Source organism: Centroberyx affinis, unplaced genomic scaffold (genome assembly GCF_046629955.1).
Source record: "Centroberyx affinis isolate AG114_WGS23_722 - 3 ecotype Tasmania unplaced genomic scaffold, CSIRO-AGI_Caff_v1 ptg002395l_1, whole genome shotgun sequence".
Lineage (NCBI taxonomy): Eukaryota > Metazoa > Chordata > Actinopteri > Beryciformes > Berycidae > Centroberyx > Centroberyx affinis.
Genome location: NW_027280648.1, coordinates 1 through 59,630, shown reverse-complemented (window position 1 = coordinate 59,630; position 59,630 = coordinate 1). Strand labels below are relative to the sequence as shown.

The 59,630-nt window shown below is 43.1% G+C and overlaps 1 long non-coding RNA gene across 1 annotated transcript; it reads left to right on the top strand.

Annotated features, from left to right (window-relative positions):
• The first annotated feature begins 16,180 nt into the window (after positions 1-16,180).
• Positions 16,181-41,910, top strand: LOC139656168 (uncharacterized). Its single transcript, XR_011696088.1, has 3 exons — positions 16,181-16,318; positions 31,751-31,890; positions 41,734-41,910. It is a non-coding gene; the product is annotated as an uncharacterized lncRNA (long non-coding RNA).
• Positions 41,911-59,630: the final 17,720 nt, after the last annotated feature.

The following is a 59,630-nucleotide window of genomic DNA, read 5'->3' as shown; positions in this document are numbered from 1 at the left end:
ATTATAGATATACATATATTCCAAATGAGAAATTCTCTTTGATCAGCAAAACGCTGAGCCTATCGCTTCCACACATAAAGTCAGGGCCCCACTACAAACTTCCCACTGTTTTCATTAGGCTAATGAGATTGGATACGTCTACTGTAACTTTTTTTTTTACTCTCTCTCTCTCTCTCTCTCTCTCTCTCTGTGTCACTCTGTTTTCCTCTTTCTGTTCTTTACGCTTTTATTCCATTTCCTAATATGTTCCTCGATAGACCTGCCGTAGTTGTAAGAGATGGGGAAAAAAGTTTGTGCGGAAAAAAAAGGTGCTGCCGTGTGTCTGCCTACATGAATTTTTCTAAGTGCCTATACATTATGCTCGTCTTCATGCGTAGTATAGCACTTACAACTGCAGCTGTTTGTGTATTCACAGATAGAGAGAGAGAGAGAGAGAGAGAGAGAGAGAGAGAGAGAGAGAGAGAGAGAGAGAGAGAGAGAGAGAGAGAGAGAGAGAGAGAGAGAGAGAGAGAGAGAGAGAGAGAGGAGAGAGAGAGGAGAGAGAGAGAGAGAGAGAGAGAGAGAGAGAGAGAGAGAGAGAGAGGAGAGAGAGAGAGAGAGAGAGAGAGAGAGAGAGAGAGAGAGATGGAGCTTCCCAATTAATAGCCGTTACATAAACCACCTTTGGCTTCCACGTGCCTCCCAAAGCTTTAATATGCACCATACGAAACCACATAAATCAGCCGCTCGATGAATAATTGAGACGTCCTCGTTGACACTCGTTCAAATGTGTGCGCCGCTCCGTGCGATGGCCCGCCGTCCCCCGGAGAAATGCAATGTGGGAAATGCGTTAGCGCCTTTAATTTCTGTATTAGCCGCTCGGTACAGTTGGTTTAACCTGGGAGGCTCGCGGCTGCCGAGGCGGTAAGCTTTACATCCAGACCTGCTGCGTCTCACTGGCTCTGATTAGCCAGAGGCTGAGACCGCATGGTGATGGGCTTCTTTGGCTATGCAGATGAGACGACGCATCCATATGTATTAATGCAAACTTTGTGTGTGTGTGTGTGTGTGTGTGTGTGTGTGTGCGGCTGTGTTGCATTCAAACATGGACGGTTATTCTGTTTTCTAATTAGGGTAATGCTGATGATCGTGTCTGCGTTTTTCTTTGTGTCTGTGTGTAGTCTTGCACGCACACAGGTCTGTGTGTGTGTGTGAGTGTGTGTGTGTGTGTGTGTGTGTGTGAGCTCGCGCATGTGAATGATTATGGTTATGATAATGACTGGTTGGCGATGGAGGGAGATAACTATTATGTTGATGATGGTGATGATGAATGTTTTACAATGATGATGATGATAATTACAATCGTTGTCTTGGTCTTCCATCCATCAGTCACAGATTAAACTCCCTCCGGATAGCACCGAGGCTGCTTTTAGTGCCGCACACTCCAGCACGGGCACCACATCAATTTCAGTATCAAGTCCGCTGAATCCAGAGTCATTTACATCACATTTCCATTTTCGGCACTTTAGCTGGATCTCTTATCCAGAGTGACTCACAAAGAGTGAGCAGGTCGGTGTTCGGTGTCTTGCTCGATGACACTCCAGCGAGACACGGAGCGGTCGATGGACACGCGGCGGCAGTGGATGGGATCAAAGCCGCGACCTTTTGGGTATGTGGCGGCCTCTCTAGCCGTAAAGTCACATTTATTGGTGTGAATCCCGAAGCAGCCTATAACTTGGAGTCATGGTGTTTGGTTCAGGGGATTTTCAATTTTGCCTGTCCAACCTGTCTGTACTCATTTCTTTTTTCTTTTTTTTTACCTTTAAAGTGATGTTGAACTTTGGTAGTACCTTGGGTTGTGTAGCTTCCCTGCCATGATATAACCCCAAAATTGTTGATTCTCTGTTATCTGTTGCTCCGGTAGAGGAGATTGGAGAATCATGTTTTTTTCTCTCTACATTCACTGACATTGTGTGGAGGAACAGGTCTGAAAATCACACCTCTAGCACATAAACGAATGCAGACAAAGCAGATTCTGACAATACAGAAAAAAAACTAGTACAGTCACTCACGTGTGGTTAAGTGATTCTCTGTTTTACCTTTCAGTTTGAAGGGTTAGTGTAACCCCGAAATCCGGTCAGGAAAAGTTCACTTGTTCAAACTGAAAGGTTTAATAACATAAAGAATTTGATTTGATTTGATTTGGATCTCTTTTAGCCCATTGGCTAATCTTCCAAGAGTCCACATTAAAAACATTTAAGAATGCAATAAATCATAATAATACAACACATAATTGTTGACACACACATATCATACACATACATGCATACATATATACATACATGCATACATACACACATATAACCTACATACATTGGCATATATCCTGTATGGACCTACATATATACACATATTCATCTACATGTGTTCACATATAATACCAATACTCTACAAACCTACCGACAGTGCAATACAACAGTGTGATGATAACTACATTTGAATCTTGAAATCTTGCAATCAACAATCCAGCTGCCGTACTGTTCTTGAGAGTTATTGTAATGAATTCCATAATTTAACAGTTCTGAAAATAAAAGTCCTTCTTCCCATTTCAGTTTTTATTTTTGGTAGTACATAATGATTTTTATCTCTTATTCTTATGTTAACTTGATATTTATCATGTACTAATAAAAGCTTGTCCTTAATACTAATTGGCTTTTTAAACTTTTGAAAGAAAGCAATTAATTTAACCACACATGAGCGACAGTACTAGTTTTTTAATATATTGTCAGAATCTGCTTTGTTCGCGTTCGTTTATGTGCTAGAAGTGTGATTTTCAGACTGTTCCTCCATACAATGGCAGTAAATGGAGAGAGGAAAAAAAACCTCAATTCTCCAATCTCCTCTACCGGAGCAACAGATAACAGAGGATTACCGATTTTGGGGTTATATCATGGCCAGGAAGCTACACAACCCAAGCTAAATACCAAAGTTCAGCATCACATGAACAGCCTCTGTATCTCCACATCGTCTGGGTTTTAACTCTACTTAGCATAGCAAAGCAGCGCTGAGCGGCGGGCGGTGCTTGAAGAGCGCCTCGCGGTCAGGAGTCAGGTGAAGTCCTGCTGTGGCTCTTCATCAGCGAGCCGCCCTCCAACGAAAACTTCAAAGAGCCGTCGTTAGCGGGCGCAGATGGGATGCGAGAGGCCGGATGAGGAAAAAAAACTTTGGCTCGGCCCCCTCCTCCTCCCTGCGGGGGACGGGTCGGTGTCATCGGGGGGGGGGGGGGGTTCGGGTGGCGATGGCTTCGTCCCTCGGAGGCAGACAGGAGGGGAACAGGGACAGTCTGATGATCTCTGCTTTAGCCTCAAGACATCTGATTAGATCTCAGGCTGGAACATAATCTGTCAGACTGCCTCACCTCCTCTAACTGTCTGCTCTGCTACTACTACTTTTTTTTTTTTTTTTCCCCCTGATATCCTTTCCCCCCGTTTTTTTAAGCTCTCACTTTCTATCTCTTATTCACCCATTTTGTTTTTGTCTCTCTAATTGTCTACTTCTCCCTTTCATGCTTCAATTTCCTCATCACTCCCCTTTTCCCTCCCTCTTTCTTTCGGTTCTCATTCAGCTCCACTTTGCTGTACATCCGCCACTTGTCTCTCCCCCCCACCCCCCCTCCCCTCCTTACTCTCTCACTCTCAATCATTTGCTCACTGACTTCCTTACTGCGCTCAAAGCCATTCTCAGGACTTGTCGGTGACTCATTCATTCAAATGAAAGAGGAGAGAGAGAAAGAGCGTCCTGCTGTGAGTGACTTTTAGTCGAGTGTTTGGGGAGGGACACACAGAGAAGAAGGAGGGGGGGTGGGGGTGGGGGGGGGGGGACGGAGTTGACAGGGGAAGGGAGCAGGAGATGAAGATAACAGATCAAGGGACGAGATTGTGAGCGCAACGGATAAAAGACGGAGATAAGAGAGTCGTCTTGTCCCGTTTTTTTCCTCCCCGCAGGGGCGTCGGAGACAGTTTTTCCGAGGTAGCCTCCAACTTAGACATGGAGCGTTCCTATCTGGCTGCCACCCGCTGGTCCTGAAGAACTTGTGCTGAGTCCTCAAGTGATAAAAAAAGCTTACAGTGTCTGAGTGTGTTGATGGTGCGCAGTGTGAGGAAGAGCGGAAGAAGGACTTGAGTAATAAAGAGCTGTTCTTTCCTCGGGGCTTTTCAAAGGCATATTTCACTTTGGTGGGATTTGATCTCTCCTGCACGCGCGCTCACCTCGTCACGCCTCGATTGGCGGTTAACCTCCTGGCGTTTTGTACGCGCCCGTGGAGTGTGAGCTCACCGCCGCCATTCACACTTTCTCCCGGCCCATGTGTGTCTCTCTCTCTCTCTTCTTTTGTATGAGAGAGAACGTGACATCAAGCTCCATTCAAAACTGCAATTCTGTTCTTGCTTATCGGCAAAAAAAGTACAGAACATGATTTTTTTTCGGTGCACATGTTTTGGCTTACATGCAGTATTTCACTAAACTTTTAGAAAGCAGTGCATGTCAGTTTTAAAAGTTGATACTTGATTGAAATGCGTGCTTCTTGATGTATCATATGTATGCCAAATTTACCAGTGGACCCTAACAAAGCGGTTTTATTTTGTTTTTTTATTTTTACATTTTTAAATGTCCCTTTACAGTACAAAATAATAAGGATTGCATTTCACCCCCCACCCACATCCCACATACCGTCCCTCCCTCCATGGGACGCCCACAACAGAGTGATCAGATCATAAAAATAAATAACAATTTTAGCGAAATTTAGCGATTGCAAAATGGTTTTAGGTGATTTAGGCTCTTTGTTTTGTTTGCCGTGGCTTACTTCTTCCACTCCTTCTTCCTTGCTTAGTTTTCAGACTAATGGAAACAGAATATTTAAATTATAGGACCTTTGCACATCTGAGCATTGTTGGAGACAGGTGCGTAGAGAAAAGCCAAGTAGGCCATAAATTGTGTGGAAAAACATCCTGCACACATTCTCTGATGTGCAATTAAAACATTTTAATGAGAACACACAACCATTCTCCTTGAAACTGACTTGACCTTCCTCGTTTTTTTCACACGTTTTGCACGCTAATGGAAGCAAAACAAAAGCGAGCAATGGCCGACGCGATGTGCATGCCACGAATTCCAACTTCATGGAATATTTCAGAATATTTTCATTATATATTGGAGATTGTGTTGAGTTTAAAGTAGAATAAAAATGTCTTTCCTTTAAGCCTCAGGTCAGTGGTGAGCACCTAGTTTTAGCTCACCAGTTTCCACTGAGTTACCTCTTGTTAAATCCTCTCACTGTAGGAGAACAAGTCAAGGGTAAGGTAATTGGTGAGGTAGATTTGAGGGAGAGGTCTTTTTTTTTTTTTTCTCTTTCTCCCATAAGCCTCCCGGTGTTTTAAGAGCTCACCTCTACCTCATAAACCCCCGGCAGCCTCCCTCCAGCAGAGACGGAGGGTGTAGGACACAGTAAAGGTGAATGCCTTTATTTTATCTGCCAAAATAAATATCTCAGCTTTTATTGGCCGATCGGGGGTAGTTAGCCGCGTGCGACGGGAGAGCAGAGGCGGCCGGGAAGTGAAGCCCGGTTCCACCAATGACAGAGTATAGTTCAACACATAAACCGTCTTTATATATCGTCCTGCGGGAAGGACCGCCAGTTTCCATGGAACAAGAAAAAAACAAAGGCGTTTCGCAGTGGTTCGCTTGATCTTTGGCGTTCCACCTACGCCCAAAAAAACAGGGTTATTAGGGTTCAAGTGACACCCACTGCCTCATCAAGTCGTTCACAATCATTTGTTCATCTGCTTTTCATGATTCATTTGTTGACTTGAGTCACTCAATCAGTCAATCATTTCTCCTTTCAATCGTTCACATCCTTTAAAAGTCCAAACTCCTCTATTTCTCCATCTTCCTCCTCCACTTTTCATTCCCTTCCCCTTCTACCCATTTTCCTCTTTTTCTCTGTCCTTTATGCATTTAATTCCTCCTCCTCCTCCTCCCCTTCTCTCTCCCCCTGTTCCTCATCTCTACTCCTCCCCCAGCGTCCTCCCTCCTCCTCCTCCTCCTCTTCTCTTCCTCATCTGCATCCACCGGCTAACCTCTTCACAGTATCTAATTCTGTAGGATGTCAGGAGAAGCGGCGCTCTAAAATAAACACCTTTTACTGCAGTCAAGGTAGTAATCACCCTCTCTCTCTCTCTCTCTCTTTGTCACCATCTCTCTGTCTCTTTTTTCTTTCTCTTTTCTCTGTTTCTCTTGCTTTCTCTCTCTGTCTCAGTCTGCCTCACTATGTTTCTCCTCTGTCTTTTTGTTTTTTTCTCAGTCTTTCTGTCAGCTTTCACTAAATTCAGCCCCAGTGACTCCAGGTCTCATCTCAGATAGTTTATTAAGTGATAATATGTGAGATCCTCATTTTTCCCACGGTGCAGCCAAGGGCATCAAATGGCAAATTCAGGTCATTCAGTCAGTCAGTCAGTCAGTCAGTCAGTCAGTCAGTCAGTCAGTCAGTCAACGCTTAATGAGATGTCGGTTCGTGAGATGGCCTCTAGGGGGCGTCTCTGACTAACAGATGGCCTCTTGCCTATGGGCTAAACAGCACATTCAGTGTCATACACTGATAATGCCATATTGGCTCTTACTAGCCCCGAGTCTCTTGACAGAGGAAACAAATCTAGGCTATATCAGGGGGGTCATTGGGCCGGAACGCACCGGTACACCGTTCCAGGACTGAATTTGACGATGAAACGTGCTTCCGGTTCTGAAAAAATATATACAGAGCAGTACCGGTGGTTGTACACGTTTTAGGAGCTTAAAGTACTGGCTACCGTTTTATGACCAAAGTTTTCCGGCTGGGTGGTGTTTGGACCTTCGGGGCAATCACAGTGCTTAAAAACGGAAAACTCCACTCAACCGGGATGCCGGGCGTTTAATCTGAGCCGCTTTTCTTTGTCTCTTCAGCCATGGTTGCTGCTCATGCTAACTACCCAGTTCTTCTTCTGCTGTTTATTCCAAACAAACCAGAAACACATCACATCCTGTGCGTCAGAGGATTTTTCCCGGTAGACAGCCACCAGACACCGGCTGTTTAGAACAGACAATGGAAAAGCTTTCAACTGGATAAAAGTTGAATCACCATTGTGTTCAGTGGGATTATTTCTTTAAAGCAGCGGTCTCATTGCTCTGCGTGGTGATACTTGGGCCATCTGGAAGGTGTGTGGGTCACAGCCATGCACAAAACACACACACACACACACACACACACACTCTTTTCTCACATCTTTCCCTTCCCATGCTCCTCTGCCACCCTCCCCTCGCTCCAGTCCTCCAAATGGATTCTATTTTCTGCCTAATTGGGCAAATGTTTTGGCCTACAATGATCTGTGAAGAGGTAGGGGTGAAGACATTAGGCTTAACTTGACTCTCTTTCTCTCTCTCTCTCTCTCTCTCACTTTCTCTCTCACACACACACGCACACACACACACACACACACACACACACACACGCAAATTGAATAAGTTGAATTATCAAAGGTTCCAATTCCTTTCTCTTTAATTTGCCAGCTCTCCCTCATTGTTCTCTATGGATCAAAACCATCATCGCCTTGCAATCAAAACCTGCTTTGTGATTTCTTTCTTTCTTTCTTTCTTTCTTTCTTTCTTTCTTTCTTTCTTTCTTTCTTTCTTTCTTTCTTTCTTTCTTTCTTTCTTTCTTTCTGTCTGTCTGATGGTTGAAGACCATCAACTCGTGTTGTGCTCATTTTCTTGGACGTCAACAAAAACATGTTAGCAGATAATGGATTTTAATTCAACTCCAGCCATTCTTGTGAAATACTACACTGTTCAGGTCAGCAGTCGGCCATTTTGTTCCTGTGCCTGGCGGTTGTGGAGTTTTCCAACTGTGAAGTGAGCAAGAGGGCTTTCTGTATGGGGCTCCTGCAGAGCTGGAAATGGGTTTGCACACAGCTTTTACCACAGCTGGGCTCCTACAGTTAGCCTGCCTGTCAGATCAGGGAACAACAGAGCGGGGTCTTCTCAGAAAGCTGCAGCGGGGAGGGAGACACCATTATCCGCTGCACTGTCTGCAGTCCTCAGCTGTGACTCACGACAACTTCCACTTCCACCTGGTTTTTGGAATCCCCTCAGGCTAAAGAGCCACTTAAATGTCACACAATGAAAAAACAGCAATTACCCGTTCACAGATACCGTTTTAAATCCTATATTTCTTATATCCTTAGTTATTTCATGATATGGGAGTGCTGGATCCCCCAGGAAGCTGTAGTACTTTATCTGCTAAGACAGGATAAAACAATAAAGACGTGGTTTCGGGTCCTGGGCCTTTCTGTATGGAGTCTGCATGCTCTCCACATCTTATCGTGGGTTTACACTGAGTGCTGCGGTTTCTTCCCACGTTTCAGACGTGCAGTTGGAGACTTTAAATTGTGCATTGGTATGAATGTGAGTGTGGACCTCGGAAAACTAGCACTCGCTGAGGTGTCAGCTAATGGGGATGCTAATAAATAAATGAAACCACATGCTAGCCTATTCACTTCTAAGCAGGCTGATGGAGTCTCACCATCCATGCGTACTTTATGTCATTTGATAACTGTCATCTAACAGAGTAAGTGACAGTTGAACTGAATTATTCCTCATGGGACTGACATTTACAAAAGATGGAAGAGGTTGTTCAATAACTAGAAAACAGCTCAGTTAGCTTTATGTTAAATGAAAGGACGACATTTGCCTTAGATATACACACACTCGTACATACATGTAAACACACACACACACACTCACGTATGCACGCTTGTTCTCACTACGTCTCACTGTCTCCACACCAAAACAATTTGAATACATTTTATTTTCCTTAATTGTTATTTATGTATCTTATTGTTTTCATACCCTTCTCCTCTGTGTTAAGTTTTGATGTCATTTGCTTTCTGTTGCCCAGTCGACCCGTTTCTGTTTGTCATCGTAATGTTTTTCCTCCCTTGGGGTGAGTTTTCAAAAGCTCCCTGGGGGTTTCTTCCTCTGACCTGCACAGTTTTTTTATTTCCTCTGTCTTTTCTCCAGTTTTTTTTTATCATGTCTTTGCGCAAATAAACATAACATCAACCTAAAGTGAGAATGTCCTCTCCTCTCTCTTCCTCCAGACTTAGCTCTCACTCGCACAATAATGTTGTGTTGTAAATGTCACCACTGATATATACAAATGACTCCACTTGGCTAAAATAAGCACCTAAAAAAAGCTCCACATTAGTCTTTCAAGATGTGCCAGAGAGAAAAACAACAGCTAGGAACTGGTGAGATCACAGCTTTTGCAATGAAAGTAATTCTTTTGAAATGACATGAACATGTCTGGTCTTCAGGAAACAATGACAACCCATCTTAAAAGAAAAAAAAAAAAAACATGCCTGCTCTTACAAAATAATTGTTGGCATGAATGTAAAGCACACGATAGGCCTTTTTTTTTTTTTTTTTTACAGTTATGCATCTTCCTAAAGTAAAAATCCACCCTAAAACTTTTTCACACAGTTAAAGAACAGCAATTGGTGATGTACCTTGCATCTGGGCCCATTTTGTTGTTTGGTGGTGTATTTTTCATTTTCTCTTGATAACTGTCTAAATGTCGACGATGTGATGTCACAACAAGATGATTTCCAGCAGCTACAATGGAGTTTGATATGAGAAATTGTTTCAGGATGTAAAACATCAGCGGTAAACATCAGGTTTTGGTGTCAGTCCCTCAGAATCAAAGAGCGAGCGCTTCTTTCTAGAGCCGCCATTTTGCACCAAGAGACGTTCAACAATCATACAGGGAGAAATCCATCGTAGAAGAGGAGAGAGACCAATTTCTCCACCCACAGGAGCAGGAGAGAGACCAGAATACAAAGCAGCAGAGAGACAGGTTGGGGTTTGAGTCAGGGGTGTGACTTTCACTTTTTCTCGACCTCTCGCTCTGCTATCACTATCACTCTCCACCTACACTTATAACCCACAGCTGATTGCTATACGATCAGGCCCGTTCTCTGGGGATTGTCCAAAGGCATTCTGGGAAACGTAGGAAATCACTAACTGAAGTAGGAGTAGACGAGGCAGGTTGAGGGAAAGTGAGTGAGTACACAAAAAAAGTAAATTGCAACACTTCACCACAAAATAACTTTTTGTTGAACATCATGAATTGATGATATTTAACCGTGTAAGAGTGTCCAAGGGTGGAATTTTCCTTTTATGCTGACTCATGGACGGGTCATAATTTTGTCCCCCTCGTTCGTTCGTTTGTTCATTCCTTCATTCGTTTGTTAGTTTGTTAGTCACACTGTAACGTTGACTTTGTGCCGCTAGGGTGCGGCATTGACAATGAATGGGGACTCAGTGGTAAAGCAGGTCATACAGTTAAAGTTATCATACAATGTGGGGGACAATGAATGGGGACTCAGTGGTAAAGCAATACAGTTAAAGTTATCATACAATGTGGGGGACAATGAATGGGGACTCAGTGGTAAAGCAGGTCATACAGTTTAAGTTATCATACGATGTGGGGGACAATGAAATGGGGACTCAGTGGTAAAGCAGTACAGTTAAAGTTATCATAGGTAACATAATAGTCTACACATGCCACACACTTGGAGACATCAGACTGGGTTGATGTGTTGAAGTGAGAGTCAATGGAGAATTTTTGGGCAAACCTCTAACCACAAGACACTGTAGTTATTGTACAGCTGTTGGACTGTTGTACTGTTATTGCATCATCACTGCACTACCACTGTGCCTCAGTGTTCACTACTTATATCATATTACCACTTACCTACTGTGCAATACCATATATCACTTATCATTTAGCATTTATATTACTCAAAACACTCACGCTCCTGGTGTTGTATGTTATATTGTATTATAAATTGTATTGTAGTGTACATTGTGCAATGTACGGATTGTATTTATTGAGTATTGTAGTTCTTATAATTTGTACTCTATTGAGTAAAAACAGGACAATTACAGTTACTACATTTCAAGATATAACTTGTAAGCCTAATTCTGAGGAGAGTAGGCAACAGAAATATATGGTCAATCTGTCCTTTCATTGTCCCATACGAAAATGCTTATACAATTTCACTCATATTTCAAGTTCACTCAGCAATCACTGACTGACCCAAGGGTGGAACTACATCACTGGTGGGGGACAACATGTTTACTGTTTGCTTGTTATCAGATGTATTATTATGCTTTCTCAAATATCCCCATGCACAGACAATAGCCGAAACTCTCCAAATCTTCTCCTCTTGGCTCTGAACCACGATAAGAAGCCTGCTCTTGTTTGAACATGGCTTTTATTACCAAAATCAAAGCGGCGGTTCTCAAATATTCAAGCGTGCTGCAGTTTGGACGTCACCCAGATTTTGGGGAGAGATAATGAAAGACTTTATTTGTGATTAGTAAGGCGGAGGAAGCTGGTAGCTGTGTGTAGAAGCTAATGTGTTGCCATAAATAAGTATGCCAATGAGACGGTCTAAAGTGGATTAGGCTTGTACTGCTAATGCTGCCGTATGTGAATACAGAGACACCATGCGACTGGCTTCATCGTCGGATCTTTTAGCTTGTAATGCAGACACTGATGTCGTATTTAGACCCATGAGACAGGCTATATGTGGCTGTATAACATGTAGACCCATAGTCAAGAGATTATGTTGCTTCGGGACATTATTCTACTCAACTAAATGCCACGCACGCCCACTGAAGTGTCACGTTTAGGCCTTTGAAGTAAGCTATATAGTGTGTTCGTTATGGAACCTGTAGAAGCATGGTGAAGGTTTTTTTTTTACCTTTTTATTTATTTACCTCAAGATATTTTACACAAGTAAATGGCACACACACACACACCCACTGAGATGTCACATTGAGGCCTGTGAAGCAGGGAATATATTCCAATATAATATTGGAATATATTATTATATTATTAAATATCGGTCCTTGGCTTGAGTCTAATTTCTCAATGAGGCCCTCACTTAGATTTTGACGTGTTTGTGTTTTACAGTATAATGGAATGATAGAGGCAAGTGTACAGATGTGGATGTGCATTCAGATTTAGTACAGTTGGTGTATGTGTGTGCGTGTGTGTGTGTGTGTGTGTGAGTTTATAAAGGTGCCTCATATTGAAGTGCCAGGGAGCTCATTTATAAACGGGTTCTTGCATACAAATTTAACGCTTGTGACTAATCCAATCCAAAGTTGTGATTTATGTTTATATTATAATATTGATCTGGGTGATTTGAAAATTAATCTAGATGCTGAACTCACCAGCTGACATTGATAGATTTTCCTTAATTTTCTGTAATATATCAAAAGCTGAAACTATCATTATCCAAGGTGCGAATGCCATAGATGGAACTTTCATTTGTTTTTTTTTTAATCGGTCGTATTTGAAATATTGTCATACAATGGAATCCAGCGCAAAGTCAAAGAACCGTTTTCCAGTCCGAGGTCTTCTTTGTGGGCCAGGTTAGTCAGCTGAAGAGACTCCCTCCTTCAACTCTGTGCTTTTGCCAACTTGCAAAAAGAAAGTTGGTAAAAAGTTAGATGTGCTTCTCTGGGCCATATATAAAGTGCAGAGATGACAAGTCCTCAGTGCATTAGTCCCCCTGTCTGCTCCTATCTTGTCAACCACTACTGTCACCCTGTGGATTCTGGGCCTTCCTTCACTGCAGCTGCTCTTTACACAACAAGTTATTCCAACCAAGCAATCTGACCGGTCAAAGACACGTTCTCCTGCTCATCATGCCCGTAAAGTACAGCTATCTGTGCTTTATTGGTTGCTTTGCTCACTGCCGTAATCAGGGAGCTAGTTGGAGATCTTTCTTGATTTCTTCTGGGGTTTTTTTTTCTACTCTATGTACTACTTTGGAGAACCCTTTTCAGTCAGGACATGTGTTGATTATCATTGTGTAAAAAACATAATACCTTTAAAGATATTATTCTTATTCTACTGTGGTTAAATGAGTGTTAATCACCATAGTGAATAGACACAGAGTGGAAGGCCTAGGTTGAAAAAACACTGCATTCTGGGTAGTCTCTCACCTCCCACAGAGATGAAATAATGGTAGTGTTTTTAGGCCATTAGTTCAACTAAACTGTACAGTATTTTTTCTGGCAGATTTCATTATGTTAAAAATGTCAAAATAAGCATACTCGTCTGTCACTGCTGAGCACTGATGCTGAAATATTAAGAGTGAGACATTTAGGTCAGTGCGAGTCTTTCTTAATGGCTGTCCATTGAGAAGCATACTTAAAGGAACAGTTCACCCCAAAATGACAATCCTGTCATTACCCACTCCCATGTCAGTTGAAGCTGAAGTTCTGAGTTCCAAAAAACAACATAAAATAACATCAAATTTCTCCAGACAATTTGAGCACCATAAACAAAGTCATAATCATATCCAAGTGTTTTATAGCCAAACGACTGCAATGTGAGTCCAAAAGGCCTGTGTTTACCTCATTATGCAGCGTTATTGTAGGTAGAGGAGATTCTAACTTCCTCTTCTTGTGTATTATGGCAGTCAAAACAAGGAAATAGGGTTACTCTGTTTACAAAGTTTCAATTGGCGTGAGGGCAGGTAGATAATGACAGAATAGTCATTTGTGGGTGAACTGTTCCTTTGAAATCCCAGGCCGGTGAATGAGTAACACTCTTTTAGGGCTGCAACTAACGATTATTTTCATTGTCGATTAATCTGTCGATTATTTTCTTGATTAATCGCTTAGTTGTTTGGTCTATAAAATGTCAGAAAATTGTGAAAAATGTCGATCAGTGTTGGCGTTCAATTTAATAGTTGACAACTAATCGATTAATCGATGAATCGTTGCAGCTCTACACTCTTTCCCTCAACAACTGCTGCCGTGGTGTGCTTGAGCAACGCACTGACCTCCTGACGGTTTCACTGGAGCGGCCAGCAGCTGACCAGACTGTGTTTGTACTGGGCAGCTCAGTGTGAATGTGTGTTACAGTGTGAATGTGAAGCACAGCGTTCCTACAAAAATGAGCATGCATGCTCAGTCAACTTTATCTGACCCTAAGCCTAAGTGAGGGTTTAAAGAATAAAAAGCTAAAAAAGACAACTAACAATGTACAAATGGAAAGTTTCTAGGTGTTTATGATCGGTTCATGAAGGTTCACCTGGTCCATCTGTCTACTTGTAGGGGTTGCATTAAAAGCATCCTTGTTTACCTACTCCTTTGTCTGATGTGGGTGTGAAACAGTTGACTGATGACAGCCTCTGCTAGCTGGTTGCCCACCAGCAGAGACTGATGGGCAACATGGATGCTTTCAGGACTGTGTGGGGTTTGGAGGGGAGGGGTGTGTTTTTGCTGTGGACAGTTCAGGATGATGGCATGCTGTTTCTAGCTTTTTTGATGCTTTCTTGTAGCTGTTCTTGCCCTTAGCCTTTTGTTTACTTGTTTTTTTTTGGTTTGCCTTGTAGGCAAGAGTTATGGCCATGTACTTCTGGTCGATTTTTAAATCAATTTGTGTTATCATGTACCTGAATTGAATTTGTACTTTGTTGTAGTCTAATGTAGGGCATTTTAAAATTCAATTCACCAAGCTCTCTCTTTCTTCTCCCTCTTTTGTCTCGCCTGTCTTCCCTGTTTTCTGCTGTGAAAATAAGACCCATCTCCCTTTTTCCCACTCTCCTTTTCATTTTCTCCCTCTGCCTCTTGTATCAGGCTCTCCTCTCCTCCTCCCCCTGCTCCCTCTATCTTTAGTGTGTCTGAACAAAGCAGCTAATGGTGCATGGAAATGGTGGCAGCACAGTCACAACATCTATAGACAGACTCTGTCCCTCTGTCTCTGTTATGTGTTGCAATATGTAAGTGAAAATACACATATAGAAGGGTTTCAGTCATCTCATTCACTTACTGTGAGGCACTGTAAGAGCTAAATAACAAATGTGTAATGTGCAACACATAAAAACTCAGCAGTCTGCCACTGATGGTTTTTCATGTTTGTTACTGTGGTCAGATGTTTCCAGTCTCAAATGTCACCCTGACCATGGTGATGTTTATTATTTTTGATGCCAATGGTATTTTTTGAGGACACCACTGTTGTTGGTGTTGATGAACACTGATTTTTTAAGTGCCAGTGGCCTCAACTCTTTTCTCTTTCTCTTTTTTGACTTGCTGGAGCCAACAACTCCTTCAGCCAATCAGAGGGTTACTCTATTATTACCTCATCATTGAGTGTATTGACGTTTTCCCCAGGGAGTAGCTAATTCAACCCAGATACATAATTGGTGGGGGGGTCTGGGGGTCCTCCCCCCCAAAAAAAATTGTAATTTAAAACAAATTTCCTGCATTTCTACACCACCTAACCTCTTGGATTAAGTCAAGAAACAGCAACCCTGTATAATGTTACCCAAAAATGTAAAATGATGTTATATTACTAGATTTCAGCATTGAGGTGCTTACATTCATGATTTTGCATAGGCATACTAACCTAAAAAACCCATTATTGGGAATCGCGAGAAAGTTTCAGAGCAACAGACACAGAGCGTCCCCGTAACCATAGTAACTCACTCTCACTCCGGCCTGCGTGCGCACGGCGCGAGAGGAGAGGGAGAGACGCTGAAGAGCCGCTGACTGAGATTACTCTGAGCAGCATGCATGGGAATAAATTACAATATAATACATTTGTGTATATTTCTGGCTTTCCCCCTGATAGTCTGTCTGAATAACTCTCCGCTGCACGGTGCTGCTCTGTCTCGTCTGTCCTGCTGTCAGTGTCTCTTTTCGCGTCGCGACGTTATCAGTTATGAATTTGTTTTTCACTGCGTGGGAAAATGGACTTGTGGCGTGAGAGCGTGTGAAAAGTGTCAATTGCGTGAGTCTCACAGTCAATGCGTGCGAGTTGGCAGCCCTGCACAGTATAAATGTAGCTAAAAAGTACCAAGACAACAAAAGGAGGGCTAATGGGAAGCTAACAGGCTACTTAGATAATGGACAATAGCAGTTAAACTAACTGAGTTCTGGTTGAATTAACTACTCTCTGGGGAAAATACCATTATGCTCAGTGATGAAGTAATAACTGTACTCTGAGTTGTGGACACTAGCGATTTCTGAATCAGGACTTGCTGATGCTGATGATGATGATGATGTGTTCCCTTCCTGTCCTCAGGTCTACATCCGTATCCTGGACAACGAGTGGAACGTGTACAGGCGTTACACCGAGTTCAGGGAGCTCCACAACCTCCTGCGGACCCAGTTCCCACAGGTGGACGCCTTCAACTTCCCACCCAAGAAAGCCATAGGGAACAAGGTGAGCTGACAGTGACCCTGACCTGCCTGCTGCTCTGGCTGGATGGCTGTTGGCCTGTCTCTCTCTCTCTCTCTCTCTCTGACTCTGTCTCTCTGTCGACCACTAATGTAGCGGTAAATAAAAATGCAGGTAAAAATTGATCGAACCCCAGAATAAAATCCATCCATTTATCCTTTTTCCCTTAAAAGACACTATCCTCCTATAACTTACATACGTTTGATACCACTGACTGTGATGTAGAGTCTGAATTTCGTATGATAAAAATTTATATCAGCCTAAAAAGGTGGGTAAACTATTCAGGAAATAAAAAGGTGGTTTATACTGAGTTTAGGTGGGGCTACTCACCACCATCCCTGCTATCGACTTGTCTCTATTGTCGCTCTCACTCCTCACACTCCCTCTCTTTCTCTTTCGCTGACACACACTCACACACACACACACGCACACACACATACACACACACCCTTGCTGTTCAGTTGCAGGGAAGAACGTTGCCCTGGGTCCCAGTGGCTCAATGGCCTCTCTGGTAACAAGGAGAGTCCCCATATCTCTCTCTCTCTCTCTCTCTCTCTCTCTGTCTGTCTCTTTCTCTCTCTCTCTCTCTCTCTCCATCTCTTCCTTCTCTCTGGCACTCTTTTTTTTTTCCCTCCTCCCCTGTCCTCCCTCCTTCCTTTTCATCCTGTTCTCCCCTGTCTCTCTCCAACCTTTGGGAGATAATTTGGCCCTGACCCCGATTCTCTGGCTAGTGGGATTTGATGCTGCCACAGCCAAAAGCTGCAGTCTGACTCCCCACCTTCAAAGACACTGCGCTTTCACGGCTCAAAACTGGAGTGAATGCTGAGTCGGAGGGGCTGTGTATGTGAGGAGAGGTCGAGTGTGTACGTGCGTGTATGTGCGTGTGTGTGTGTGTGTGTGTGTGTGTGTGTGAGATCGTGTGGAAGTGCAAGTGTCTATCAAAGTCCTAGACAGACGGTGTCATTGTGTCCTGGAAGGCCCTCTAAAGCCCATTAGACAGCGGGTTTGTGTGAATCATTGGTTTTCACCGTCTCCAGGAAGGCAGCCATCACAGCCGAGAAAGCCCACCTTGGCTTTGTTACCTTCTGGCCACGTTTCAAAGCTGGAACACACTGCGGGCTGCCGCTTTCACCTGGGAAGACGAATACACATCCAGACCTTGCACTAAAAACTTTGCTGGAGAATCTTACTGAATGCCTAAAGCTGTCTAACCGTAAATACAGGCGGGACGGAAAAAAACGGACCGCTTGCATTTATTTTCCAGACATAGAGACGCTGGAGACCTCATCCAGCCAGTTTAGCTTTTACTCCCCTACCTGGCTTTCCCTCTCTCTTACTCATCCTTTAATTGCATCATTCATTCTTTTCTTCTCTTAGTATTTTTATATCCTTCAATTGTCATTGCTACGTTTTGTTGTTTAGTGCTATTCTCCTCCTTGTTGGATTTTCATGCCATTTGCTTTGTGCACCCAATTTACCTGTGCTTCGGTTTGCCATCTTATATATATATATATTTTTTTTCTGTTTTCTTTTGGGTTGAGACATTTTTATAATCCTCTTGAGGTTTCTTTGCCTCACTCGCACAGTTTGTATTGGTTCTCTCTCTTTTTTTTTTTTTTAAAGTTTTTATTATTTTTATCTGCAAAAACACTAAGCCCAAATCTAAAGTAATGATGTTTGAGTCGGGTTGCACTGTGGAGTCCAGATTGCCACATCCTCATAATCCATTTGAGAGCCAGTTTGAACCTAAACAGCCTAATACTATGGAGACAGAACAGAAACCTCAGCTGGAGACGCTCTCCCTCCGTCTCGTCTTTAACCAACCAAACTTTCTGAGCCCCCTTTAAATTTTCTACGTCTTTTTTTTTTTAGATTTTGTTTGCCTTTTATTAGATAGATTGATCAATTAAGATCATCCTTCTTAATACTATGACAAATATGGAATTCAAAGCACATCTCCACAAAAAATATACTCTGCAACTCAAATGTCAAATCAGTTTTATTTTACGGGGCAGAAACATGGAGAACCACAAAAGCAACAAGTAATAAACTCCAAACCTTCATAAACAGATGCTTACGACACATCCTGGGAATCTACTGGCCAAACACAATAACCAACGAAGAGCTCTGGCAAATCACAAAACAAGAACCAATTGAAACACAAATCAAACACAGGAAATGGGGCTGGATTGGGCATACCCTGAGGAAACCACCTTACAATATGACCAGACAGGCCTTAACCTGGAACCCACAGGGGAAAAGAAAGCCAGGAAGACCCAGGAACAGCTGGAGAAGGTCTGTGGAGTCAGAACTCCACAGAAGGAATTAGGAACGTCCCCCCAACGCCGAACCAGCTGGAAAAAGTTCATGAATGACCTATGCTCCCCAAAGAGTAAAAGGTTTAAGTAAGTCCAGTTTATTAGATAGATGTACGTGAATAGAGACAGGAAAGATCAAGAGAGAGCGAGAGAGATGACATGTGACAAAGGTCTTGTGTTGGATTTGAACCCAGGACATTGCATTTACATGGTGTGCACCTTAGACCACTGAGCCACACACACACCAGTCTGAATTAACAGCCTGACTGAACTCTGCAGATCTGCTCATCAGCTATTAAGGTTGTTTATCAGCCCAGTTGTCTTGTAGCCATCTGTTATTTATGCGTCTTTTGCGATTCATCAACCTAACTGTACGTTGCACATAAACTGTTATTCACTGTGCCAACGCTGCTTCACTGGGGCAATTCTTTGGCCTTGAACATACAGTGTACTTATTTATTTATTCATCTATTTATTTATTTGTAAGGGACCATGTACAATATTAAACATTGATGTTGCCATTTGATGTATTGTACCAGATTTAGCTTAAGCTAATTTTCATCTGCAGTGCCATGACAGGTTACAATTAATCCAATTAAATGCATACATGTGCCGCACAATCCACATTAACAGAGACGGTACAAATTAACAATATAAATCAATGTTAACAATTTACAATACACATTAACTTTGACAATGACAATACATCACGGCATAGCACAAATGGGAAACAGTAGATAATAGACTTGTAGTGTGTCTATGTTTAGTTTTCTCTCATTAACTGTGTCTTGTCTGCACTATATGTAATGTTCTGTTATGTTTTGTCTTTGTTACTCCTGTTTGTCTGCTAATGTGTCAGCACCAATTAACCAAGTCATGTCCCTTTTGCAGCCGTTCTGATTTAGATGCATTCAGTCTATCTTTCTGTGTTTAAGGATTTAGGGCAGGACTAAAGGCGTCAGGGTTTTACCTCGCCGCAGCCCATGCATGTCCATCAGCAGCCATGTGTCCCTCGGCCCCTACCTCACACGCTGGAAGTCACTCTGAATATAAGAGTGTCAGCTAAACTCCTAAAATGAGGTTCCAGCAACAGAAGTTTTGGAGAAACTCTGATGTGCGAACACAAGACTGCAGGGCCTGAGGGCCGGGAGGAAATGAAATCAGGGAGCAAGCAGAGGGCTTTACAGCTTAAAGACACCGGTAGAGATTTGATAAGGATCAGATTGGGTACGGTGAACTGTGTGTGTGTGTGTGTGTGTGTGTGTGTGTGTGTCTAAGGTGTGTGTGTGCACGTGGAAAACCATGTTATTCTCTCTGAAAACTGGCTCTGCACAACATAAAAGAGCATGTGTATTTTGTGTGTGTCAGTGAGAGAGAGGATTGTGCTGTGTGTGTGTGCGCGTGTGTACATGTGTGTCTGTGTGTGTGTGTGTACGTGTGTGTGTGTGTTTTCTCTCTGAGGTGTTTGTGTGTATTTGTGTCTGTGTGTCTCTGTGTGTACAGCCATGTTTTTCTGTCTCAGAAGTGGGTCTCTACAGCATGAAGGAATTTGTGTATTGTGTGTGTGTGTGTGTGTATCAGTGTGAGTATTGTGTGTGTGTGTGTGTGTGTGCGTGTGTGCAGGGTTGTGTCTGTAATCAGCCGGCCTGCCGAGCTGAGTTTCCCTGTTATTTTTAATCCAGTCACTGTTTGTTTCTGGCTCTCTAGGAACAGTTTGTAGCGTCGGCATGATGGAGGCGTTCTTCCTCAGGTGAAGTGGAGAGCTCAGCGGCCAAAACATCCAACTCAAACACAAGTGCTGAAATTTAAGTAGAACTAAAATTGCTGGTGTAAAAATCTACTTAAGTAGAAGAATAAAGCAGCAGGTTTAAACTGTACTGAAAGTAAAAGTTAATGAGTTGAAAAATTACTGTTACAAGACAACAGATGGTTCAGTATGGTGTTTTTTATAGTTTTTATAGACTATGTTGAACTTTTGCTATTAGCTAATCAATTAGCTAGCAAGGTTAGCAAACTAGCTAGACAGCTAGGCAACAACCAGGCTAACAGAAAGCTATAATACTGTAGCTGGATGGCTGGCTTTTTAGTAAACGTTAACTAAGCTACTATCACGGATAAATTTAGGCATTAATGTTAGTTAACTTAACATTATCTGATGCAAATGAAAATCTAATTTGCAACTGACCAGTTTCTGATGCAATGCTTATGGAGAGTCTACAAAATTGTACTCTGTAATGGATGCAGTTTAAAATGTAAATATAGGACTTCAGTCAAAACATCATTAAAGGTTAAGTTACTGACTACGTTTACATGGACTGCAATAATCCGACTATTGACCTTATTCTAAATAAGACAATATTTCTATTAAGGTGTTTACATGAGTTTCTTATAGAATATTCCATTCATATTCCCGTTTACATGCTACAGAACAGAGTCCAATTAATGACTGAAGACGCACGGCCACATTACGTCCCGATGTCCTACGTCCGAGTTTCCCTCCAGAATTTAACCTGAAACCCTTTCTGTCATGTTTCTACCGTGGTCGGGACAAAATGTTGGGACTTCTTTTTACCGGTGGCAGTCGTCTTTTCTTGTGTAGACAAGTTGCGCAACACTCGCTGGAAGCTAGAGCATGCGTTGCCAAGCAGTCGGATTGCCGTACGTGTCGCAAAATGCTGCGAAAACTCTGATAGGACGTCACAGTGCGATTAAGGTGTTTACATGTCTACAACACACTTCAATAATGCGACTAAGATCGGAATACTCCACATGTCTTAATTCGACTATTGCTTACTCTGACTATGACCTTATTCAGGTTAAGGTAATCAGAAAATGCTGTTTACATGACAGTTTCTTATTCAGAGTATCCCACTACTATAATTGGAGAGTTTGTGTGTTTGTGTGTCCCACCATGGAGGAGAGGAGGCAAGGACAGAAGGGGAGAGGAGGAGAGGAGAGGAGAGGAGACAAGGACAGGGGAGGAGAGGAGACAAGGAGAGGAGGAGAGGAGAGACGAGACGAGAGGAGACAAGGAGAGGAGAGGAGGAGAGGAGACAAGGACAGAAGGGGAGAGGAGAGGAGAGGAGAGAGGAGACAAGGAGAGGAGAGGAGGAGAGGAGAGGAAAGGTGGACAGGGGAGAAGAGAGGAGGAGAGGAGAGGAGACAAGGGGAATAGAGGAGAGGAGAGAAGGAGGGGAAAGGAGACAAGGAGAGGAGAGGAGGAGGTTATAAATTCTAGTTGTCTTAACTGGGTTAATATCAGAATATTGCAGTCCATGTAAACATGCTCACTGACCTCCAAAAGATACACCTACACAAAAATCTGCACAGTTACAGTAACAGGAATTAATTCTTCCATCCTCAGCCAAAAGCTTCTCCGCTCCACCTGATCCCTCACACTGTCCCACTGTCCTGAGAGACTCTTAGTTTAATGCTGCTAGTGAGCCTGTGTTGGTGAAGGTGTTGCTCTCTCTCCGTCATTCTTTCTGTGCATCTGTTTGTCTCCTCCCTGTCTCCCCCTGTGTGTCTCTGTTCATGTGTCTGTACAGCCGTCTCTCATCTCCGTCTCCTCCACTTTCCTTCTTTCAGCCTCTGTCTCTCACTCTCTCTCTCTCTCTCTCTCTCTCTCTCTCTCGTGCTTTCATCCATTACAAAGTGTCACTTTAACTACAGAGAATTCTGCAAATCCAAAGCTGACTTTGAGACACACGCACACGCACAGGGTTTCTTCGCTAGCATGTGCCGCTAATGATGGAGAAATGTTAATGTCAGCAGTGTGTTAGTTGGTTGAGAGAGAGGGAGAGGGAGAGAGAGAGGGAGAGAGAGAGAGAGAGAGAGAGACCTTCAAAAGCCTTTTAACTGTACCATGTTCGTCTGCTCTGCTGTGGTTTCTCCGGTAAGGATGAAACGCATGAGCTGTCACTGGAGATCAGGTAGCAAGGGAGTTGTATGTACACACACACACATGCGCGCGCACACACACATACACACACATACACACACATACACACACATACACACACACACACACACACACACACACACACACATCTTCATCCTCATTGACATGCTAGTGCTAACTCTATTACACGCTAAGGACCCTCTCTCATCACTCTCATCATGCCTGTTAACACCCCTGCACACACACACACACACACACACACACACACACACACCAAATGATTGACAACACCGAGAGAGACATGTCGCTAAAGCTGTCAGAGAGCATCTGCTATGCTATGGATTTAACTGACATGGAAACTTATGGGAAACTCCACCCACATACCTAGCACATATAACAGCTTACCTACACACACACACACACACACACACACACACACACACTTATGAGATTAGCTATGCTAACGCTTGCCTGAGTTATCAGGCAGCTCGCATGCTATTGCCCGGTGATTAGACAGCATTTCTAATCTCCTGCCTTGGTGTCAGGACTCCTGACTGCTGGAACACAGGACGTCGTATGGAAGGTGAATCACGGAGGTGCCAACCGGCTGTGGGCTTAACTGTAGAAATGAATCATATATTGCATTTGACAAGACAGTAATTTGACATAATGTGGAATAGATGTGTGTGCCAGTGTGTGCATTGTCACAGCTGTAGTTTTGGTACTGCTACATTTCTGGTCCATTTTCCAGTCATTTTCCGACATTTTGAGAATATCACACCCACCGCCCCTTCGTAATGACAACCTTTTATATTGTAGTTAGAGTAAATGTATTTCAGAAGAAAGTTTGTGTCGTGTCTTGTATTTAAATACTTTACCGTGCCGATAAGGCATGATAGAACTGTGGCTGTACAACTTTGTAAATACAAAATATCTGAAGTGATGCAGTATGGAGAGTTGGAGTTGATGTGTGCCTAGAGTAAAGAAGATATTCTGGTTGTCCTCTTCCTCATGCTTCACTATTTCAGTTAGTAACAGCTAAAAAAAATACAACAAACTGCTGATGAGATGGCTATGGCTGCTACTTTCGTACAGTGTCCACATGAAGCTGCAGTGACATTTGAAACGTGGCTGAAGATGTTGGAAAACCTCTTGCTAGTGGTTGCAGATTAAGTTCAGACTAAACTATTTGTTTCAACTCAATGTTTAGCCTGCTGCTATTTGTGTTTACATTGACACCTGATAGCCAGTGGTGTTTGTCTGGCTGCAGCCGAATGCAACAGATTTGTATTTTTTCATGAAACTGTCTCTGCTTGATTTCCCCCTGGTCCGCCTTGCCCCATTAGGCCGTGCCCTAATGTGTCATGTCAGTGACAGCTGTGGATCGCGGTGCTTCCCTCTCAGTTTCTCAGTATCAGGTTAATAACATCGCGCCTGTGCTGCTGCGAGGTCAGAGAGATAGACGGACTTCAGGATGGATGTCAACTCAATCTCGGCTTGAATAATGAAGAAAATGGAGGTGTTTGAAAGCTGAACCTCCTTTGCCATAAAAATGATACAATATCTTCTTCTGTAAGGGAATTATGGAGAAGAGAAGCTTCATCATTACAATGTACAGACGTATAATGTAGAAATCCCACTGTTTATTGCAGGCTTGCTGATCTACTGCTGCTCTCTGGCTGCATCCCCAAGAGGAATCGTGTGTAAAAAAATCAAGTTTCCCTCTCTTCTCTGCCGTGGGAATTTGCATAGAATGATCTGGTGACTATTCAGCTGAGAGATATTAGAGTTTCTTACTGCAATATACTCATTTCTCTGCAGGATTAATGCAGGATAGATGGAAGACAAATGCGTGAAGGGGAACAGTGTAAAGTGCAGTTTCACTTCAGACGTTGAATTGATTGCTCTGACAGAAAGTCGAGCCTCAGCGGTGGTAGTCTGGCCTCGTCTCCATCAACACTTTGCCTTTTTGACTCATTTGTGCATCTGTCTGTCTCTAGTGTTGTTAATGAGCTAATGAGACTGTTTCCCTCTCGGTGTCTCAGTCCTTTAGGCGAGCTTGTCCAGCTGGGTAACCTAGCAACTCGGACGATGACACAACACACGCACACACACAGATGCAGATGCAAGACCCAAACACACTCCCCCCCAACCCCCCCCCCCAACCCCCCCCTCCCTGTGACAGCTCCTAACCAGCTGATTTGTCAGGGGCCTGGCCAGGCAAACAGGCTAAATGTTCCCGAGTCGCGGCTGTCAAATCCTTCCTGACGGCAGCGGCGAGGCAGAGGAGGGGCAGAATGATGACATCAAAGCCTCGTCGCTGTCAGACCCCAGAGTCCGGCTGTCAGGTCTCTCGCCGGCCGCCCCTCATCCACATTTTATGGCTTTTGTCCCAAAGGCGTTTTCCATTCTTCCCTCTCCCCTCCCTCAATATCATTTTCTCTCGTTTGCTCATTCGTCTCACCGTCTCCCCTCCCGCTCACTCGAGTCACTCACCCTCCTCCTCCGACTTTGATAAAAATTGCTTCATTTTCGGTGCCGCTTTTTTTTTTTTTTTTTTTTTTTTCCTTGCCAGGCTGCAAATGGAGACATACTGATGAGAGAGAAAGAGAGTTAGAGAGTTTAAAAGACAGAGCAGAGTTGTGAGGTGAATAATGTTTGTTCCACAGTGGCGACGCTCCCAATCAACATGTAGTCGCGAGCTATCTTCGTTTCTCTCCATGTTCAGTAGCCCGACACAAGAGACCCGCACAACTGAAACAACAGCAAACATCGTTATACACTGAAGCTTCCAATCATTCTGATTACAATTACATTATGTAAGAGTCCCTAAGGAAATACTAGCAGAAAAATGGCACTTACACAACTAGCATTTGCCCTTGGCAGAGGCGGTCTGCCCCTCTTTACCTACCAAGAGAGGAGGAAGGAGAGCCAAGGCTGCCCTGATTAATTAATCAGGAACTACAAAGTGAATAATTAACTAGTCTTAGCATGTTGTGTTCACATATTATGCAATATGCATGTTTCGCGCTTTTAATTATGACAAGGAGACATTGTGGAGGTCTTGTAGGAGCATTCCTGAATTGCCTGTGATGTTTTATGCATGGTGCGGCCTGGCGGTTTGTGTGTGTTTAAACATAGCATTAAGAGAACAGGCTGTTCGAGCCCCTGGCAGCCGGCTGTGGTCCGGTGTGGGCTGACTAGGTGGAAAGTGTTGACCTTGTTTTGTTGCCAGCGTGTTCCATTGCTGTCCGCTCTCATTTAGCTCAAGTGTAGCGCAGGTTCAAATCACTGCTCAGGTTGATGTGCCTGCGTAAAGTGGTAATCTGCGAGATGCTCGTTTTCATCTGTGGTGCTAAGCGGTCATTACTGAATTGTTTTTCCACTGCACATTGAAGAGATGCCTCTATCAATTTCATGCCTTCTGTCTCTCTCTCTACTGTAGACTGTGGAATAAAGCAAAAACAACACAAAAAGAATATATATTACTGTGTACACAACAGTAATTCCAGAATTACACACAGGATTTAAGTCTTTCGCTCCAGCATGGTCAAGTGCATCGATTTCCTGTCGAAAAAAAAAAGTGGTTGTTACCGTAGGGTGTAGTTACTCTTTACTTCAGGAACTGTTTTTTGTTGCCAGGCAACATTGGTTTTTCAGAGGGGCTATTTGGAGCTGTTTTCCCCAGAGTTGGATGGCTGCAAATTCACTGCACAGTTGTGGAGACCCGGGCACATATGTACCGACTCGACGCTTCTCTTCCATTGACAGCTCCAGTCTCCTTATCTGTCCTCTGTGAAATGACATGGCTGTGGCGAGTGTGTGTGTGTGTGTTAGTGAGTGTGTATATATATCCCATCTCCTTCTCTGCCACTTCACTGTGTCCCTTTTCTCCTTCACATGGTCTCATATCAATCGTACGCCGCAGGTAAACATGCCGAGGTAGAAACATGCGTCTTATCTTGCAGTCCGACTCCATGACGTTTCCTACAACAACATCCCTAATGCGTCCCGAGGTTGAAGACGACAACGCAGGTGTAACAGCTTTGGACGCAACAAACAGAGTCCATTAACTTCTGTGTGTCCTCCATGTCTTCCTTAATACCAGTCATGTGTGTGTGTGTGACATACAACCTGGCTCCTGTAGAAGACAGAAATAGGCCAGAAGACATTACTGCTGATTAGTGCTGAAAAGATTCGTCGATTAACTGATTAGTCGGCAGAAAGTTAATAGAGTATAGTTTTGAATAATTTCTGTTTTAGTCATTTTTCATGTAAAAATACCAAACATTTGCTGGTTAAAGCTTCAAAAATGCTAAGATGTGCTTGCTTTTCTCTGTTTCATGTCATTATGCTGGTCAGACTAAGTAAGTAATTTTAAGTCATAACTTTTGATGTCCATTGTGATTTTTTGACATTTTATAGACTAAATGATTAATCGATGAATCGAAAAAATAATCAATAGATAAATCAATAATGAAAATAATTGTTTGTTGCAGCCTTACTGCTGATACTACTGGGATTTACTGATCTGTGTTTAATACAACTCATCTGTTAATGCTGATAGTGATACCTGAATTGAGGTGATATTGCTTTGGCAACATAGTGAAGGTTTCTGTCCTGTTATGATAATTGAATTGAGAGAGAAAAAAAGAAAAAAGGAAGGAGAAAAAGGAAGATATAGAGGCAGAGAGATACTAAGAGAAAGCGACAGGGAGAGCGACCTGGAGAGAGAGAGAGAGAGAGAGTTGAATTTTAAAAAAAGCTCATTTATTACCTTACAAATCCATTAAAAAACTAGTGCATATAAGTCAATTTGTAAGCCGCATTTAGATTGCAGTAAGCTCCGCCCATGAGCAGAATGCAAAAAAACAACCACAAAGACCAGAAGACATTCAAAGGAGGCCTCACCCACCTGCTGTGCTTGTATGTTCTCCTGCCTGACACATGATAAATAATAACAGACTTGTTTAGACTCCACGTCTCCTCTTGTGTCCGTCCCTTTCGTTCACTTGCCGTCATGCGTTTTGATATCAGTATGTCGGTGTTATCGTCAAAAGGAGAGGAAGGGTAGAAGGGAGGGGGAAGAAAGACGGATGGTTAGATAGATATATGTAGGTAGATGGATAGATGCAGCCCGGCAGACGGAGAGAAGACAGAATCAGCCTTGCACCTGCATCAGTATGCCACAGCAGCTTCTGTTCTGCCCCCTCTCTCTCTCTCTCTCCTCTCTGCGAGCGGGAGACAGCACCCGGCCTCTTCAGCCCTCCTCTCTGTCTCCACAAGAGGATGAATCTGTCATGATGTCCATTAGTGTTATTACTGCCCTGACATCCATGAAAGCAGTCAGGGTGTCCCTTATTGTGTTGACATAGCATGAAACCGGCACTGGCACGCACAGCCTAATCTGACACATCAGATTTACCCACTCCTAGCCCTTCCATCCTGCTCTGCACGCCGCACAGTTATCCACTCCTACTCGCAGAAACTTACATACTTATCCACTACTTAGGGAAATAGTGCACCTCTCATCCACTCCCACCTTGTGCATTATGCTCTTTTCGGCCTTTCCACCACGCTGCATTCTCTAACTTTTTGGTTTCCGTGCGACCCGTCCCCTTTATCCCTCTTTCTTCTTTTTTTTAAATCATGATGCAACTTCACAAAAGGGAGCATCCTCTCATCCCTGTCAAGTTGACCCGAGAAGGATCAAAAGAGATCGTATTTGTTAAGAAAGATGATTTTTTTTTTAAGGATTTCTTTGTTCTACACAGTGGTGGAAAGTAACTAAGTACATTTACTCAAGTACTGTACTTGAGGTACTTGTACTTTACTTGAGTATTTCCATTTTATGCTACTTTGTACTTATACTCCACTAAATTTTAGAGGGGAATATTGTACTTTTTACTCCATTACATTTATTTCACAGCTATAGTTACTAGTTACTTGTCAGATCAATATTTTATATTTAAAACATTTGATCATCTTTATAAAATAACTATAAAATAGCATTGTTATAGATTAGACTACCCAAAAGTATAGCTAAATTGTTAAGATTAGCTTCACGTTGACAACTTTAAAATGCTGCTTACATGTACATGTATGTCAATAAATCAGTATTAATATTCCAATAATTTATGAAAAATATAACTCTCTAAATGGGGACAGTTTGCATAATGAGTATGTTTACTTTGATAGTCTAAGTACTGCTGCCAATACTTATGTACTTTTACTTAAGTAAGATTTTGAATGCAGGACTTTTACTTGTAATGGAGTATCTTTACATTGTTGTATTGCTACTTTTACTGAAGTAAAAGATCTCAGTACTTCTTCCGCCACTGGTTCTACACATATTTTATTAAATCATCACATTCTCTTCAGTAGCTTGGTTTGGAAACCTGGGTGTGACAAACCAAAACAAACTCAGCAGTATTGCAAAAGTAGCAAACAAAGTCATGTTCTGGGTGTACATGATCTTGTTTGCTACTCTTTCACACCACCTGCCCTGATGTCTGTATAAAAGATAGATCCTGCCTGCATGAAGCCCAGTGCTCTAGTTCTACCTTGTGAGGAGAAATTGAGCCACTTACTTCAGTTCATAGGTTCAAACAACCACAGACAAAATCAAACCGATTGAAGGTCTAATTTTTCCCATGTGCCATAAAGAAGCTAAACTGTAACAGATACATTCTCTGTTTCACCCCCCCAATGTGCTATGCATGTTTCTGTACTTTACCTCTTTATTTATTGTGATTATGAATTGCATTATCTGCCTTGCTGCAAGCCAATTTTCACATTAGAGACAGTGGAGTCTTGAACTTGAACTTATTCATTTCAAAAACATTGCTGGCAGTGCAGCTGTGAATGTCACCGCTCATGGGGAAACAGCAGGTAGCTTATTGAAAACAAAACTGAACAATCCCCATGGGCCTCTGATGTTAACGATTTATAAAGCGGGGTAATTTCGTTGAAGTCGTTGATTGCGCATGTGCCCCTACATCAAGCTTGTGTTATCAGAGATTTAATTGTTGATTGGTGTTTGCCGCAGTGTTGACTTTTTTATGTGTCCCATCCTTTCCCTCTATTTTTCCCTTCAGCATTTGTACTCCAAGCAGTTCTTCAATATTATACAGTACAACCAAATTAGTATATTGTAGCATAAAGTTCACAAGCTTGTAACTTGCCGCAGCTGAAAAGAGAGCAAAACTTCATTTTTGTCCAAAGAATCCCTCTTGGGATTTTAGATCAAAAGAGGATCAGTAGTTTTGCAAACAGGAGAAAGTTGGACTCCAACATGGCTGCAGTTTGTTCCAGTCCCATGCTCCAGAGAATTAAACGGAGCATTGCCCAGGCTTTGTTCTGAGCCTTGCTGGACAGCGATTAGCCATGCTAGCTCCGGTCATGTGGCTGCGTGCCTCCGCCTCAGGAAACGTCTGTGCATTATTTTTCTCCAGCATCGAAAAATGAATGACAAAATAAAGACAAATATTGAGTGTATCTTAAGATTCAAGGCTGTGTTTTTTTAATGTGGACCATCTCTTGTTTGTCTGGACTATTTGCACAGTAGAGGATTTTGCCAGTTTCAACTGGCAACACATTCAGCTGTGGGAAGTGATTCTTTCCTTAGTAATATTGCAGGTTTTTTTTTAACATGGTGGTTATGTGGCACTTGACTGCCATGAAAACCAGAATATAAACTACTCACCACGAGTTTGTAGCATTCAGATTTTTACTTCCCATTCATTTGAATGAGGCCACGAAAATAGCCTGAAAACTGACATTTAAAAAGTTTTAGAACATAATTTCACTGAAATCCTACTATAAAATGAGGAAAACTCTGTCTGTCTGCATCCATTTTGCTCCTGAATGGGTTGGCCAATCAATCTGAAACTGCACATGGGCATTGAGCATTGGCATAGGCAGGGACTGACAAAGCTGATTTTTCAATTTTCCCAAATTTACACTGTTTATGCACATTTTTGCATTCCCCGGGTATGGACTAGTAGCATTTTTATTGATAGAAGAGAACATAGCAGAGGGATACCATTTAGGAGAGATAGTTCCTGTCTGGGAGACTGGATCTACTTTTATTTTTAAATACTAATTTTCGTATAAACCAAGAATAGAAATGCAAAGTGACAACAGACCTATCACTGCTTTGTTGTCTTAAAAGCGGGATCTGTTATTGAATCTGTTCATCAACCTGTTAAATGTCAGTTTTCAGTCTGTTTTCGTGGCCTCATTCAAATGAATGGGAAGTAAAAATTTGAACGCTACAAACTGGTCTAGCTGCATCCGATCTCGGTGATTAGTTTATATTCTGGTTTTCATGGTAGTCAAGAGCCAAATAACCCCCATGTTAAAACTAAGTGGAATATTGCTCCTTTACTGTCGTCTCTATACAGATAAAGAAGTCCACACTCCCTTCAGTATTTTTGTTTATACAGACGGTAGGAAAGCTGCGAGTGACACGTAGCAGGGGAGACGTAGGCGAGCAATTTCTGGCGGGATCTGATCCCGGCCCAGCAGGGAGACATAATCGTTCCAGAGGCAGAGGCCTTTAAGGTACAGTATGCAACTTCTTGCCTTGAGGCAGCAAAGTGTTTTCCAGTCCCGCCCTCCTCCCCTGAGCCGGGCGAGTTCACACCCCGATATGTGTCACTCATCTTGACGAGCTGTCTGCTTTGAAGCGGCATCTAGCCCCGGGCTGAGGTAACCGGCATCTGTGAAGCCACCGCAGGCGAAGAAGAAGCAGACGGTGACAGTTGCAGTCTGCAATAAATAAAAAATAAATTAAAATAAAAAAAGGCCATGTTGATGTTCACTGTGTTTTTGAACCGGTCTTGTCTGCTGCACATTTAACTTTGCTGTTTAATGCTTTCTGCCATTGTTGTTGTTACTGTGATTTCTCACCAAAACGTCCCGAACATCATGGAAAAGCCAATTTCAGGCCAATGGGGGGGATTTAGGCATGAACAAACAGAGACACAGACAGACACAGACTCATAGTGTACAATATATATTTATTTTTTGTTAGTTTTAGCTCAAAAAGTGGCATATTAGAGCTTTAATCACAACTTTTCCGGGCACCGTTTTCTCTACAATTAACTCATTTTTCTCTGTCCTTCCCCCTCTTTCTTTGTCTCTCCCTCTATTCCCTCTCTCTATTTCTCTCTCTCTCTCTCTGTCTGTCTGCAGGATGCCAAGTTTGTGGAGGAGAGGAGGAAGCAGCTGCAGGGTTACCTTCGCATGGTGATGAACAAACTGATCCAGACGCTGCCGGACTTCGCGGCCCGACCCACCAAAGAGACGCTGCTGTCTCTGCTGCCTTTCTGTCTGTAAGTGAACACACGGGGTCCGGACTTTTATATATGTGTGTGAGAGAGAGAGAGAGATTCAGGAAATGATGTGTCTATATGTACGGTTCCCGCTGGTCCGTGGAATTCCTGGAGTATGATGGGATTTTGAGAGGTGTAATCCAGACAGGGAATGTGATAAATTCTCTGGGGAAGTCGGGGAATATCAGGGAGCTTTACAAATGAGTCACTTTAAAGGAATATACCAGCAAGTATTTTACAACCTATTTCATAAATTCATTGTGTTAGATGGTGGTTTTCAGCTGTTTTTCCTTTACAACAAGCCCAGATGTAGTGGAAACCAGACTGTTCACCCCTTAAAATCAAAATCAATAAACTAGGAGGGTAGAAGTTTTTAGGTCATGGAAGCACTTTGACTTGGTTTTGTAAAGTCTTGGAAAAGCCGCGTAATTTCCTGATGTGGCCATTATAGAAATCCGACTATTTATTGAATGCTCTTTCCAAATCTGAGAGGAATTGTTCCAGAAATTCAAATTTTGTTCCCTTTGTCAGCCATTAAACTCGCTTAAAACAGCCTGGCAGCTTGAGCGATTCGTTTTGCATACACATTTTCAGTTCAATCTACAACAAGAAGGAATTGGCTGCTATGGCTGTTGCTGTACGAGTGGAGAATAGATGTGAATATGTGACAAATCCCATGTAAACAAAATAAATTAAATCCCCCTCTCTCTGTTCCCCTGCGTTCCCACACACATATGCATATTCACACATATATGTTCTCACTCACACACACTCAGACTCGCTGGTGTGAAAGTGCATGCTGCTCTGGCTGCCCACCTACCTACCAGGCTACTGCTGAATGTTTACATGTTCCAGTCATGTCCTGTTGACGTTCACACCAGATTCCCCTTCCTGTGATGAGTCAGCGAGCGTGACCTATCACATCTCCCCACGAGGATGTCACTTCCTCTCCTGGTCGTCAGGCTGAAGCAGCAACAGCTAAGACACAGACACAGACACAGACGCGTCACTCTGTTGCCTCGTTTAATTTTGGATTCAAAGGGAATTTCTGGAATATCATGGAATTTTGGGAGGTGTATTCCAGACAGGGAAAGTAGGGGAATTCGATAAATTATCTGGGAAGTCATGGAATATCAGGGAATTGAACAAACAGGTGGCTTTACAGGAATAAACCAGAATGTATTTTACAACTAGATCAGTGATTCTCAACCTTTTTCATATCAAGGACCCCTAATTTTGTCTCTCTGACCCAAATCTGAGAATATTTTTATTGTCAGATATGATTTTGTCCAGAATCCCATGACTATCTGTATTGTAGGTGGAGAGATAACAGAGAAACTATGATCAAAACAGTCATTCTTCTACATTCTCTAATTGTGTTAACTTCTCTGTAAATGAGATAATGGTGAAGTTTAACAATTCATCAATTTGCTGGGGACCCCCTAGAAGCCCCTTAAGGACCCCTGGTGGTCCCCGGACCCCACATTGAGAACCACTGAACTATAGATGATGGTACATGCAATTGTATTCCCAGACTGTCAATTTTGGAACTTTTCTGAGCTGAAAAACAACATTTAAAAACTAGACAGGAATCAATTCTTTAGCTCATGGAAGCGCTTCGACTTTATTTCATTCAACCTTTATTTAATCAAGTTGTTCCATTGAGATAAAGAATCTCTTTTTCAAGGCTCACCTAGCCAAGCAAGCAGCTTCAGTACAAACAAAAGCTACACAAACAACATACTATGTTGTACATGAGCAAAAATAAGAGGTATAAGTGCTCAAAAGGCAGTAGTCCAATAGCAGCCGAGCTGGATCAGAGGCCAGGCTTATATAACTCTTGGCTAAACAAAGCACAGACAGCTCATTATTGAGTCTGCCATGAGACGCTTCATAATCATATCTCTATCCCTCATATCTTCGCTCTCAGCACATCAGCATGTGCCAGTGGCATATTTAGAACTGAGACTGAAATATTTGAATGGCACGAAATATTACAGTGTCAAGTCAACAAAGTCGAGCTGAGACTTCATGAAAGTCCTCTCTGCTGTTCTTGCCATACTGCAGGAACCCTGGTTTTCCAGAGATTAATCCATGCCATGCAACTATACATACATGGTCACTGTATGTGTGTGTGTTTCTGAGTGTGTGGGAGAGAGACAGTTACAGAGAGTGCATGTGCATTTACATGTTTGTCCCACGCAAGTGCCTGCTTGTGTGGACTTTTACAGTATATCAATTTTACCTTTTATATTGGAATAGTGGCCCAGGAACAAAGCAAAACAACTCAAAAACTAGGGTTGAGAGCCGGGCCAAACTCTGCTCCGTTCTGTGTCTAAGTTCAGTGTTTAACCCGTGTCATTAGGCCACGCCTCCTCGGCTTGTTTTCGAGTGTGACGTAAAAAGTGTCCTAGAAAAGCTTGGTGTTTACAAAGTTGAAGACGTTGCAGCACTGACGACAGAGAAGCTACAGTAGCAAAACACAGACTGTAAACATGTCTGCTTTTGATGACATCATAAGGTGACAGCCATTAGAGAAGTGATGGTTAAGGAAGTCCGCTTGCATATGCAGGTCTGTCCCGGTCTTGTACATGCGAATGGTAGTGACAGTCACATGTACAAGGCTCCATGTGAACTGTATTGTAACTGCTGAACCTAGATCAGCATACCATAATATCCCTGGGTCATGTGTGTGAAAAGGATGAAAAGGAGAGTTATAGAGATTCATGTTACAGCCCCACTGGAGGGATTTTGCTCTCTCCTCTGATGTCAGCCATGCTGTCACGATGTTAGATGACTTAACATGATGTTACTGTCTTTTCTTGACTCCATCACTGCCCAGGCGGTTGGCATGATCAAACTTGCCGGCCTCTGAGTTGGCAACATAACATCTTCACTGCTCTGTGATGGATGAAACCCTGATTAGTCTGGTCATTAGCCTGATGAGGGGGCGGGGGGGAGGGAGGGAGGGAGATGGAGAGGAGTGAAGGAGAGTGAGAAATTAGCCTGGCCCTAAATAGAAACCATACATTGGTATATTATCTCATATTATATATTATATTATCTACCACAGTGTCTGATCCAAAACTGAGTAAAGCCTGGTAGTTTGGCCGTTGAGAAATGCCACCAAAAATCAGAGCTGGCGTCCCAAGGAGGACTTGCTATGTTCATTCTGCAAACAGAAACGGAATTACACTTCCTCACCTTCACCTCGTGCCTCAAATACCATCTTTATGAGATTTTTTCCCTCCAAAGATTGTCCAAATATGTCAAGAATTCAAAAGCAAGATCAAAACCCAAAAATGGCCCATGAAATGCCAAAATGCAGTATAAGAGCAGCAAAATTGATAACTATTTGCCAAAACCTGAGGACTACCAGTGACTAAGTGTCTGATGAAGTTAAAGGTAAATTAAAGTTTCATTATGAGCTGTGCAGAATCACTCTGCATTAATATCTGTTCATATATGTCTTCTTAGTTAGATCAGTTATTTAGGTATAGATGTAATTTATGGTTTGGAAAAGTAAATGCATTTTACATGCCAACTGAACTACATTGAACTGAATAGGACTTTTGACATAACGCACCCTTGGGCGGCCATATTGGAGGTCTTCTGCTCTTCGACAGCCATGGCTGAGAACAGCTGATTACATTTCTGAATGTACATTACATTACATGTCAATTAGCAGACGCTTTTATCCAAAGCCACTTACAATAAGTGAATTTTGTAAACAGCAGTCCAACCAACTGTATATCACAGTCTTCATCAGCTAAGCCTTTAATGGGAATAGATTTGTAGAATCTGAGTGGGGTTTTTTTTTGGTCAACAGAATTCAATAGAAATGGATAATTGTTGTGCTGTTGCTGACTGGGAATTAATAATTTAGCCACTGAAAAATCTGATCAAATTTGTGTTTAGATGACGTCAGCTTGCTAGCTAGCTAACCATAGCATCTGGTCAGCTAACCATCACTTTCTTGTAAAGGCATCTAATTTGCAGACTTCATGCTAGTAGAAGCTTAGGTTAGCAGTGGCTAGTAACTGCATGTTAACAGTAACATTGATTGCTTTGCTAAATTAGCCTGCTGGCTAGTTAGCTAGCTACCAAACCCAAGCCAACAGTTTGTTCAGGTTAACTGAGCTACAACTCAGACTGAGTAGAGACTAGAACTAAAGACAATATTTCCCTGTGTCACAGTAACCTACATTTAGAGACAAATCTACTTAATCAGACTATTCACATTTACTCATAACATAACTGAGTTGACCTGCAGCCACACCACAACAGTATTTTTTCAGGTACCTCTCTTTTTCTAGCCCAGTTATATATTTAGCCATTATTTTCACACAGACACTTCTCCCCTGGACCTCCATGATGGTGCCAGACGTGGTTGCTAGGCGACTCGTGACGCAACTGCAAAGCCTCTACAGGGATGGAGAGATTGAAACGGGAGGTGAAAGATGTTGAGGTGCACCGAGAGAATTAGAAGCGAGTTGAGAGAAAGAAAATGACACGAGGAGGCATGGAGAGAAGGATGAAGGGAGGAGGGGAGGGGAGGATGGAGGGAAAGAAAGCCGAGAGTCAGAGTGTCACGAAGGGAAAGGACAGTGGTGCTGGAAAGGTCTGAGAGAGAGAGACAGAGGAGAGAGGGAAAGATAAAGGGAGAGAGAGATTGGGGTTCAACACTGAGCTCCTGCTGAGGCGCTCGGTCCTCAAAGGCCTGATGGATCTCAAGGCTCCTTAATGATGCTGCAGTGACCCACACTCCTTATCTAACTGGGCAGAAAACGCTGTGTGTGGGTATGTGTGTGTGTGTGTGTGTGTGTGTGTGTGCTGTCTTGGGTGGTAATTGGCAGTCAGTAATGCAATACAGTGCTGTTATTACTTTTCCCAGTAACTACACTACCAGTTTAAAAGTTTGGACACACAACATTTTTCTTTATTTTTACTATTTTCCACATTTTAGAGTAATAGTAAAGGTGTCAAAACTGTGAAACAACACAAATGGAATTATGCAGCGACCAAAAAAACAAATCAAAACTATCTTATATTTTAGATTGAAGGCTTTGGAAAGAAATTCATACACAGGATCAACTTCCAATTTGTCTAAAACACACATTTCAAGCATTTAAACATAAGCCTTTAGATCAAAATGGCTTTAAGAGAATGAAAAATTATTCAATCAGGTGCGTCCAAACTTTTGACTGGTAGTGAAAAAGACAAACTATTTGAGTTTCAGTAATAATATTCCAGTTACGAAGCGGAAAAATAAGCCACTACTTATTTCATCATCTCCTGTAAATATCAGATTGAAGTTGAGTCATTCAAAAAAGATATCACACCCCTCATCCCCCAATTTGTGTTCGGCACAAATTGCCATTAGAGCTTCGATGAGAAATGGCAGAAAAGTTGGACCTTGGATGGGTTCCCACTACTTTCATTTTATCAAGCAGTAGTTTGACAGGAACATTGGACATCAGCGCCACTTGGTTTCCCTGATCATTCACAGACGAGGTAATTGAGTTAATCGAATTTCTGGTGGTAAAGAGAGGAAGCCAAACGCCAGTGTTGGGGGTGTAATGGAAAATTAATCTAAAAAGGAACAAATTGCTGCTCCTAGAGAGTAATACACAGGGATGTAGTGGAGGGTAGCCCCACCTAAAGTCAGTTTATCTACCGTTTTTATTTTCAGAATGCAGTTTGGCCACTTCTTGAGGTTGATATAAGTCTTTACACTGTAAAATTCTGAGTATATATCATAGTTAAGTAGTACCAAACTGATTTAAGTTAAATGAGGATTTGGTTGTTGTTTGTCTTCTCAGCGACTGGAGGTCATAGTTTACCCACCTTTTTATTTACCACTACATCACTTGTAGTAGGTCATTTTTTAAATAACCTAAAACTGTTTGTGTGTGTGTGTGTGTGTGTTTGTGTGCTTGTGTGTGCTTGTGTGTGACTGCCAACACACTGATGTTTACAGATCTGTTTGTGCCTCTACACTCATTTCTTCGGACTCGCATGCTGCAATTTTCCACACTTGTCTGGAGCAGCGATGCGGTCTCACCTCTCCCTAGATGTGCCACCACTTAGTATGCAGCTCAACCTCAACACATTTACGGTTTACTCAGAACACAAAGTACACACACGCACACACACACACGCACACACACACCGTCTTGAGTTCTCGGCTTATTGACCCGCCGCCTCTGAGCGGAGAAAAAGTGTTGTAGACCTCTGTTTCTCTGTCAAGAACAGTTTGTGGCACTTTGACTTCAAAATGAGAATCTTTTTTTAAAGGGATTGTGTGTGTGTGTGTGTGTGTGTGCATGCATGGTGGTTTTACTCATTGCATATGCCTTCAGATCCATGTGTGTGTGCATGTTTTGGTGGCTGAGGGCAGAAAAGGGAGAGTGTAGTTCACTAGTCATACTCAGCATTGCACTCTGCATTGCTGTTAACCCAGTTAGACACTGAATTAGATGCACACTTGTGTTTGTGTACCTGTTTACTCTAATTATGCTCCTCTGCAGTCAAATTATTAATATTCCAACAGTTGCCTGGGAAGGTGTTACCCTGTAGAAGTCAATATCATGTCCAAACAGGGGACAAGCACACACTGAGAGCCAGAAAAAAAATCTATATGCCTAATTAATTTAGCACATCTAGCTACTTTACCCAGTTTGATATGAATAAATGAGATCGTTTGCAGTTTCCTCTCTGCGTGCTGTCCCCAATTTAGTACCATTTTTGCTGATTTAAGTCCCCATCGGATCACTGTTTTGCCGACCCTGGTCAAATTCAATTCGTGTGACTGCACTTGATTGAACTTGCCTGGCGCAACAGAGATAGGGGAATAAGCTGGGAGTTGGCACTCAAGCCATTGCTAAACATACAGTTTCTGCTAGAGGAAAGGGAATAAGGTTCAAGATATTAACAAAGTCCGGGCCATCGTCTGATTGGGTGGTCACACCATCCCCAAAGCTGTTTGATCTTGTTGCTATGACACCGACACTTTGCAGCGCCGTACATTACATTATGAATACATAAGTTTGAATCCCGGCTCATGCTGCTGCAGAGCCTGGCTGCCACTGTCTGTGGCCGTTTCCACACTGCAGAGCCCCCCCCCACTGCTTCACATAACATATGGCATTTGGTGACACTTTAAACCAAAGCGCCTCTCCATGAGTGCATTTATTTTTGGAGTTGTCCGAGTGGGAATCAAACTCCCAACACAGGACCACCCAGATGTCCCAGATAACCTTAATCACAGCTCCAGCAACTGGGGTGCATCGTTAATGAGGCCGGGCACATCGCTGTTCTGCCCCGCTCGGTTTGCTTTGACTTTGGACATCAGCAGGGAAATGCCCTCTGACCGCTCACTGTTTTTACTATTCACTAAAAAAAAAAAAAAAATCCTGTTTTCAAAGAAGCGTGGACGAATCTAACTCGCTGCTCCTATTTCAAAGAGAATCACTGCTTTATCGCATGCGGCAGTTTAGAGGTCATTGTCTGAGGGGGGAGTTGGGGGGGGGCGTAAAATGTTTCTCCCCACTAATCTGGTCGTCCAGAAAGAGAGCAGCGCAACACACAGAGCATCAGACAACTAGAAAGGGCTCAACTCCAGGCATTCAATCTCCCCGCTTTTCATTTCCTTCCTTTGACAAGCGGCTCTCATTCATCCAGCGTGTTCATCAGACAAACACTCGGGGATCAGGAGTTCACGTGTCCTGAAGGAGGCAGGCGCGCTAACTAGGGCAGTGATGTCATTAGGTGGGCCAAGATTATTTCCTCCTGAGCGATGGGAAGCTTCAACATCATCATGAGATCAGAAATGACTGTAATTTCATTCAGTCTGTCACAAATGATTGCTGCTTTTGGCGACGGCACGGGGATAATGAAGCTTTTTGGATCTTGATTTAAAAAAATTGTGTATTTGTGCAGCTGATCATCCAGGTGCCGCAGGGACAAAGATATATCAGTAACTGGACTGCAAAGGACAACTTTACGTTTTAAAGTAATAACCTGTGATATTTTCATACAAATAAATTTCCATTTTGCTACTGTTTTTCATCGATTAATATAGAATAATTGTGATTCAACCTATACCAAGTTCATGAAAGCTTTTACATTTGCTGTTCTAAACACCCGGTATCTGGTAGGTCTTTCATGTAAAAAATCCTCTGGCGCACAGTAAGTGATGCGTTTCCAGCAGCAGCATCAGCAGTTTGTTTGGAATAATAATAAACTTTATAATAGTAATAACAATAATACATTTTATTTTGTCTGGGCCTGGCCTGGCAGGAGGTGAATCCAGCACAACAGATGAAATAATGAGAGCCAGAGTCAGCGTGTGAGCCCAAAATAAGAGTCAGTTTGTTTAAAAGTGCAGGAAAGAGGGGTGGAGGGGTAGAAGTGAAACTGAGGTTCCTCCCGCTCTCCTGTGGAGGACGACTAGAGAGAGAGAAGAAGAGGGGGGGGGGGGGGGGGGGGGGGGGGGGGGGGTGAGACAGAGGGTGAGATGGAGGGTGGGCAGGTTTGAGGCAGAGTTTCAGGACGGCGCTCTGGCCCCGGGGGTCTGGAGACTGTGCCAGACCAGCTGCAGGCTTCTCTGGGGAGACAGGCAAGATCCAGGTTATACTGGTAGAGTCCAAGGAGATCCAGCATCCAGCAATTCTCCTCGTTCTGCGGTGGTACAGTCCGCTGTACGCTGTCTGTAACCAGCTGGCTAACTCCCTGCTCAGAGTCCCAGCAGCCTCTGCCTCTCTTCTGGTCTTCTTCTGCCTAAAACTGCTCACAACTAGGTCAGTAGCCGTCAGGACAATGCAGCTCACTTGTGGCTGCTGTACTAGGCGCAAAGCAGATAATTGGGGTGATATTTGCCCTCTAGTACATGGATAGGCAACCATGTGCCACGGAGGGCCGAGACTCTGCAGCTTCTCATTCCAACCAAACTCTTTTTACTGATTAGCTCCTCTTATGTCATTGAAGTTGTGCTAATCAGTGAAATCACCTGCTGTAGTGTTTGGTTGGAATTAAAACACAGTTGCCTATCTCTCTCTCTGCTCTTGTGCTTTCCCCAGTGTCCTACGCTGTGATGAAGGACGCTGTCCATGGTGCTGAAAGTGTTGCTTTGCTCCAGCAGTGCAACACAGTGACAATTTATACAGCACTTCTCTAAAAAAGAGAGTTTACAGAGTGCTTTACAGAGAACAAGAGAAACAAAGCATGAAAGGCAGACACTAATAGAAAACAAAGGGACAACAACAAAAGATTCAAAACAAGAAAAAACGATTGCATAAAGGCCGGTCTGTAAAAGTGTCTTGAGAAGTGATTTGAAAGACACTGACTTTGCAATCCTAATTTCAATAAATGGAAAAAAAAGAACTGGGTCGTGGGCATGAGCAGCTGAGCAGACAAAGAAAAGAGCGCCACCTATAGAAACTCAAACAATCAATCAATCATCAATAGAAAATCCAATCCAATCCACTCTTTTTGATTGACAGGTGATCTCTGGGAAATGCAGCACAGAAACACCACAGCAGTGAGCCTTAGCAACAACAATGAAAACAAAATAAAATAAATAAAAAACTAAAATCTTGTGTATTTTCCCTTTAACCTCTCAAAATCTGTGGTTTTGAGGCACATAAATCTCTCTTGGTTTGTACTTTATGTGATCAGGCTTTGGTTTGTTTGCCATGTTTAGCTTTCTTGATCTACATTTTATGAAGGAGGATTTACAACTAGGCTACAGTCTGCTTTGCTTCTCCAGACCTTCTTTAAAGTCCATGTGTCACTTTCCTCAACTGTGTTTCCTCTCTCTCTCTCTCTCTCTCTCTCCTCCAGAGACACACCGCAGGCCAACGAGGGCGGAGCCAAGACGGCCCGGGCCAAAACCTCGTCCCGCTTCCCCCGGCTGGGCCGCAGCCGCAACCAGGAAGCCAGACCCGAGCCCCAGAGCGGCGACCTCTGACCTCGGAGGGGGGGGGGGGGGCCTTTGACCTCATCCTCATCTCTGACGAGGCTGAGGACGAGGACGTTAACGGACCTTTCAAAAAGCCTCAAGAGATAAGAAGCGGCGAGTCGGGCGGATTGCGTTTACACCGCAGCGCTCACTGGAAGAAGAAGAAGAAGAGATTGTAAATGTTTATGTGCGTTGCCATGGCTGAGTAACGGAGAGAGATGATTCGCCCACGGCTGCCTATCGACGGACCCTATCATACAGTACCTCTTACCTCACCGAGAGACAGAGAGACTCTCCACAAGCTGCACACGGACTAGCCTGGACTACTCTCTCTTATCTCCTACACATGATGATGAGATAATGGGGAACCTTTTTTCCTATTCCCGCTCAGTTTTTGTAGTGAAAGTGTATCATGGTCACAGTGCCTACAGTGTTTTGTAGCGGCTTTCGTGCTCTTGGGGGGGAGGGAGGGGGTGGGTATATAGAGGTAGATTAAAGTATTCTGGTAGGAAATGTACTTTTTTTGTTTTTTTGGGGGGGGGAAATGATCAGCATTATGGTGCCATTATATTTTCAACGACCACGATCCACCCTCCCTCTGGCGTGGACCACCAGGCGACGGGCATTCATCTTCCCTACTTCCTGTTACTTCTGTTGTTGTTATTGCTTTTATTGATAATCTGCAGAAAACGTAACATATCCCACAAGCAGTAGTAAAAATACGTAAAAACGTGGGTAGACTACGACCTCCAGTTGGCGATCATTATAAGGCAAACAACCACTGATCTACACTACCAGTCAGAAATTTGTACTAGAATATTCTAGAATAATAGTAAAGACATAAAAACTATGAAATAACACAAATGGAATTATGCAGTGACCAAAAAAAGTGTTTAACAAATCAAAACTATCTTATATTTTAGATTCTTTAAAGTAGACGCCCTTTGCCTTGATGGAAAGGCAAAGGCTTTGGAAAGAAATTCATACATAAGATCAACTTTTTATATTTGTCTAAGAAACAAATTTCAAGCATTTAAGCAGAAGCCTTTAGATCAAAATGGCTTCAAGAGAATGAAAAACAGTACATTCAAACACGTGTGTCCAAACTTTTGACTGGTATTATCATTTTCCCACATTTCTTTCCACTTAAAGGAACCCATCCTCATATCCTCTTGTCTTACATCAGTTTGAAATACTTGCTGTGATATAAACTATGAATTTAAGTCATACAGATTGACTGGAAAAGTGGGTAAACTCTATTCCACAAATGAAAAAAAAAGGCGGGGAAGCTGACTCTACTCCCCGACTCTCACGTAAACGAGGGTCGTTCAGCTGTACTTAAAGATCCAGTGCACATAAGGATTGTTTAACTAATGTGTCTTAGCAGGATTTAATGCGGTGTTATGTTGCAAATGAATGTCTTAACGATGACTAAACACTTGAAGAAGCTGCTTGTTAGAGTGCATAAAAAGGGCTGCTGAGCGTCAAGTGTGTGTGTAAAACAGAAGCTCATGCATATGTATGTATTACCCAAGAGGAGTTGGAGACTACGTTCAAAAGAGAAGCGAATGTGTTGGACGGGCTCCTGGAAACTTTAATCGAAGGGTCGGCTCACCGAAAACGCTGCTCGCCGTCTGCGAGGTGGAAAGCGAACAAACAAAAAGGCTTGTGGGTTTTAAATACAGGTCTTATTGTTATTCCTACACACACATGACCTGAAATAATCCAGCTAAATGGTTAACACTGCACAGTATTTTCAGGGAAATTCATCCCAAGGACACTTTCAGATGAAGGTTTTTATCAGATTTTGCCCGTGACCTTTTCGCAGAGCGGCGTGCTGCGAGCCGGCCAATAAACCGTCAAAATGAAAAAGAAAGGAAGTCACAGCTGCCGTATCAAAGCTTCAGATAAGAAGATTAAACTGATGATTTAGAATGTTACTTTTTAACTGAGAGCGTTTCACACATTCATTTTTATTTTTATTTTTTTCGTTTTCAGTCTGACAAACAGCACAAACTGCTGTTGCTTCCTATCTACAACATGTCATGTAAGTTAAACATGGGTTACTACTATTATTATAGACTATCCTCTGCTGGGATACAGTAATACAGTAAATTTGGTAATATATATTAGATGTAGCACTTCTTCATATGCATTACAAGAATCGGTCTGCAGCATCATATTACATTCTATACAGCTGTCACATAGTCTCTCCATTATAATAACAAGTAAGCAGCTTTTCCATAGACCTGTCTTGAACTTCTTGGACAGAAAAGGATGTGGTCGCTTCTTCTCTGGGACCACTGGCACTCTGCACAAATATCTATATTATATTCTATGGTAATGTACAGACAATTATGCACAGGATGACATCATTCACTTAAAAACATATTCGAGAGGCCCTCAAGGCAACTCAAAGCTGGAAGAAACAGTACAACACATGCGCCAAATGGGTTTTCAGCGCCACCAGGAACCTTTTTTATTTTTTTTTTATTATTAACAGCAGGTGCTCGTGGGAAGCGCTGGTCCTGGGTCCTGCAGTTGCTAAGCGCCTATTGAAAACCAGTTTGATTCACGGCGCTCTTTTGCTAAAAGTTAAAAATATTTTTAACTTCCTCGGAGTGCTAAAAATATCCGTACGACCTTTCCAGTGAAAATAACACGAAGAAGAAGAAGGCGGTGCTGTAAAGACAGGTTCCTGGTGGACACACAGGTTTACTCCTCTATCTTGGGAGTTTAGGAGTTATCATGATAAGACGACACACAACGATATTCTTTTAAACAGTTCCCTATCTTTCTCTCTCGAAATCCTCGGGACGCTGGACGAGTTCAGTCTGTCTATCCATCTGTCTGACAAGGGAAGGAAGTGAGATGAGTTCATTGAGACGCGGCCAAAGTGTTCTCCTGCGGTCTGCCATGTTCCTGTCCTCATGTTCCTTTCTGTCCTCGCCTTAGCTCAGCAGTCAGGCCTTATCTACCGGTGTCACAGTGGAGAGGGGCGCAACAATAAAGTACAGTGTGTACAGCACATGCATACAGTACCAGAGCCTCTGTGTCTTTGTTGCGTGCTTTTATGGATGAAGGTAAAAGCCCATTAACCAGTTCTGCTGCATATGTATTTGTGTGTGTGTATGTACTGTATGTATGCCTGTATGGATGTAGGCACTCATGCATGTGTAGGTACATACAGTAGGTGTACATTAAAGGTAGGAGTGTATTAAAGCGTGCATATATATGTTTGTATGGATAGATGAATGCATCAGGACACACATTGTATGCATGGATGGATGAATGGATGGATAGATATTGTGAATCCGATCCTCTCAGCATCTGCGTCCCTCCATGCATCCGCTTTGCTTGTCGAAAGGGTTATTTAACCTTCACTGCTCCACTAAGCCGCCTCTAAGCTCTTATTCATACCGCCCTGCCATTTTGGGAAAACACGGTCCTGTGTTTTGTTTTGTTTTTTCGGACGTGCGCTGCACTGGGTCGGCGGAGAGAAGAATGGCAAGAGTGTACTAAATGCTCATTGTCCATTGACCAGAAAATTGGTTACAAGCCCGTTTAGGATCTGGATGGCTGCTCTTGGCAGTGTTAGACAGCACATACACACACACACACACACACACACACACAAACACACACACACACAGGCCAAGTACTCCGAGCGGGGTGCTGACACAAACATCACTGGCAATGTTTCAATTGTTTTTCAGCTGCATTCTAGAATAGAATAGAATAGAATAGAGTATAGCCCAAGAAGAAAGAATGCTTAGCTTTGACAGTTTGTCCAAAGGGAACTTTAGTAGAGCTAGACCAGTTAGTTAGCAAAGTACATATTCTCTAACCACTCCAGATAGCTAGTAGTACATAATTGGTATATATTTCTACTGCAAGTACTGTTTAAAAGTACTGACTATTTACTGACATAGAATAGAATAGATTAAAGTAGACCAAAAGGCATCTGGTTTAGCTTTGGCATTCCTTCTCTTATATATTTATATTGCCAGTACTGTTTAAAAATGCAAGCTGTTCTAGTCATTTCAGAATATACATTACCTTAAAACTGACATGGACGGTCATCCTCACTATAATGTCCATAGGTAAAGCTATGAATAAATCAGCCATGTTGCATCTCCTCCTCCCCATCATCTCTCTCTCTCTCTTGCTCTCTTGTCTCTCACCCTTCTCTCTCTCCTTGAAGACAAGGAGCTCCTTCTTGGCCCTTTGTCATGAGACTGTATGTGATTACCATGCTCTTACCTTTGTGTGTGAGGAACATCAAGGAGACAGAGACCCTGGTTTAAACAAGGTCACTGTATAAACAGTCACACTCCTATCTGTACAACACACAGTGTGCTGCCTGGCTCTTAGGACTCATGGTCATTATAATGATGAAGAGCACACTGACATGTCAGGCTGTATGGACAACAGGATGGAAACCAGCTAAGGATACAGAACAGACGATTAGCATGTGCATCGTTTTTATGCTTGTTTTCATGCCAGAGCGACAAAGACAGATGTTGCTAAGAGACTGTAGGATTGTAGTGTTGATCTGTCTAAAATGCTAAAACAACTAGAAGGGCACTCAAGGTTCATGCTGTTATTGCTTGTTCGTGAGTCAGATCCGGATCCACTCACGAACCAGTAGTTTTTCTGTAATCCTGCTAACAGACAAACAAACAGACAAACAAACAGACAGACAAACAAACAAAGCACCGAAAACATAACCTCCTTGGCGGTGGTAAAAATGGTTAACCTTTGTAGGCCAGCTGATGGCCTGTAAGTTACATTTCACATTTCTCTACCATTCAAATCACTTGTTGAGGCATTTTGCTTGCTAGTTAGTAAAAGATTCTTTTCAAGTAGCCTGGTTTCCTGATAACGCTTAGAACCACTAAGGTCCCTCATCATTACAAACACGTTTCACAGCCAAGCTTTGTTCAAATCCAAAGAACTTTATTTTAAATTCTAGTCACAATCCTAAGATTTCCAAAGACACCAAACATGTCAGGCTGAATTACAGGGAAATGTGTATGAAATTATGCACAGGGCATCTAGATTTGTTTTTTCCATTTGTTGTAATGGTGCAGCCATCAAAAATGGCATCTTGGGTTTGAATATTTCACTCAGTATAAGCAGCTGTAGCTTCAATGAAGCGTTGGAATGAGCACATACAGAATATATTTGTGACATTGTCGTACAGTTTAGAAAAAAAAAATCTCTAACTTTGAAGCTACTTCAGAGGAAATTTAAGGGGAAACGTAATAATCTGCAGCATGTGATACTTTCTATTTCCGACTGATACAACACAACACTACCTTGTTTTTTTGATTTCCAGCAGCCTGTTTTTCGGCCCGGCTGTTTGTTCCTCTAATTTTTCAGGTGTTGGATGTGTGTCAGGAAAGAAGGCGTGCATGTGTGAGCGTGCACATGAGCGTGCACGCCCGCCTGTCGTGTTCAGAGGCTGCTTCTCTCCAGCTGGCACAAGTTGAAATGAAAGTTCACCCTGTTCCCTGTAGATGGAGAGATGCTCCTCCTCTGCTCTCAGCACTCTACCTGCTCAGTCTCTCCCTCTCTCTCTCTACCTCTCTCCCTCCTCCTGCTCTCTCTACCTCTCCCTTTCTCCCTCCCTTCTCCTGCTCTCTCTCTACCTCTCTCTCGCTCTCATAACCTCTATCTTTCTTTTTCTTCTTCTTTCTCTCCCCTCCTCTCTCACTCCTCCCTGTCTCGCTCTCACACTCTCTCCACATCCCCATCCCTCGCTCCTCTCTCTCTTTCCCACTCTCTCCACCTGTTTCTCTCTCTCCACCCTCTCCACCTTCACTCGTCCCCCTTTCTCTCTCTCCCTGTCCCTCTCCCCCTCTCTCACTCCCTTTCCCTCTTTCATACTCTTTCCCTCGCTCGCTCTCTCTCACACTATCTCTCTGGCTCTCTCCCTCCCTCCTTCACCCCCTCGCTCTCTTCCTCTCCCCCCTCTCTACTTCTCACACTCTCTCTTTTGCCCCATCACTTACTCTCTCCCCCGTCGTCTCTCCTCCTATCTCTCTCTCTCTTCCCCTCTGTGATTCCTCTCTGTCTTTCTCCCCCTTTTCTCTCTCTACCTTTCACCATCTCTTTTGCCCCCTTCCTCTCTCTCCTTTCTTTCTCTCTCCCCTCCTTTCCCTCTCTCCTCTCTCTCTCACACTCTCTTTTGTGACCTATCACTGCCTCTCTCTCTCTCTCTCTCTCTCTCTCTCTTTCCCTCTGAGGCTCGGCCCGCTTGGCGAGACGACAGCCTCGTTGTGTTTACTGAGCCCGTCATCTCTGCCTCTGTTCATTACCTATTCAGCGGTGAGACGGAGAGAGACGGAGAGAACCGGCCCCTCTCTCTCTCTCTCCCTGCTGTCTGCCCCTGAATCTTAAACGCTGCTCTGGAAATTGATTGTTTCGGGTCTTTTTTTTTTTTGTGTCTTCTTTTTCAATTTGTTCTCTATCGAGCGCAAACTCTTGCCTGTTATGTCAAACGAAGTTCACACAACCTGTACTTAGAGGGAGCAGGGGGTGGATCACGAGGATCACCTGAGGCTCTGAACGGAGGATATAGACTTTTGTTACATCTTATCTGAATTAAGTCCCAAGTTAAGCTATAATGGATTATGTTAATTAATATGCTAACAGTTCTGGGAACATGGGAAATCAACCGCACGCTTTATCCCTAAGCTGTTTATCAACTTTGGCATTTCGGCGACGTGCGGCACCGTTAACATCGACATAATTAGATAACAGAGATGCTGATTTTTACCATGTTGGCACCCAGATAAGAGCAGAGCAGTACAAAGCAAATGACTAGACCATGTGACATGGCATGTTAATTTGGAGATGAGGTTAGAGGTAAACAAGCAGGACGGACCGCGTTGCTGTTGCATAATTGTACAGAAGCTCGCAGGGAAAGCCAGGCTCCATTTTGTCCGTCTACTCCGATGATTTCTTGAATCTGACGAGGCTCTCACCCGTTCTCGTCCTCTCGTTTGACTTTGTTTCCCTTCACCTCAGGCTCTCTTCCCTTTGCAGCACAATTGTATCCTGAAGTGTGCTCTGCCTGCCTCTCAAAGCTATCACAGGCTCTCACAATAGCCTCCGGCGCTCTTTTGATCAACCCAGAAGCTTGATCTGAACACCTCGAAGCGCCGCTTAAACCGCAGCAGGGGGATGAAGTGCGGAGGTGAGCGGAGGTGAGCGGCGGGCGGGCGGGTGGGCCCACTGTGCCGGTGACAGGACTGCCAATGACGGCTGGGACTTCTGAAGGAGCACCGAGGACTCCGAGCGGCGTCTCAGAGCTAAGACTCGACAGTGGAAACATGATGCCGCCGCGACGCTTCGGGAAAACCCAGTCCTGCACCGTGAGGGAGGACTGTAGGTGAACTGGTCTGGATGTGGAAGGTGTGTGTGTGTGTGTGTCGTATCTGCTCTGGGATGTAACCCGTATCTGACACAAATATGAACTCACAGCAATTTAGAGAAGACGCCACATCTGTTTTTCTACCTACGCTGCTCCTGCTTGTTTCGAACACATTTCAGTTATAGTATCTGCCTTCCAGTTTTGACTTAATTGAGGCGTCACCCCAACTACCAGTCTACTATTTTGCTGTCTTTCCATTGTTGTGTCTGGTTGTCCTCCATGCTAACGCTGCTCAGCCAATTAGCTGCTGTGCCAGAGATGCCAAATTTATGAGTTGCCTCAGGTGAGAGACGTTAGATTCGCTTATCATCACGTCAACGCTAACAAATTCCGATTTGAGCGTTCACATGTAAGTCGCATGCCTCAGGATCTGATTTTGTTCCATAAATCCATGTGGTCCAGGTCAGATTTAAATGTGTTGCATGAGTTTTTGCACCGGGATCATGTGATTATCATGTGACCAGAGGGTACTGTGTATTTAAAGATGGCGTCTTATGGCGTCGTGTATATATTTGTTTATGTCTGAAGAAGAGCAGTAGCTCGAAACGTCACATGTGGGATGTTTAATTAAATGAACTAAAGGGAGCTACAGTGTGCGGACCTTCTTTCTTCTTTCTTTCAGGTCAGAATTGAAAAAAATGTGACTCCTGCAGCTTACTGCTGTTGACACCGATTAGAAAACATTCAATGTGGGTCACATGTGAGGGGAAAAATCATAATTGGGACACTTTCAGCTGCAATGTGAATGTAGTCTTAGGCCTTGTCCACACTAATCCACACTAAAAACGCCGTTTTCATGTCGTTTGCGTATCTGTCCACACTAGCGTTTCCTGACCGTTTTCTAAAAGTTTCCCGTCCACACAAATCTACCCTATTGAGCATGCGCAAGCCTCTAACCCATCACCTTTATGTCGTTACCACTGTTTATGGAAGTGTTGTCATGGCTGCAGTAGCAGAGCCTTAAGATGTGAACAAGATGTCCAAATCACGACAAAAGACGGACCAAAGCGAGCCAGACTTCTTTGTCTGGACAGACGATTGAGCTGCTTTTGAAAGTAACGAAGGATTACAAGACCGCCAAAACCATGGAGAATACAGACTGTTTGACTACCGCCTGAGTGAGATCACATGACAGTCACACGTCAGCATTTTGGAAAAGCTCCTTTTTTCCCGTCCACACTGCAACACAAAGCCGTCTTAGTGTGGATCAGAGGTTTGATTCTCTGCCGGAACCTGAGACCGGGCCGGTCTCGTGGTCAGATATAATGTCTTTTTTTTTCTTCTTTTTTTTTTAATAATTGGGGTGGGGAGTAAGCTATTTGGTGTGATAATCAGAATGTTATATGTAGGCCCCGGATATAGTAAACATATATATATATATATAGGCATGCGCAAAGGCTGCTCGGGTTTGTTGAACCAACTGAAACAAGTTTCGCTTCTGTGTTGTGCTATTCATTAAGATCCTGTGTGTAATTCTGACCAGATTTCTGTCATTCAAATTTCTCTGTAATCCACAAAGTCTGATTGTTAATTCCTTGTGTCAATTATGTTTTTATCACCAGTCAATCAAAGGTTACGATTTGAAATGTAAGTGTTGGGTTTTCGCTGCCTACGGCACCACTTGTAAACAGCCAACTTACTAAGAAAATTTCGTTTTTAAACCGGGCTTTAAACAGAGAAATAAAGATGCGTTTTCAAATTTACCCAGATTAGTGTGGACAAGGCATTAGAGTATAGGTACTGAATTCTGGTCCTGCAGGTTTTTGCTCCTCTCTGGTAGTTAACGAGTTGTGGCTCGTTAACGGCCAGGGAGGAACAGCAACCTGCAAGACAAAGGCCCTTGAGGACTAGAACTGAGTCTCTAATCCATCTGTCTTTGAAAAGTGGTAGGAAACCCACACAGAAAGTCCCAGGACTGACTGAACCTAGGTGCTTCTGTCTGTGAGGTGACAGCACTGACCCACCTCACCGCCTCTTGCAGTGAACTTGATAGCAGCAGTTTTGAGGAATCAAACCGGGTTTCTCCACCCACTGTACTCTATCAATTTCGGGGGCCGAGACACATCCAGACAGCGTGATCTGAAATCCCTTTTCATGCGATCAGGAAGAGGAGGCGGTGGAGGAGGAGAACGGGAGTGTAATTGCACACTTAATCATGGGAAGTGGTGTTTTATGGCCAGAACTGATGACCCTTAAAGGGAGGGCGGGTGAGGTGTAATGGCGGCGGAGGGGAAGAGGAAAGCGCTGGGACTGTCTTGATGCAGTGGGGCTGGACCTCCCATCCGACGCTGAAATACTTCTGGCTTCAAACCAAAAAGCAAGTTAAAGGTAAGTTTTTGTTCCTCCCACACCTCTCTCTCTCTCTCTCTCTCTCTCTCTCTCACTCTCCTCTCCTCTCTCCCCTGTCTCACCTGGTCCCATTTTCTGGCTACAACATGACATTTTTTAGTAGTTCGCTCTGAGGCAGAAACCGCTGACCCCCGACAGTATCCTCTGTCATTACCGCTGAGCCTCTGTATCCCCGCTCTGTTCTGCCAGAGCAAGCAGAGAGGAAGAGAGAGAGAGAGAGAGGGCGAGGAGAAGTCGGAAGGGCGCAGAGAGTTGAGCGGAGAGGAGAGAAAATGAAAAATGGGGAGGACAGGGAAGAGGGCAGAGAGGGGAGACGGATAGAAAGAGGAGAGGGAAATGAGGAGGAGAGGAGAGGGGGGCCAAGGAGGCGTGGGTTAAAGACAGTGGTGGAAGAAGTACTGAGATCTTTTACTTCAGTAAAAGTAGCAATACAACAATGTAAAGATACTCCATTACAAGTAAAAGTCCTGTATTCAAAATCTTACTTAAGTAAAAGTACATAAGTATTGGCAGCAAAGTGTACTTAGAGTATCAAAGTAAACATACTCATTATGCAAACTGTCCCCATTTAGAGAGTTATATTTTTCATAAATTATTGGAATATTAATACTGATTTATTGACATACATGTACATGTAAGCAGCATTTTAAAGTTGTCAACGTGAAGCTAATCTTAACAATTTAGCTATACTTTTGGGTAGTCTAATCTATAACAATGCTATTTTATAGTTATTTTATAAAGATGATCAAATGTTTTAAATATAAAATATTGAGCTGAAAAGTAACTAGTAAATACAGCTGTGAAATAAATGTAATGGAGTAAAAAGTACAATATTTCCCTCTAAAATGTAGTGGAGTATAAGTACAAAGTAGCATAAAATGGAAATACTCAAGTAATGTACAAGTACCTCAAAATTGTACTTAAGTACAGTACTTGAGTAAATGTACTTAGTTACTTTCCACCACTGGTTAAAGAGCGACCGAGAGAGAAAGAGGAGAAGTGAGTAGACTCGAGGGGAGTGGGTGGAAACAAAAAAAAAAAAAAAAAGAGGAAGAAATAGGGAATCGGTAGAGTGGAATGAAGGAGAGGAAAGATGGGAGGGAACGGACGGAGAGAAGCTCCCACACCCTCCTCCTCCGCCTCTTCGGAGACGGAAACGGAGCGTATAGAGGAGACGGACGCCACAGCCGGAGGTCAGCCTCATTTGTTCTCCAGCGAGACGAGGGGTCCTTCATGTGCCGAGAGAGAGAGAGAGAGGGGGGGGGAGGGACAGAAAGTGGGTGAAAGATGAGAGCGCCGGTGATGGGAAACATGAAGGCTGATTCCTTCTTGTGTGTTCCTGTCACACACACACACACACACACACACACACACACACACACACGATTGACAGAGGGAATACATTTGACTGTCAAACAGGTGCTTCTCATGAATGTGTAATGGTGTTGGCAGTGCGGAGCTGCAGAAGGGATGAGACAGGACGGCCTTCGTCTGTGAGGAATGACACGCTGTTACGGCACACGGCAAAGTCCTTGTCTAAGTTATTTTTCCCCAGGTCAATCTTTTCGCTTCGCTTCGCTTCGGTGGCAAACGAGTGGCAGCAAGAGGACGGCTTCAAAACCCTGAAACCAGAGTCAGAAATGAGCAGAGGCTCGGGGCAAAAATGCTCGTGAAAGTTCATAAAATGCCTGTGAAATAGTGTTCACATTTTATTCATTGACTTGAATGCAACTAAAGGGTTTCATTCCAAAATGCTATATATCCATTTTGGAGTCAGTCAATATTTAAGGGTATAATATGTAACATTTCCATTTCCACTAGACCTATGTTATATATTTTTTTGAGTTGTGTACTTACATTATCCCAAATGTTTCCAACAATGTTCAAACCCAGAGAAATCCGTAATTTTATTCAAGGTAACGGTGCGTTTCATTTGGTCGCCTGTCATGGCGTCATATCCCCTTTACCCCCTAACTTCCTGTCATGGCGTCATATCCCCTTTACCCCCTAACTTCCTGTCATGGCGTCATATCCCCTTTACCCCCTAACTTCCTGTCATGGCGTCATATCCCCTTTACCCCCTAACTTCCGGGGAAACACGGGAAACACCAGATGATCCGTCTGAGAGTGAGGAAGGAAGTCGGCCGACTAGCTAGCTAGCCGCTGTAGCCGCTCTGTTGTTTTTTTCATTCTATTGTTTTTATTGCTCACTCGTGACGGATCACGATTATTAATTCCCGTTTGCTGCGTGTTCTGTCACCGAAGCTGTCCCCATAAAAAAAACTCCCATGATCCCACGCTACTTCACGACATCATCAAACTACGTCTTTTGTTATTGTTTTGATTGAGAAACCCCTAGCAGCAGAAATTACATGCTGTGCGTTTAAAAATCATAGATTATTTTATCCTCAAAATATTTTATTTTATCCCTCTGTAAGTAAAGGTCTTAACATGAACTTTACATAACATCAACTTTAATAGTTACCCACAATAGACTTTGCTTATACCAGCCATCATTTTGTTAGATTAAGTGTCAATGTTTTCAAATGGTGGATATCTCATTTTGCAATGAAACTCTTGTAATACTGTTCTCTGTGGGCCACCCATGGGTGAGTCGCAGGTGCCTGTGACCAGGAGATTCTTTTCAATGCATTGTGGGTGAGAAAAATGGATCTTTGATCAGAAAACAACTGAGTACCCAGCCTGAAGCAGTAGAAATGAGAAAAATATAAGAGTAGAGCTGGAACAAAACCTTGCAGGACAGGGGGAACTTGAGGACTGGATTGGGAAACACTAGTTTAGGGGACATTTTGTATGTTTTGCTCTTACGTTTCAAATCGTTGTTTCCTGTGGTGGAAAAGTGTCTGTACCAGACACCAGGATTTCATTTCGGCAAGTAGAGCAAACCTGCAGCATCTCAACTATCTCAGTTCTCTGCTGCAGCCGTACTTTGTGATTTAGGCTGATGAGACGGGTGTTTTTACATAAAAATCCTACCTGGTGCAGCTTTAAAACTGGCACAAAGTTTCAACTCTGACAACATCTTGAAATTCAGCTTGTATCTCTGCAGCAGTTTTACAAGTGTTTTTTTTTTTTTCACACACCACATTTAGCATGTCTGATGTGTTGATGAACGTTAAGCGTGTTAATGACAGGTGTGCAGAAACACCCGGTGTACCTGATGGTAAGAAAGTACCAATTTACCAATTTCTGGGAAGAGCGACGGCGGGTCGAAGTTTCCTAACTCTTGAGTCATCGCTGGAATCCTCGTGATTTGGCGCCACGAAGACACAAGACACATGAAGCTGTTAAATATCACACTCTCGGTACTGTAGATTCCCTCCTCGCCCACACACACGGCTTCCCTCACATCCTGCAAGTGTCGGCGCTTTGTTGGAAGAAAGTACATCTGTGTGTGTGTGTGTGTGTTTGTGTGTTTGTGCATGCACACTTGTGCTACTGTGTGTATTTGCTTATGTTAGTTTGCTTGTGTGTGGATGAGTGCGTAATTGTTTGTTCATGTGCACATACTGTATACGTGTGTGTGTGTGTGTGTGTGTTCTGTAACCTCTGCTAATTACTTTCTTCCTGCTGCTGCTATTTCGGAGGAGTGTGACATCGCAGCATCTCAGGTCGTCCGGGCTGCTTGCCGTGTTTTTCACAGGTTATCTGCTGAGCGCTCCGCTGTATTTAAAAACATGAAAGGCGTTTTATTTTTAAGAACAATGAGCGTTTTTATCTGTGTTTCACGTCGCCGTTGTCACAGCTGAGAACGGCTCTTCAGTTCCATTTTTAACAGGAGTGTGAGGCTTTGTGAACGCTTTGTGAGGCAGCATCCTTTCCACACAGACAAGCTGCGGTACACATACTTGGCCCCCCTCTCCTCTCCTCCTCAGCCCTCCCTCCCTCCCATATGCACACACACACACACACACACACACACACACACACACACACACACACACACTCACCCCTCCCTTCTGCTTGAGTGACTGCGTCCTGTAATTGACACAAACAATAAAGTCACCTTGTCACAGTCGAGATCCGACAGAAACGTCTAGTGAACACGTGATATATCACCATGCAGAATACTGTTAAGTAACCGTTCAGTCACAGGTATTGATCAGCAACCCTACAGATAGATTATGGTCATTTTGTGCAATGAGACAGTAAAAATCATACTTCTTGCCCTGTTACACTGCAAAAAATCTCCATCTTAACAAGTAATTTAGTGTATTATTAGTATATCATTGAGTCCTAAAATTGTAATTTTCTTAAAACAAGTGAAGAAATGGGGTTAGATAATTTCACTTGTTCCCAATGCAAATCATCTTGTTTCAAGAATTTTGTAGAATCAAGTGTCATTTTCTTGATAGTAGTGCAGTGATCTGCCTTATTCTGACTTGTTTCAAGGGGTTTCTAGAAAATTCCTAAATTAAGTGATGCTACATTACAAATGTTGGCACTGCCATTGTAAGGGTAGGAAGGAATACCGGTTTAATTACTTAAGTACATTTCACAGAGGAATAAACACACGTGCTCATCATCGGTTGTTGCTTAAACCGGAAGAGAGTTCTCTTTATTTGTGCATGCTCATTTACCAATCACAGGTTAACGTAATAATGACGTCAGTATAGGAGCACACATGAACAGGATCTTGGCCTAGCCTATATGTTAACAAGAAACAAGTAGAGTTAACTCACCTCATTAGCAGAATTTTTGTCTTGGTTTAAGAAAAATAAGATTTGAAGGCTGAATATGAGACTGAATGACTTAAGACTGATGTTTGTTGCAGTGTAATCTTGATAAAAATGTGTGACAGTGTCAAAAAGAGTGAAAAAATCAAACCTGTGGTGTTGGTGGCAGTGCAGATGCGCTGGCTGTGACTCCTGTTAGCAGTAACACAGACTGTGATTTAACACACAGCTGTACTGGTGCTTTAACTCAGGGGCCGGGACACTTCTTCTAGCCCCATTTTGCCTCTCACATTACATAAGCCTCTCTCCATGAGCCACGGTGTTTCATGAAACCTCCAGGACTCCCAGTGGCACTGTTATTGTGTGGTAATCCCCTCGTTGTGTGTGTGTGTGTGTGTGTGAGCATGCGTGCGTGTGTGTGTGTCGGGGGGGACTGGGGTGAAGCTGGGGTGAAGCTGGGGGATCACTTGTTGTTATTGTTCATTATTCATGTGTGTGTGTGTGTGTGTGTATGAGAGAGAACCCCACAAAGACAGAGAGTGAACTAGAGAAAGTGAGAGAGACACTGTGAAGTAAAGACTGAGACACAAAGACAATGAGACAGTTAGAGAGACAGACAGTTGGAGGCAGAGAAAGCGAACCGGAGTGTGTGTGTGTGTGTGTGTGTGTCCAGTGTAGCTGGTGGTTCTCTTGTTTCCAGTGAGTCTGGCAGCCCGCTCTGCTCTGCTCACTTGTGTTTTTTGGTTGTGGGAGTAATTACATGCGGCCAGGGCGCAGTGTCTCCTACTGTCTGATCTGGAAGACAGCCATGGCTCCGGCTGCAGCTGGGACAGGACTTCTCCGCTCCAACGCGGCTCCGTGGATTAGGAAAACCCACTCCAAAACACGAACCACATATGGTAGTTTCATGATCCATGGACAGATTTGTCAACACGGACAAATCTCTGCCAAGGCTGTAAACTAGTAAGCCAGCGCTGCCTTGATGTGCTGAACCTGTGCTGCACTCTGGCTCCGTTCCCAAGAAGGATTGTTTACTTTTGCTGCCGAGGTCAAAGCGAAGCTACAAGGAGAAACAGCCAGAAACGGTGTCGTGATCGGCTGCCTCTTTGAAAATAAATAAAAACCGTCGTGAGTTTTTGTCACTCCCACGACTCACTTCATAAAAACTTGCACTTTAACATCGTGATCTCACACAAATACGTGAAATGAACACCAAATTATGTGTGGTGGCTTCATGGATCCAGTTTTCCCAGCACCGGAGTTCAATTCCCAGCTTGTACGAAGGAAATTTCTAAATTTTATTTTTAGCTATTTAACCATGACCAAAGCCTTAACCAAGTTGTTTTAGTTGCCTAACCATAACCTTAACCCAAACCTTAACCAAACCTTTAGCTGAAAATGGCGTGTCCAATTTGTGTGTTTTTTTAATTTTTATTTCTTAACAAAAATAACAATACAACACAAAACACACAGAAATGACAGAAAAAAACATAAACATGTAGAGACATCAGAAAGAGAAGAAAAATACTGTAAACATAACAAATGTAAAACAAAGTAAGTACATTAACTCAACAGAATGGAGATCACAGCCCAGTTATGAAGAAAAAAGGTAGAGAAAGTCTAACTGATATAAACAAATGCAGGTATAGTCATATAAGCTTATACATAAAATAAAACGTATAAAGTTACATAAAAGAACAGAACATAATAAAGTATTATACACTCCATTTACAGTTTTTATAAATAAAGCCAATACAAAAGGCAAAAAAAAAACAAAAATAAATTTGAAAAACAGCAAAAGGAGAATACAAAAACAGGACATATCAAAGCTCAAAATCCAATTTGTGTTTTTGTCACAGAATCCGATTTGTGGTGGAGGAACATACTATAATTTTCACATCGTGTCCACAGCAGCTAAATCTGCATTTCAGAGTATAAGAGCAGAGAAATTTTGAGATCATGTTGCACTTTACGGCTCACCTTCCTTGACGAGAAGAGGGGAAAATGGTGTGGATGCAGCTATATTCTCAGGTTTGTCTCGCTGTAAAGTTGTGTCTCCTTGGGGACAAAACTGTAGTGCCGCAGTTGAGTAAATTTGCATTTAGAGTATTAACAACTGGCTTAATAATAACCTGTGCTCGGCTGATTCTTAGATGTTGGAAAGAACCTCAGACTCCTGCACTGAAAATGTGGAGGGAACAAATGATGGAAAAATTGTTGCATGTGAAAAGACGCTGGGAAGATTGAACTGAACTGGAAAAATGATATGGTTAAAGAACAATGGGACAGCTTTAGTGGGTAAATGTCCGAAGGGAGCAACTTAACTTTGACAAGAATCTGATGGTTTGGTACTGTACATCTGTAATTGTTACCATGTTCTAATGCCCACTACATTATCATAAACACATAATTGCCTTGCTTATATCAATGTATGTTTGACTACCTGCCTGTTCTTTTTTGTTCGTTATTTTTTGTTGTTGCATTTTGTATACAATTCAATAAAAAACTTTAAATTAAAAAAAAAAGTTTGTCTTGCTGTTTGGTCCCACAGAGACTCGAGGCTCAGCAGCGTGGGAGGAGTCACTCCAGCAACGACCCAGGTTGGAGCGTAGCTGTTGAACTGTTTCCTCTCTCTTTACCTGCTGAGCACATGGCAGCAGACGCACCTGAGGCCGGCTGACTGTCTGAGTTACTGAAGCCGTTTCTCAGTTTGGGGGCGACAGAGCAGCGAGAGCAGTGCGGGTCATGAGAGCAGAGCGGTGAGCAGCTGAGGAGGAACAGAGGAGGCTCAGAGTGTGGATTTGCGACCTGAAACCAAGAGGATTATGGGGAATAACTGAGCCGGCCTTTTTGGAAATCACTGTGGGCTGTTTGCTTGATAAACCACTGCGGGAGAAAGCAGGAGCAAGCTGACAGCAGCCTAGTGGACAGTGAGGCGACGGATGAGACCTTTGAGCTCAGAATCAAAGAGCGAGGGCTTCTTTCTAGAGCCGCCATTTTGCACCGAGATATGCTCAACAATCATACAGGGAGAAATCCATCCTAGAAGAGGAAGAGAGACCAATTTCTCCACCCACAGGAGCAGGAAAGAGACCAGAATGCACTGCAGCAGAGAGACTGCAAGAGTTTTGGAAAAACCCTGCTGGGCTATATCACTCTCACTCTCCAAACCCACAGCTGAATACAACAAGTTCACGCCCGTTCTTTGGGTGTTGTCGATCGGCATTCTGGGAAACGCTCTAAGTCAGTGATTCTCAACCTTTTTCATATCAAGGACCCCTGATTTAGTCCA